This window comes from Canis lupus, chromosome 24 (genome assembly GCF_011100685.1).
Source record: "Canis lupus familiaris isolate Mischka breed German Shepherd chromosome 24, alternate assembly UU_Cfam_GSD_1.0, whole genome shotgun sequence".
Taxonomy (NCBI): Eukaryota; Metazoa; Chordata; class Mammalia; order Carnivora; family Canidae; genus Canis; species Canis lupus.
In genome coordinates, this window is record NC_049245.1 from 22,750,672 (window position 1) to 22,820,291 (window position 69,620).

Here is a 69,620-nt window from a genome sequence, read left to right on the forward strand (position 1 = left end):
GCCCTGGCCTGCTGTGCCTGGGTCCTCCTGAGTGAGAAGTGGTAGCACTTTGTGTCTCCAAAGGCCCTGCCTACCTCTCATCAACCAGAGGAGGCCAAAGGGCAGGGAGAGGCATGCCCATCTGCAGGTGTGGGGACTGAGGCCCCCAGAGGGACACGGCTGGACCCCCGGCCTCTCACTCTCCTGACCTTGTCCATTTGCAGTGAGTGCCCTGTTCTGCAGGGAATGCTACTGGCTTGACCCTTCCCCTAGACTTGGTGAAGACCCTCAAGGATGCGCCTTTGAGACCTGGGGGCGGCCAGGAGGTGCCAACCCTGCCCATGAGACATCAGTGCCCTGTTATAAGTAAATGCCCTTGTTTGCTCCCTGATTCCCAGAATCTGGGTGGTGCAGGATGTCAGCACCCACCCCGTGTACGGTTCACTCCTCCAGGCTTTGCTTCTGGAGCACCTACTGTGTCAAGGCTTTGTGCTGAGCTCAGGGACACAGAGGGGAGAGGACCAGCAGGAACCCCCACCCCCCACCCCCGCCGCCATGCAGCAAACAAGGGAGAACAGTAAAAATGATCAAATAATGTAGAAGCCAATAAAGCAAGGGGTGGGAAAGACAGTGTGAGGTGGAGGTGATGTAGAGTTCATTTGGACGCGTGATCAGGGAAGGCCTCTCAGAGCAGCTGAGCAGCAGCCTCCAGGCCCGAGGATCCAGCTGGGTGGGCTTTCAGGGAAGAGTTTCAGGCAGGGGCACAGCTCGTGCAGAGTGAGTGGGAGGGGGAGGGGCAGGCCGGGAGAGGAGGTCAGCTGAGCAGGCAAGGCCCCAAAGATCAGGAAAAGGAGGTCACTCCAAGTAGGAGGGGTTTGGAGCTGGATTTGGTCTGTTTAAAGCAGAGCCAGGGAGGAGGCTTCTAGGAGAAGGGAAGGTGCGGAGGGGAGGGGAGTGGGGGGTATTCAGAAGCTGGAGGTGGGTTGTACCTGTTTTTGGGAGTGAAGGGTGGGGAAGGGAGGCATCTCACTCACATCCCTGGTGTTTGTCCTGAGGCCTGGTGCACTGCAAACCCCACTGAACTCTGAGAGGTAGGTGGTTGTTCCCCCATTTTAGAGAAGAGAATAGAGGCTCAGAGAGGGAAAGTGACTTGCCAAGGACACCCAGCACAGACGCCAGAGCAAGATTTGCACCCAGGCCAGACCAACCTGTACACCTGACTCCCTACTCCTATAGCCCTGCTGGGTGCCTTCCTGGTTCCGCTGGTTAGGGCACCATGGGCCAGTGGCTAAATCTCTTTAGCCACTGGAGAGTGAGGCAGCCACTCTTGGTGATTCAAATAAGAAACATCAACATCCCAGTGGTTGGCACTTGACAGTCCAGGGCTGAGGGCCCTTCAGGAAGGAGGAGGAAGGAGCCACATCTAAAACCAGGTTTGAGAATCCACAGAGTTCTGGACTCCTGAGTATACCCACCTCACCTGGGCTTGCACACCTCCCGGGACAGGGGGCTCAGTCCTTCAGAGTTGGACTGTTCAAAAATCCTTCCGTGGGGCACCCACTTCCACCTCCTGCTCTGGCCCAGTTCTGTCCAGGAGGGTGATGCGAGGTGGGGACATTCCCTCAGTTTCTCACAGAGGCGGCAGGAGAAACCTAGTCATGCCAGCTTTTAGGGGCCCTAGCCCCGCCTGCCTCACCCTCCCTGTGGACCCACAGTCACAGGCCACCTACCCCTTCCAACTCTCCTTTCCCAGACATGCCACCAGCAGTGACTCTGAAGTTAGTCAGCTAGCCTTGAACTCCAGCTCTGCAGCTCACAAGTGACCACATGGCAAGCCACTCCGACTGTACCTCCCTCATGTGGTTGGGAGAGGTGGATGTGGGGATATAGAGCAAGAGCCCAGCTCCAGGCCCAGCAGAGCCAGCCCTCCATGAAGGGTGCTTAGTATTTGTCATTTGTATCACTCACCCACCCTTGCAAAGCACAGGGGCTTGGAGCCTCCTGGGGTGACACCTGGCATGTCTGTGCTAATTGGAAAGGACCACTTGGGAACTCCTGTCCTGTCCCGGCGGCCTTCTGGAGGTCATGCCATCACTTGGGTACATGGCTGGCTGGTAGCAATGATGGTGGATAAGCTGGCAAGGAAAGAGAGGAGAGGTCCCTGGGGAGCTTTGCTCTTCTGAGCCCTGGGATGGACCAGGCCTCCCCCTCCTCCCCTTTCCCACCTCAGACCCACTGGAAAGCTGAGGGCTGAGCAGACTCAGGGCTGTGTGTTGGGGACGGGAGCTCACTGACCCCGGGGGGTTGGCCTAGCTCCTCCTTCCCCTGGTCAGACCCCTCCCGGAGCCCAGCCCCTGAGAACGGAACAGAGCCCCTGGGAACTGCCCCTGAGAACAGAATAGAGCAGGAGGTGATTTGCCACCATTGAGGAAGCAGCTTCTGTGTGTCCGTAGACCAGGAGGGTGTACAGATTCTGGGGGTCCCAGAGTCCAGGTGAGCCTGCCAGGCTACTCCAAGCTTCCCATAGGCCCTTGGGCCCCATGGGTGAGAAGAAGGGTACATGGGGGTGCTTCCTTCTAGGCTCCCGGCCTGTGACCACAGTGCATGGTGACTAGCAGCACTGGCTCTTCCTCTTTACCGCTAAATCATCCCAGAGCCCTGGGAGAGTGAGAGTGACCTGAAAGATGACCATGGTGGGCCTGCCTTACCTGGGGGCTTGGAGCTGGATTTGACTTGAGGAAATAATGGGTTACTTCCCTCCCTCTGGATGTGAGGGGTTCATACTCATCACCGCAGTCAACAAGGTCTTTCACACCAGCATTTTGGGGACCTCTGTCCACCACTGGGAGGGAGGAGGTAGACTAGCATCTCATGGGTACATATGGGGAAACTGAGGGTGACTTCCTCTAAGCCACACACTGAGGGAGCACAAGGCAAGGGTGGGGTCCAGGGCTTTGTCTTATCACTGGTCCAGGGGTCTCTGGGTCTCAGAGAAGCCGAGGCCCCTCCCATCTGCCCTACCTAGCCTGCTGTCCAAAGATTAGTAGGATTAGCTTAAATCCTAGGGCTTGAGCTAGGCTTATCGGAGGCGCCACTCTGGGGGCCTTAGGGGGTGGTTTGGCACTCTGTACCTCCGGTCTGCCTTGGTCGCCACAGAGAGCTGACTCCCACCTTGGCTGGCACCCACTCCTCTGCTCCAGCCCCTGGGTGGGCCGAGGGGCGGGCGGGCAGCCAGCCTTGTGCATTGTGGACCTGGACGGAAGGGGAGGTGCAGGAGGCCTAGAGGTAGCTTTTGTTCCCCTGCAGGGTGATGCCACAGCAGGGAGCCCCCCAGGGAAGGAACAGCCCCTGGCCCCCTGCTGGGCTGAATAGGTGTCCATTGTGGGGCTTGGATGAGACTGGGACGCGGGTCCCTCTTATCTGTGCAGAGGACCGTTCGAGTTCACTGTGGACTGTAGCACCCAGCCTGCGGCCTGTTGACCTTGGAGGATGGGCTGTGGAGCCAGTGAAGGGGAGACCCCTGGTGAATGAAGGAGCCCGGTCATCTGGGCAGGAGGCTAAGCTGAAGTAGCGGGTTCATGAAAAAGAAGACTCTCCAGGGATTGAGCACCTTAGGTGCGCTCTCTGTGCCGTCTGTGTCACTGTCTCCGGGGGCCTGGGCAGGCTGCTCACAGGGCCCAGGTGGGACAAAACCCAGGACTCTGGCTCTCTACTCGGGGTTCCAGAGTCAGTCCACCCAAACCTGCTGGAATTAAAAATGCCTGTGGGAGGGGCTGAGGGGAGAGCAAGCCCCCTGGAGCCTGTGGGTGGGGTTGATGTTGCAGCTCCACTATGACTCACTGTGTGACCTCAGGAAGTTTCTCTGCGTTTCTCTGCGTCTCCTGTGTCTGTTTCCTCATCTGGGGGGATGCTGTGGGGAGGAGAGGAGGAGGCGGTATGAGCACATCTGTGCATTCATTACGGAACGCTTGTGGGTGATGGGACAGTCTGTCTAGAACAGTGGGGAGAATTTACGTGAGTCCTCCAGAGGGTAGGGACCCGGAGGGTCAAGTGCCACATGAGTGTCAAGCAGCAGGAGTTTCTTCCATAGCTACTCGAACCATAGAAAATGTCCCTGAGGGGAAAGATCCCATTTGTAATCGCCCTACCACTGGTAAGATAGCCAGGATTTAATCTGACAAGAAAGCGCAGAATTCGTGCGAAGAAAGCAATGATGCTTTACCAATAGCTGTCGAAGGAAAACTTGAAGACACAGAGAGAAGACTCGATGTTCCAGGAAGAGAAGAACTGACCTGGCCAAGAGATTTATTCTTTATACATGAATCCATAAAACCCCCACAAGTCCAGCTGTGAAAAAATGCAACTTGATTGACATAAGCTGATTGGAAAGTTTGCCTGGCAGAGAAAGTGTACGAGAAACACAAATGAAGAGCGTGCTCACCACAGCCCACACCAACACGTATTCCAAAGCTAACGTGACTCAAAGGATAGCGTGTTGGTACAGGACGAGGCAGGGGGCTCAGTGAAGTGAGAAAGAGACCAGAAGCTGTGTGTTGACTCTGTCCAAGCTACAGAGGAAAGATGGCCTATGCAGTAGTGGTTCTGTACTGTGGCCTTTGAGTAGTAACTTAACAAAAATTAAACTAGATCCCTGCCCCACATCATGCACAAAAATAAGTTTTAGATGCATTAAAGAGCTTTTATCTATCTGAATCTTGTGTGTGTGCACTAAAGAGCATATCCATCATCTATCACATTTCTATCCACTCTTATATATGTTTTATATATATATATATATAATCAGTAGAAATGTAGGAGCATATTGCTATAATCTTGGAACTGGGCAGGTCCTTCCTGAAATGCATACAACTTAGAATCTATAAAGTAAAAGATGATTTAACTACATAAAATTTTGCAAAATACCTGCTGAACAAAGTTTTATGTAGTTAAACAAAGTTAAAAGACAAATTACAAGAACATGTAGAACAGCTGAGTGAGGCTGGGGTGGGCATTTGTGGGGAGGAAATGTGGTGGCTCTGCTTTTCATCAAATCTCTGTATGGTGTGACTTTTTAACAACAAGAATGGTTCTTATAAAATCTACAGAAATAATGCCGAGTTGGCTACATGTGGCTCCCAGGCCCATGGATTGCTGGTGGCAGACAGGGAGTGGCAAGAGTATTAGGTGACCCCTGAAGCCCATCCCACTATGGAGACCATGGGAGGGCAGTTCCTGGGGCCAGGTGCTGGTGAGGAGCCTGGCAGATGGCCAGAGGGACAGATTCTGCAACAGAACAGGTGCAGTCCAGGGTGCCCTCCCACAAAACAAACATATTTCTGACTTATCCATCCTAATGCCCAGCTGGGCCCTTGCCAGCCTCTAGACCTGCCTGCCCTTTCCTGTAGGAGTTCCTTCCCTCATAAGCTCCATTCCCTGGGTCCTTTACAGTTTGGCCAGCCTGTACCCCTTCAGGGCACTGCTTAGGGGTGGTGTCACCCCCCACCCCCCACGCACTCAGAGGCCTAGGCCTTCTATTACCTGCCTGGGGATGGAGGTTGACAATCACCTTGGTGTTCACCTACCAGCGCCTACTGTGTGCCATGCTCTGCGCTGAGAGCTCTGTGGATGGTGTCATGGTAGACCCTGGCACTACATACATTTCTAGCACTCCTGTAAGCTCTTGAGTAAAATACTAAACAGGTGGGACTCTGCTAAGGCAAAGATTGTGCATACAAAATATGAGTGACTGCTTTACGGGATAGAGACTTCAAAAACTTTACATCTGCATTTCTAATAGTATACAGTCATGATGGACCGTGCTATCAGAATTTAGAGGATTTTCTTACATTGCTAAAGTATCTCAAATTTTCTCCTTTAAAGGATTTAAGGTATTTTGTAGCTTTTTTTTCCTTCAGATTTTTATTGTGGTAAAATACATATAACATAAAATTTACCGTCTGAACTATTTTAAAGTTTACAGTTCCGTGGTATTAACTATATTCATTTTCATGTGCAACCATCGCCACCTGCCATCTCCATAGCCCATTTCATTTTGTAAAATTGAAACTGTCTACAGTGAAACAATTAGCTCCCCATTCTCCCCTGCCCCAGCCCCTGGCAACCAGGCTACTTCCTGTCTCTATTAATTTGGCTACTCTAAGCATGTCATATAAGGGGAATCAGACCGTGTTTGTCCTTTTGTGACTGCCTTATTTCGTTTAGCGTAATGTCCTCAAGTTTCATCTGTGTCGTAGCATATTGCAGAACCTCCTTCCTTTTACAAGCTGAATGGGATTCCTTTGTATGCATCTGTCCTATTCTGTTTCTCTGTTCACCTGTTGTTGGATACTTGGGTTGCCTCCGTGCTTTAGCTATTGTGAACAATGCTGCTGTGAGCATGGGCATTCAAATGCCTCTTTGAGACCCTGCTTCAGTTCTTTTGGGCACGTACCCAGAAGTGGGATTGCTGGATCATATGGCAATTCTATTTTTAATATTTTGAGGAACCACTGTGCTGTTTTCCACAGTGACTGTATCATCTCACATTCCCACCAACAATGCACAGCGTTCTGATTTCTTCATATCCTCATCAAACTATTATTATTATTTTATTTTATTATTTTTTATTTTTTTAAATATTTTTTATTATTATTTTATAGTAGCCATCCTAATGGATGTGAGGTGGTATCTCATTGGAGTTTTGATTTGCATTTCTCTAATGATTAGTGGTCTTGAGTGTGCTTATTGGCCATTTGTATATTTCTTTTTTTAAAAAACACAACATTTATTTATTCATGGGAAATACACACACACACACACACACACACAGAGGCAGAGACATAGGCAGAGGGAGAAGCAGGCTCCATGGAGGGAGCCCGACGTGGGACTCGATCCCGGGTCTCCAGGATCACGCCCTGGGCCGAAGACAGGCGCTAAACCACTGAGCCACCTGGGCTGGCCCATTTGTATATTTCTTAGGAGAAAGTCTTTTGCCCATTTTTGAATTGTTTTATTTTTGTTGTTGTGATGGTTGTGATTGAGTTTTAGGAGTCTCTATATATTCCGCACATTAATCTTTTATTAGATATATTATTTGCAAATATTTTTTCCCATTCTGTGGGTTAGCTTCTTACTTTGTTTGCTTATCATCTTTGGAGACACAACATGGAATCAATATGTGATACCTGGAAAAAATGAGGTCCAGAGAGGGTGTGTGTCCTGTCTAATGTCACACAGTAAATGGTCTGTGCGATGTTGAAACACTCTGTAATGGGCAGAGATGGGACTTCTCATCCCCCACCTCATCTAATACAACAGCCACAATCTTGTTCTGTTGTATAGAAGGGAATACTGAGGCCGCAGGAAGGCTGGCTCTTGCCCAAAGTCACACCTGGGTCAGGGGCAGAGCGTGATGTCAAGCTAGGGAGATGGCTTATGTGCAGGTGTGAGACTGCCTAGGTTTGAATCTTGGTGCTGCACTTGTGAGCTGTGACCTCTGGCAAGTTTTTGCTCAGAGCCTTCACAGTCCCCATCTGTGAAGTGGGGCCTCATGGAGCTATTGAGAGGGGGCCTGGATACTCGGACACGATTGAGAATTGCTAACCCCAGACACCACCTGCTAGCTCACTCTCACTCTTTGGAGCAAAAAACCACTCAGACTTGGGATGGGCTGTGAAGAATAAACTTTAATCTCTTTTGGGGTAGGGGCTCTAGATAGGCTGCTCTCTAGGGCTGTCTCGGTGGGGTCACAGAGCCGTGCACACGCACTCGGTACAGGCAGGTAAAGCGTGGGTTCCCCCAGTTGCTCGATATCTTCACCTTGACAGCACCAAAAGCTCGGGCAGGCTGGTTCTGGAAGAGAGTTACCTTCCCATTTCACAGGTGGATAAACTGAGGCTCGGAGGGGGAATGGACTGTCCCGAGGCCACACGGGAAGTTGATATTCAGGGACTGGGATGGAAAGCACTGAGGCCAGGACAGATATACTGTGATTGGGAAAGTGACCCAGGCTTGGGGCCCTGGCACATGTGGCTGTGGGACCCCAGGGCAGATCATTGCCCCTCTTGGGGCCTCAGTGACCCCTCTCTGTATGATGGGAGGGGTAATAATATCTGCTTCCCAGGTTTGCTGTGAGCATGAAACAAGAGCCTGGAGCGAGCTGGCCCACGGGCACCTGGCACATGGGAGATGCACAGTGAGCGCTGGGTCCTCTGCTTTTTGCTGCTAGAGCCCCGTGCAAAAGTGGGGCCTTGGCCTGTGTGATCTCACTAGATGCTTTTAACCTTCCCGGGAAATACCAAGGGCTTGGGTCATCATCAGCCTGATTCCCAAGCTTAGACATTCCCCTGAGTCTCAGGGCCGTTCTAGCGGCCACCCCTTAAGGTCCTGCTTCTGTCTCCAACTTCTGTCCAGTCAGGCCTCAGATCAGGTGCTGCTAACAGGGCCTCCCAGGTTGGAGACGGGAAGTTGGAAGCCAGCAAGCCTGGCCGAGCAGGCCCCTGCTGTTCAGTGTTCACTGTCCCTGGGGGGAGCTGCAGCGGGAGGGCTCCTGGGCAGGCCAGGGAGATGATGTAATCCTAGAAGCTGGATGGATCTCCTCGAGGTCCCACTTTTGGCCCTGGGCGGTGGCTCCAGACTCCCGAGCCTCAGTTTCCTCATTTGTCAAGTGAGCCAGTGATGATTATGCACCCCGGGGCTATTGGGGGATGAAACGGGGTTCCCTGGGGGAAAGCCCTGCACGTGGAGTACATTCACTATGTGCTCAACATGAGCAGCTTTTTTCAGGTACCTGGAGCTGGAACATCTGAATGATGTTCTCTGGCTGAAACTGAAATGCCCCCAGGAACACCTCCTCCCTGGGAGAGCCTTCCATGCCCTGTAGAGTCAGAACCAAGGAGGAAGTATCAGGTATGGATAGGGTCTTCAGAGGGTGCTGCCCCTCCCCAGCTGAGACTTGCATACCTCCCAAGATGGGACACTCCTTCCCATTTGGGCATCATTCCATTGCAACACAGAATAATGGATTAGAGAGAGCACTCAACTGGGAATCAAAAGCCTGAGGGTCTTCTTCTGTCACTGACTTGTAGGATTTGGGTGTTTCCCTGACTCCTTTCTGGACCTCAGTTTCCTTATCACTGTCTCTGAAGACCAAACTGGCTCTGAAAAACTTGGGTTGAAATAAAGTAGCTGTTTCTCTCCCATCTTCAAAGGCTATGATCAACTCTGAACCTGGTCATCCTCAGCCTTAACAAAGCCTCATCCAGCCCCTCTAGCCTGTTGGGCTGTGTAGACAGAGGGCCCAGAATCCCACCATGTGAGCTGTCCCATTCGTTAAGCATTGCTCCCTGCTGGGGCGTGCTCACATAAATGACGAAGTCTTTGGGAGCAGTGTCCAGGCTGCCCGACAGTGAGATGGTCTTGGGGATGTGCTGCAGTGTCAGGTTGGACAGGTAGACCTTCTGGGCCATTCGGATGGTCACCTGGCCTCGGTCACCCGAGAAGGCCCAGCAGTTGCCAGGCGTCATGTTGGGCTGGAAGGGGAGGTGCAACGGGGACCATGCTGGGTGGGTGGATGAAGATAAATTCCTTCTCCCACTCTGGCTCCCCTAGACCTCCTGTGCCTCCTGGATGAGCCAGATCCTTCCATCTACAAAGCTTGGTTCAACCAACTCCAGGAAGCTCCCCTGACTGCCAGTGGCAAGAATGAACCTTCCCCTCAGCCCAGTACAGGGAGGGCAGTGAAACAGGGAGGGCCCCCTGCTTGGGTCCATGAGGGTTTGTTGACCTTCAAGGCTTGAGGGGCATGGGTGGGGGGTCCCTTCCAGTGCCAAAGCAGGCTGTCCCTTCCCTGTGCCTGCCCCAGCTCCTGCCCAGCCTCTGCTGTCTATTCCTGTCTCCTGCCCCTGCCCTGTCTATCTCCTGTTCCTACCTCCAACCCCACCCTGGGCCCCCACCTACTCTGTGCATACCCCCAGTGTCTGCTTCCAGGTCCTGCTCCCAGATCCCTGGCCACATCCCTGCCACTCTCTCCTTGTCCCCCCACTCCTCCTACCTCGAGGATCACGTCTGGGGGCTGCGCATAGTTCCAAAGCCGGATCCAGTTCCAGTAGGAGCGAGCCTTGTCGTGGTTGTATGTGGCTGATGTTTGCTCAAAGTCGATGGAGGCCCCTGTATGGGAGGAGGGTGTCTGGCTGGGCACTGACTATGTGCCAGGTGAGCACTTTGGGTGAGAAACTGGCCCTCTCTGGACTTCAGTGTTCTCTGGGAAATGGGAGTGAGAATACCAGCAACAATAGTAATGCTAACACCCACCTCACAGGATTGCTGTGAGGTGGAAATGAATTAATACACCACCTGCTTCCCGTCCTTCCCGCAGCACTTCATTTACTTCAGCCTCATAAGTATTCCCCTGGCTATCTGTTACACCTATTTCACAGGGGAGGGCACTCCTGCCCTGACAGCTTAAGCCCTCTGACCCCACATGCCCAGCTGGGGTACGTTCACAGGGGCTCCCTTGGGTCCAGAATACTATTCCCTTCTGGCCAGGTCTCAACTCCAATGTCCTCCCGCACACCCCTCTGCCTGGATTCCCCTCTCTCCCAGCCACCTCCTTTGGTTTTCCGCAGCACTGATTCCCACCTGCAGTTGGGCCTTGTTGGTTTTTATGTGGTCAGTCTCCCTGATGTGGGGCAGGTGCAGCTCTGCTGGCCTCTGGGTCTGGAGGGTGGTGAGTGGGTGAAGGGGCAGTAGGGGGCCTCCTCTCCCTGCCTCAGCCCCCTTTTTTGAGACAACAGAAAATTGTAGCAAGAAAACCACCTGGGGGGCAGAGGTTAGCTCTGACCGTGAACTTCCCAGTAGCAGAGAGTACATCAGGCCAGAACTGAAATCCATCCTCTGAAGAGTTTCTGGGGAAACTTGATGTGGGCAGATTATTGGGGTGTGGGAGGAGCCACTTACCAATAGACTTTAGGGCAAAGTCTGGCTTTTCAATGTAATCTCCTTGTATCATCTTCATTATTTTCTGGGCCATTTTTTGCTGAGAAGGTGGAAAACACAAGCTGTGTGCTGATGTGTTCTTACAGACCATGTTCACGTGTGTGTTCACAGCAGCTAACAGGTGGCTGCAGATATCCTCTTGTCCTTGACTGTTTACCCCTGCCTGTGGAGACCGTGGCTGGTCCTGGCACAAGACCACCCAGTCGCCATACTGTGAGGAGGCCCAGGTGACACAGAGCCACCCGTACCCCACCCACTGGCTTTACTCAGTGCTTCCGCATGGACTGTGACAGAGTATCCCACATGGGACAGGAGCCTTTGTGAAGTTAAGAGGCAGGGGTCTGGAGTCAGACAGACTTTTACTGCTGTGGGGCTTTGGGCTGGTTACCGCCCCTTTGAATCTTTGCCTTCTTGTCTGTAACATGGGGATGATAATCATGTCCCCTTCCTGCTGCTGTGAGGATAGAGCCAAGACTTGTAAAGCTGCTGCTGTGTGCCAGGATTGTCCTCAGTGTCACATACGTTCACTCTTATTTCCTCACAGCAGCTCTAGGAAGTATGTGCTAGGATCACCTCCATTTTAAAGATTTGGGGCACCTAGATGGTTCAGTCAGTTAAGCATCTTCCTCTGGCTCAAATCATGATCTCAGAGTCCTGGGATCGAGCCCCATGGCGGGCTCCCTGCTCAGTGGGGAACCTGCTTCTCCCTCTTCCTCTGCCCCTCCCCTCCACTTGTGCTTTTTCTCTCTCTAGTCTGTCCTCTCTCTCAAATAAATAAATAAAATCTTAAAAAAAAATAAAGATAAGAATAGTAAGGCAGAAAAGGGAGTGTGTGCAAGGTCACACAGTTGGTAAGAGGCAGAACCAGGCAATTTGGTGGCAGTGTTTGGGCTTTTAGCTACTACACTCTCCTGCCAGATAAAAACTGCAAAGCACTTAGCATGGTTGGTACTCAGTAAATGCTGGCTATTATTTTTATTAGACTCTTCAAAACTGTGGCAGATTGTACTTCCCCAAAATGGCTACAACAAAGTATCCTGTTCCACACTCTTCTTTCAATATGACTGACACTCATTCTGTTGAGAAGTGGAGCTAAAGTCCCCTTCCATCAGTCTGCGTGGGCCTTTGGCTATAGCAGAGGTGATGCTGCTTGACTTCTGGGCTAAGCCCAAAAGAGGATACAGCTCTATTTGGTTCCCTGGGGATGCTCACTCTTGAAAGCCAGCTGCCATGCTGTGAGAAAGCCCACATAACACTGAGAGCCCATGTATGGGTGCTTTAGTCAATAGCCCTGAGTTCCCAGCTGATAACCAATATCAACTTCTAGCCATGTGAGTGAAGACACTTCCAGATGCTTCCAGACACAGTTCCCAAGTCACTCCCAGCCTTCAAGTCTTCCCAGGTGAGGCCTCAGACATTGTGGAACAATGAGAAACCATCCCATTGTATGATGTTTGTATCCCTGACCCACAGAATCTCTGAGCATAATAAAATGATTGTTTTGCACCACCAAGTTTTGAAGTGGTTTACTGTGTGGCAGTAGTAGCTAGACTAGCCACAGTGTTACAGGGTAGTATTTATGATTTGTTTTGTTGATGTGGAAACTCAGAAAGTTTGATGATCTGCCTAAGCTCCAAAAGGTAAGAAAATATATTGCATCAAAAAAACAAGAATAGAAATCAATGAAAAGGAACAGCCAGAAAGCAAAAAAGAAAATTCTTAGGAATTCAAAATCTATTAGCAGAAATGAAAAACCCAGTAGAAATTTTGATAGCTAAAGCTAAGATTATGTTCTCAATTTCAAAACAAACAGAGGAGAAAACAGAGAGAAATGAAAAAAATAAAGGATTAGTTCAGGAATTTAACGCCCAAATAATAGGAGTTTCGAAAATGAGAATAAAGCAAATATGGCTGGGGGGAAAACATCCATTTAATCACACAAGTAAAGAGCACGTGTTAGGACTAAAAGACATGAGTTTCCAGACTGTAAAACCCCCCAGGGTAGCCAGCCCATAGGCAAATTATCGTGACATTTAAGATGTAAGGTAAACTGAGCTATAAGAGCAATGAGGATTGGATAGATTAAAATTCCAGAGAGGAGAGAACCATTCTGAAATTCACTGACAATTTTTTGATCCATGGGAGCATTTGATGATTCCGGGCATGGGCTGAAGGCATGGGCTTGGGCTGAACAGGGGCTGCTACTGGTGAAAGAGAAAGCAAAGATTTTAATAATAACACAGGACTAAATGGACAAAATTGGAGACTTGATGAGCCTCAAACCTGAACAGTTTTCCCTGTAAGATGTTAACTGAAACCCAGAACTATGAAAGAGGCTAAAGAGCTACCTTGAAAACTTCTGAGAGACAGAGTAAAACTTTCCAGCCTCATAATGCTTGGGAAACCAAATCTCTTTCAGTGAGAATTCCCCAAAACAAAATAAGCAAGAGATTAAAGCCCTACAAACATCTTAGTATATGTCAATCATTTGGAGGGCTTGTCAAAAAACAGATGGTTGGTTCCCATCTTCAGTAGGTCTGAGGGCAGTGGGCCACTAATTTGAATTTCTAACATTTTCTCAGGTAATGCTGATGCTGCTGGTGTGAGGGCCAGATTCTGAGAACCACTGCCCTAGAAGGAGTGGTGAATTAATACTGAGAAGCTATAGCTGCACCTGCAGGCACTAAACAAATTATGGGCACAATTAGAGTCTGAGAACCCAAGCTTGTCCCTGGCAGAGAAGGTTACCCCTGGGGATGGAGATCTTGCATTGATGCAGGGCTGAAAGACAAAACTGCAAACTTGGGAAGCCTCAGACATATGGTCAGTATTTCCCATCAAGTCATCTACCAAAAGTTTGAAGCTGTCTGAGCAGGAGGCTAAGGGTTAAGCTGAAAATCTCTGACTAAATCTTATACAAATTGAAATCCAGTCCTGAACCAGTTCAATGAAGGTCTACATAGAAGTGATCAGTATACTCAACTTCCTTACAAAGAAAAAGGAGAACTCTCTCTGGTTGAAGTTATAATTATCTGGAGCATACAGTTTTTTTGTATACAATGTCCAGAAAAACACTAAAAAATTACTGGACACGAAGAGACAAGACCCTGTGATTGATACTCCAAAGGAAAACAGACAATTGAAAAAGACCATAGATGATCCAAATTTTGGATTTAACAGAAAAGGTCTCAAAAATAACTATGACAAAAAAAGAAAAAATAACTATGACAATATGTTAAATAAAAGAAAAAAAAGGACATCATAGATGGAATGTTGGAGAACTTCACCACAGAATTAAAATTTAGTAAAAAGAATCAAATATATATTCTAGAACTAAACAAGGCAACATATGAACTTAAAAACTTAATGGACAAATTTAATTATAGATTGGACAGAACAGAATACAGGATCATTGATGAACCTGAAGAAATGTGAATAGAAAATATCAAAAACTTAAGCACATAGAGAAAAAGAATGAAAAATCAAACACACCAGCATAGGAATCATGCAGAACACACCCTGAAAGTCTAGCATAGATGTAATTGGAGTCCCAGGAGAGGAGATAGAAAATGGGGAAGAAACAATATTTTAAGAAATAATAGCTAAGAAATTTTAAAAACTATGGAAAAACATCAACCTATAGACTCAATAAGGTCAGCACCCCCCCCCCCCAAGCAGGTTAAATATAGAACATTGGAAATAAAAACAACCCTCCAAACTCCCAGAGATAAAAAACAAAAACAAAAACAAAAACAGACCATACACAAAGGGCCAATAAAGCACAATTAGACTTCTCAACAGCAACAGTGTAACTTAGAACTACAGTAGTGTAATTCTTTCAAAATTTTCAGGGGAAACTTTCCTATCTAATTCTATACCCAGCCAAACTATCAATCAAATGCAGGGTAAAATAAAGATATTTTCAAATGTGCGAGTTCTAAACAAATCAATATGCCTCCTATTTTACTCTCTTCCAGGAAGTTATTAGGGGAATGTGCTCCACCCAAAACTTGAAAAATAGGAAACAGGGCATTAAACAAAGGGAGAAGTCAGATGTTTGGGAGCAGAATGGCCAGTATCTTACCTCGTCTGACATGGCTTCCATCAACTGGAGCTTGGCAATGAGCAGGGTCATGTTACCTCGGAGGTCCTGGATTTCCCCAGTGTGATGCCGCACCTTTTCCTGGTACATTCTTACAAAGAAGGAGCAAACACATGTACTGACTGATTTGTGATACTGCTATTGTCAACCTCAGCTTCTACCTTTGTCAGTCAGCCCACAAATAACTAGCCTCACAATTTTTCACTGTCTTGGGCTCATTTCTGGCCCTATCCAGCAGGTTCTTATCTCTAAAATATTACTCATGTTCTTCCTCCTACTTGGAATATTTTTAAATTCAACTTACTTCTTCCAAATATTCCTGACTATTTTGTTTGCAATTAAGGATGCTGCCACCAGGTGGTATCTTGTTGGTTAAAATTTCTACTCAGCTACCATTTGCTGAGGGCTAACCATAGGCCAGGAATTATTCAGGACAGTTTACATTTTCTTTAATATTCATAATTATCCAGAGCAAGGTGGGTGTTATGTCTCATCTCATAAATGAGAAATCAAAGGCCCAGAGAGGTGAAGTAACTTGCAAAAGTTTAACCAGGAAGTATGGGACCTGGGATTTAAACCTAGGTTGGTCTGACTGCAGAGCCCACATTCTTAGCCAATACATCACAGGCCCTAGATATATTTCTAGGTGATAATAAGACTATTTAGCAAATTCTTCTTACCTCAAGCTCTGCAGTGGACTATTTATGCTGTCATCCTGGTAGGGTGTTGAGGAAAGCAAGGGATCTTTTTCAGATGGCCTAATCTGGGCCCAATAGAACTTCATCCATCCATTTTCCCACAGTCTATAAATTCATCCATTCATCCACCTTCCCATTTACTCTTCCATCTATTTGCCCAAAAATACAATATGCCCTCCATTTCAAATCCATCCATCCATATCCACATCTATCCACCCTTCCACCCATCCACCATCCCATCCAACCACCCTTTCCACCCATCTACTCCTCCATTTATCCAACCTTCCTCACCCATCCATCCTCCTATCCATCCTTATATATGGACCATTTCACCAATCCATTCCCCATCCACTTCCCCATCTATCCAATCTCTCATCAACCAACCATCCATCCATCCATCCATCCATCCATCCATCCATCCATTTATCTACCCATATATCCCATCTGCTCTCCCATCTGTCCATTTTCTAATCTACCTGGTCTTCCATTCATCTGTCCATCTGTCCCCCTAACCATTTCCCCACATCCCTGCATCCATCACTGCTGTTGGACTGCCCATTATCCTTCCATTCTACATTTCCATCTGATCATCCAGTCAACCAACACTGAGAGAGACAACCCTGTGCCCAACCCTCAGGTATACATTGCTGGAGTGAATCAGACCTGTTTCTGTCTTCAAGAGCTTCCAGTACAGTTGAGAAAATAGTCATGATTACAGAAGATTGCATTTATGATTACAGAAAATTGTGGGAGGAGAGGGGAATGCCATCAGCCCCATCTGGTTTTTCTGAGGGAAGTGACACTTTAGGTGGATCTTGAAGTATACAAAGGAGTTTATAAGGGGAGAAGAAGAGAGGTAAGGATAATCTCATCAGATCCTCTTTCTCTTTAAGCCTTCTGAGACTCTTTACTGTCCTCTGACAGGGACCTCTGGCCACTGATTTCTTCCTCCTTCCTCCCTAGGAACTACAAAGCAAATGGTCTCATTTCACTTGAGCAGAAGAACAAACTGCCTTGAGTAGAGAGAGAATTACGTTCCATCCTCATCTTCCCACTTTAGGAAGGAGACTTGGTAGAGGAAAGATGAGTCACCTCTGGGTGTGAGTGACAGGAGAGTCCTTCTGTAAGAGGATTATTACATCTATTTTTTTAAAGTCATATTCTGGTGGGGGACAAGGGTTCCAGGTGAGTGGCATGGCAAAGGCAGATATTTGGGGCTGCGATGAGTCAGGAACTGATCAGGGTCCAGATGTGGTGAGTGAGAGAAGCAGATAGAGGAAACATTGCCTAGGTGAGGTGAGGTTAGTCAGTGTTGGGGCCTGAGCAGAACACATACTCACCTGCCAGACTTCCATTTTGGATGGTAAGTGCATAGAAAACACCCAGAATCCTGTGGGGCCAGGAGAACGAGAGTGAGTCATTTAAGATGAAAGGTTAAAAGCTTAAGCTCTGGCATTAAAGCATCTGGGTTCAATTTATAGCTTTGACACTTACTAACATTGTGCAACTTTGGAAGAATTTACATAATCTCTCCATACTTCAATTTCCTCCTCTGTAAAATGGGAATAACAGTAATATCCACTTCATGATCAAATGATATCACATATGCAAAGTGTCTCACATAAACCAAATAATCCATGTCCCCTCTCCCTCCCCTGTTCTAATTCTACTAGGGATACTGATGAAGAGAAGAAAATGAGATGATCTCTGCATTTCATGATCTCTCTGCTGCCTGAAATCCTACCATTCAAGCCTTATTAAGAGTCTTTAAAATGCATTCATGTTCATGATAAAACAATCAACAAACAAGGAATATAACGAAACTCCCTCAATCTGATAAAGTCCATTTATGAAAAACTCACAGCTAATAACATACTTAATGGTAAAAGACTAGATGCTTTCTTCCTAAACTAAGGAACAAGACAAGTATGTCTATTCTTGCTATTTCTATTTAACATTGTCCTGGAGGTTCTAGCCAGGTCAATTAGTCAAGAAAAAGAAATAAAAGGCAGATGACATAACTTTGCATACAGAATCCTAAAGTATCTAAGACTGGATGTCTTGTCCAGTGTCAGAAATAATGAGTTCTGTAAGGTTGCAGGATACAAGATCAGTATACGAAAATCAATTATATTTCTAAATACAAGCAATGAACAATCTGAAAATAAAATTAATAAAACAATTCCATTTATAATAACACCTCAAAGAATAAAATACTTGGAATAAATTTAACAGAAGTGCAAACCTTGCACTTCGAAAAGCATAAAACATCACTGGAAGAAATTAAAGATATAATATAATGGAAAGACAGCCCATGTTCATGGATTGAAAAACTTAATATTTTTAAGATGACACTACTCCTTAATTCATCTATGAATCAATGCAATCTCTCTCAAGATCCCAGGAGCCAGTTTTTAAGAAATGGAAAAGTTGATCCTAAAATTCATATGGAAATGTAAGGGACCTAAATAGCCAAAACAATTTAAAAAGAACAAAGTCTGAGAACTCACACTTCTGGATTTCAAAACTTCCTACAAAATTATAGCAATCAATCCATGGTAGTACTGGTGAGTAGACATATAGATCAATGGAATAAAATTAACACTCCAGAAATAAACCCTCACATTTATGGTCAATTGATTTTCAATAAGGGTGCCAGATAATTCAATAAGGGAAAGAAGAGTCTTTTCAATAAATGGAACTAGATATCTACATTCAAAAGAATGGAGTTGAACCCTTACCTTACATCATATGCAAAAATTAACTCAAAAATGGATCATGGACTTAAATGTAAGGGCTAAAACTATACAAATCTTAGAAGAAAAAGAGGGAACAACTCTTAGGTTAGGCAATAGTTTCTTGCATCTGACATTAAAGCACATATGATAAAAGAAAATATAGATAAATTGGACTTCATCAAAATTTCTAAAATTTGTGTCACAAAGGACACCATATCAAGAAAGTGAAAAGACATCCCACAGAATGGGGGAAAATACTTGTAAATTGTGTCTCTGATAAGGGACTTATATCCAGAGTATAAGGAAATTTACAACTCAATAATTAAAAGACAATGAATTTAAAAATGGGTCTAGATCTAAATAGACATTTCTCCAAAGAAGATCTACAAATGACCAATAAGCACATGGAAAGATGCTCAATATCATTAGTCATTATGGAAATGAAATAAAAACCACAATGAGATACCACTTCACCCACCCCCCCTCTAAGATGGCTAAAATAAAAGACAGATAATAACCAGTGTTGGTGAGGATGTGGAGAAATTGGAATCTTCATACATGCTGGTGGGAATGTAAAATGGTGCAGCCACTTTGGAAAAAAGTTTGGCAATTCCCCGGATAGTTAAGCATAGAGTTGCTGCATGACACAGCAATTCCACTTCTAAATATATGCCCAAGAGAATTTAAAACACATGTCCACACAAACATTTTACAGGAACATTATTAATGGTAGTCAAAAAGTGGAAACAACTATAATATCTACCAGCCAATAAATGGACAAACAAAACGTGGCATATCCATACAATGAAATACTTTCATTGCCATAAAAAAGGGTAAAGTGCTGCTGTATGCTACACCAAGGATGAACTTTGAGAACACAATGACAAGTGAAAGAAGCCACAAAGACCACATATTATAGCAGTTGGTTGCCTAGGTCTGGGCTGAGGGGGAATGGGGAAGGCTGTTAGGGACTAGGGAATTTCTTTTTGGGGTAGTGAAAATACTGGAATTTGACAGCAATGATGGGTGCACAACTTGGTGAATATACAAAAAACCACTGAATTATACACTTGAAAATAGTGATCATTATGGTATGCAAACTATATTTCAATAAAGCCGTTATTAAAAAAATATTTATTGGGTTAAGTTTCCTAGGAATTTCTAATTTCCTAGGAAATTCTCTCACCCTTCCCCCTCCTGCCCCCAGCCTCCCTAGGCCAGTATGCTTGAGTGGAGGGAGGAGATCCCTTTACTTGAGAAAGTAAAGCTGTGATGTGGGAGGTGGTGGCAGTGGTTGGAAGGAAGCCACAGAAAACTCAAAAACAAGCAAAAATGATCACACTGTGGTTAAAGGAGAACCCTACAGTTTTCAAGGCTTTTCTTAGCTTTCAAAATTTTTCTTTGGTCATCAGTTAATTTCCTCACAGCAACACTCATTAGACAGATGGGGAAACTGAGGCTCATAGAGAATCAATGTCTTGCCCAGTGTCACACAGTCAGCATCAGAGCCTTCACTCTTTCCCTCCCCAGATTGGGCAACAGCTCAGGAATATCTCCACCTGGGATGGGGCAGTGCCCTGGAGACATACCAAAAGCACAGAGGACCAGAACACCTGTCTTTTCCATGAGCTTCTGGAAGAGCAGCTTGCATCTGGAAGACAGAGAAACAGCAGTCAAAATGAAGCAGGGCTTTGCACAGACTAGCAAGTCCTGGCCTGGCCCTCGCCCTTTCCCCACCTTGAGGGGCAGCATCCTCCCGGGCGGTGAGACACCTCTCCAAGATGCCGACAGAGTCCTGTGGCTGCACAGTGTCACAGAGAAAAGAAAGCTCTTACCCCAGTAACCAGGGCCATCAGAGATCTACTCACAGTGATCACCCACATCCTCTGCATGCCCTTTCTCTATCTACGAACTGTCTGGTCCCTCCCTTCTGTCCTGAGGAGCACATCCTTCAGAATTCAGCTCAAAAAACATCCCTACCTCCTACTACCTCTGGAATCAACACCACCCTCCTCCCCTTACCACTGGTTTTGGTGTCTGCCTACTTTCGCCCCACTGGGAGCTCAGGAGTGATGAGGGTCAAAGCTGGGCCCAGAGAAGGCATAAAGATATTTAGAATGTAAACTCTAAGTGAATGAAGGAGGTGGAAAGTTCTGCAGGAATTCTGAGGAGTTTGCATGGACCAAAAGGGTGAAGGGAAAGGATGGCACAGACATTCCAGGCAGGAAAAACAGCATGTGCCAAGGTACTAGGGCAGAAATAGGAATAGTCTATTCAGGGCATGAGAACCCTAGCCCTGCTGGCCTAATGGGTCCACAGCAGGACACAGAGTGAGGCAGCTTGGAAAGGAAGCAGGAGACAGGACTCCAGATGGCTGCGGGTGAAAGTGCTGGAGCACTGGGGAAACACAGTGGGTTCTGAGGCAAGGGATTTGTTAAAAGCCAGCTTTGGGCTGGCTTATCTGGTCCAGTGATCAAGGGGAGGTTCAAACCAGTGAGGGGGCTGCCATGGGAACAAACTGCATGTTCTCAGCCCTCATCACCCTCCCCTTGCTCACCGCTGCTCACCTGCAGGTGTTGAACAGAACCTGGTGAGCCTGAGTCCTCAGGAAGCAGGCCAGGCAGGTGATCCAGGCTGCAGAGGAGGCAGGAAAGCGATCAGTAGCTGCACTCAGGTTCTTATCCTATAAAGTCTTGCAGGGGGCGAGGCCCTATTGCTGGGAGACCCTCTCAATTTTCTAATTGAGCCCAGGGTAATCCTGCTCTGCTTACGGATAAGCACCAGCTCAGAGGGAGGACATGTCCTAGAGGGGAACACTGCTTGCAATGGAAGTTAATAGCTGCCTAACAGTGACTGGGGAGCACAAATAGTCTGGTATTTCAGATCGTACCCATTCCCAGAACTGGGAGCTTCTCAAGGGCAGGCTCCTTGTCTGGTTTATCTCTGGGGGCCCAATGTTGCCCAGTATGGAGCAAGATAAAAAGTTGGGGTTCAGGAAAGATAAGTAGGTGGAAGGATATGTGAACGGACAGAAGAATGGCAAGAGAATGGCTTGGAAGGTGGATGAATAAGAAAATGGATGGGCGGATGGAAGAATGGATAGAAGATGGATGGGTGGATGGCTGGGTGAGTGTGAATATTAACAGATAAAGGTAGGGGTGACTTGATGGTTGACCCAGTGAATGGCTGGCCGAATAATGGGGGGCATGGATATTACAACAGATGGATATGTGGACAGATGGTCTGAGAAAGGACTGAGTGATGAATAAGTGGAAGGGCAGGGGGATGAACACAGAAGTAGAAGACCGATCTTTAGGATGTGGTCAGACCGTGTCCCCGAAGTGCGTGCACTGCATCAACCTGTTGTCATGACTTCACCACTGGCCTCCTGGCCCAGGAGCTGGGCTGGTGGTAGAGTAGGGGAGGGCTGACGGTTAACTCCTCTTCCGAACCTCCCTCCTACTCCCTCTCTCCAACCACCAAAGAGATCCTGGCTGCAATGACACCCCTGACAGCCTTTAATGGGAAGAGTTCCCTCCCTCCCCTGCAGCCCAACATAGGCCTTACCCCCCCAGGTCAGCCTGGCCTGAGGCTGGGCCCTCTGCCCAGGCCCACGTTGACGGCCAGGGCGGGTCTTCCGTATATACCTACATATACATGCCAGGATGCACTGGGTCAGGCCCGGGGCCGGGGGATGGATGCGGATAGGCAACACGAAGGCATCATCTGCAGAGAGCATGGGGCTATCAGGTCAGTGCCAGCCTCAGGGCCATGGTGCCCTGCAGACACAAGGCCAGGGCAGCACCCTCAGCTTGGTGTGGCCAACCCTGCTCCCTACCCACCCCTTGCTGGGTGACCCTGGGTTGCCCATCTGACGTCTCTGAGCCTCGGCCCCTGGCTGTTCACGAAGACCCCAGGGCTCCCCTTCCCTTCCCTGCTTACTCGAGTTTGACAAAGCATCCTCCGTTATCCTGCAGGTGTTCCGGCTTCTTGGGATGACCCTGGGGATAACAAGATTCACAATTGCATTTTATAATTTTCAAGAAACGTGATGTCCTCATGTTCCAGATTGAGAGACTGAGTTGCAGCAAAGTTTGCCCAAGACCACCGGTCTGTGAATCAGGGACACCGATGTCTGATTGCCCCCAAACCCAAGTCTCTTTTGAGGAAAGGACTCCGTTTGCTGTGACAGTCACTGGTGGTGATGGCCCAAAAGCTGATCCCTCCCCTTGCTGGCAGGAGGCTGATTTTGCTCCCTCGTCTCCTCCTACCCCATGTGATTTTGGATAATCCTGATTGCTCTAAGCCTGCTCCAGTACTCCCAGTGCCTTTGCTGTGGTGGGCTGGGTGGGGGCGGGGAGGAGGGGGTTCACAAGGGTGTGGGGTGCGGGCTGGGGGTGGACTGGGTATAGGGGTCTGGCCCTTGCGGAAAAGGCTTTCTCTTCACTAACATGAGACCTGCAAAGCAATGGCCACTCTTCCTGCACCTATACAGCCATGCCGCTCCGTGCCCCTGGAGCTGTGGTAGCCTCTGTGACAGCGAGGAGGCCAACAGGAGGAGCAAAGAGGCGGCTGGGACCTGGATCTTAGGGAACGTGGAATTGATGTGCTCGGCGCCACCCACCTCTTGGGACCTCTGAGGGGCACATGAGATAACCAATTTTCTTTCTTCCTTAAGATAACGGTCTCCAAACATTTATTATTATACCCCCCAATGTATTTATGTTTGCTTATTAAGAAATTATATATATAATATCACATATATGGTATGGGATATATATCGCCAAATGTGCTAGTATATTGTTTACTCTTTCAAATGTGCGAACTTATTTATACATCCTGAGTAATAGAAATTAAAAGAGGATGAGCTAAAAATATATTCACTAAAGTTCCAATAATTTCTCCCCTCACCCCAGGGGATTGTTCTGTGTACCCTCTTGGGATGTACACCCTGTTTTGGGGGGCCCAGAGGTAGGCAGGTGGATGGCAGAGGGCCGTGTTTCCTCACTTCCCGTCTGTCTCCCTCACTAGGCTGTGACCTTCACAGGGGCAGGGTGGCCTGGTGTGGCCTGTGTCCCTGCAGCCCCGCCAGTGCCTGCACACAGTAGGTGCTCAATAAACACGTGCTGAAAGGATGACTGCCCCCCATGTCCGAGGCTGGGGGATTTTAGGAAAGCCACGGTCAAACCCCCTGACGTCAGGGGCTGCCTCTGTGAAGTGCAGTCGTCACGCCTGCTGGCCTCCAGGGAGAGGGCTGAGGGCCGGCGTTTGGTAAAGTGCAAAGAAGCACGTAGAGGGAGGGGCCTCCGTCCTCACCTCCTGGGCCTGGCATCCTCAGGCAGGTCACACTGGTCCACGGGGCTCCTTGAGGACCGTGGCATCGATTTTTTTTTTCTCTAGGAAATCTAGGGGGAATGGTGCTGGGGCTCTCTGAGAGTTGGCAAGGGGGAAGCAGCTGCCACCCCTGCCACCTTCTAGCATTCCCTGGAAGGTGGCATGCAGGCTCTAGCCGGGTCCAGTGGAGCTGTGGGCACTGTGACCTCACAGAGCGGGGAGAGGGCGGGGGTCTCTGTCCAGTCTCCAGCCTGGCCCTGCAACTGCCCCCTTGGATGAACCCATTCTGACCCACTTCCCACTTTTAAGATAAGGAAATTGAGGCCCCAAGACAGGGAGGGCCGTGCCAGGCTCTCAGGGCCCAGGCAGGGGGTAGAGCTGAGGCTCCAATATCCAGGCCATGCTTTCTCTTGCCCCCAGACCCTTTGCTGCTCCAGGCTTTCTAGACTCGCCACCTGCTTAGGCCGTACGTGAGGACATTTTATAACCCAGGTCCTCTTACTGGTGGATGTTTCGTATAACACAAAATAATGTATGTGTTGTTGTTTTAATAAAGTTCTGCATAAATAAAAGCATAACAGAGCGGAAATGTCTGACTACGTTTTTTTCTCTGACAGCCCTGCCTGTGTAGAATTTATGTGGACTGTGAAGCGAAAAGAACTCGTTCTGCCCCTTGGAGGCAAATTGTTGATCAAATTGTAGGCTGAGTTGGGTGGTAAGCAGAAAGCGCCGCTCAATTAGGCCTGCACGCCGAAACCTGAACGTGTGACCGTGTTAGGTTACAGAACAAAGGTGACTTGAAGCCTGCAGTTGGGATGAAGGTTGCTGATCAGCTGACCTTGAGATAGAAGAGTATCGCAGTCTATCCAGGCGGGCCTTGTGTCAACAGGGTCCTGTAGATGGAGGAGGGACGTGGAAGGGACACACAGGTGGCAGCAGGAAGAGCCTTCGGCCCGACTTGCTGGTTGGAAGGTGAAGAGGCCCTAAGGCATGCAGTGAAAGCAGCCTCTGGAAACCAGAAAAAACAGGGAAACGAATCCTCCCCTAGAGTTTCTAGAAAGGATCAAAGCCCTGCCAACACCTTGATTTCAGCCAAGCAACATCCATTTTGGACTACTGACTTCCAGAAATACATTTGTGTTTTTAAGTCACTACATTTGTAGTAATTTGTTATAGCAGCAATAGAAAACTAATACAGTCCCCTTGAGAATATTCAGCGAAGGAGAAGCCCTGAAATGCTGTCACTGGAATTGTTACAAGGGTCTTTCACTTGTCCATTCATTAATTAATTCATTCAACAAATGTTTATTGAGCACCTGGTATGTTCCAGGCACTGGCTACAGAGGTAAGCAGACCCCTGGGGTTGAGGGCAGAGGGCCTTGCATGCAGCAGGTGCTCACCCAACCCTGCCTGCCGTTGAGGCAGGGAGACGGGGCCTCTGAGAATCTCCCACCATTGTGTCCACTGGTTGTCACTCGATCTCCCCCGCACTGGATATGTCGAGGAAGAGGAAGTGTTCATGCCAAGAGCAAACACTGAGAGTGGCTTTGGTCAATATTTGTGACCCTTTCTACTGAGTCTGCTGTTTGCCCTGGCTACGGTGAGCGCCAGGAGGCCGTAAGTAGGATGTTAGGGACCTTGCAACTGGCATTTGAATAGGGCAGGGGAACTCTGCACTCTCAGGGGAGGGCTTGCTGGTGTCTGTGGTCCCTATCAGTTCTGTGGGCACTAGTGGCGATCCAGTACAGGGTGGGCTTGGGCTCTGGGCCTGATATTTGGACTGGTGTGGAGTTGGTGGGAGCCATGAAGGGTGTTGGAGTGGGGGAAGGCCCCAGGTCCCTTTGTGCCTATATTCTAGCTGAGCCATGCAGAGGGACAGACAGGCTTTCCCTGCAGTTATGCTATCAATTTCCATGCACATTATATGCACGAACACATACACACCTCCCCCAGGCCAGGAAGCAGTCAACTATTCACCTATACACATACACACACGCACCTAACACCATACACGCAGACACACTCAGGGTACCAAGCCCACACATACATACCGTACCCAAAACTCCCACACCTGCACTCATGCAGGTTCATGTACACAGGCAGGTCACATCATAAACGGTGCTGCCAACATGCCCATCATGCCCATTCCATGGACACACTCACACACACACTTTCCTCTGATGCTAGTAATTATTACCTAGTGGACACGTGTATGCATGACTACACACTCACAACCACATACCCCTCATACACACATATATACAAACTTCTCTTGTGCACACACAGCTCCTTGGGCCCCAGGTAGCTGGGGGAACCTGCAGCTGCTAATGCAGAAAGAGACTATGGGCTGCATCTGTTGTGAGTGCAATATGCATTTGGAGGGAGCCGGTGGTGTTAAGTAGCAGGGACTGGGTCATCCACACACCCTCTCCTCTCTTGTCCTTTGAGTCGGGGTTCAATGTGTGTCCAGGAGCAGAGCTGAGTCAGTGACTGGGGCTAGGGCTCAGGGAGCCTCCGGCTCCTCCTAAAAGGGTCATGTTGTTGAGAGAGCTTGGAGGCACTAGGCCCAAGAGGTTAGTGAGTCCTCTCCCTGACTTGGGGCATCCACATCCTCCTGGGCCTGGCCAGGCCTGGCTGGGACGACGAGGGGGCCCTCCTAAGAGCAGTCCTCTTTCCAGAGATCTCCTGGCCTAAAAGGCCCCAGAGCAGCCCATCCCCAGGGTCTTGTAGCAGTTGGCAGCAGCCTGGTTACGTGGCAGCCCCACCACACACATAGGATGAAACATTTTGGCAAAGGCCATGTTTGCAGGGAAAACACATCACTGCAAGCAAACCTGCCCCTCCCTGGGTCCCTTCGCAGTGGGTCCTGCACACCTGGGAGCCTCATAAAACAGCTTCTGCACCTGTCAAGGGACTCAGGAGGCCTTGGTCAGGGCTGAGAATCCAGTTGTCCCAGGAAACCACCCCAGGTAGGAATGGGGATAGGGCTGGCATTCCTCCAGGGAGGAGCCTCGACTTCCCTATCTGTTCAACAGGAGTACTATTTCCAATGGCCTTCTATGGAAGGGTCCATCCCCAGTCTTGTTTTGGGAATTTGGGCAAGTGCCACTTTGCTGGGCCTCCATTAGCCCATCTCAGCAGTGGCCTCTCAGTCCTGAGTTAGACACAGATCCGTCCACTTGGCTGGGCTGGGTCGGGAGGGGTTAGGGGGCCATGCAAAGACCTGCTTTAAATGTACCTGGTACAGGATGAGATGAGGATAGGAGCCACCCTGGGTCCTTCCCTGGATGTGTTCATAGAGCTAGGACACTAGGATGGGCTGTCACACTGGGCTAGACTCCTGGCACCAGAAAACACAGCCCTGGGCCTTGGAGTGGTGGGCCTGGGCTCTGCCCTTGGGGCAGGAAGCTGCTCTGTCTCCCTACCCATGAACCTCATCCCCTTCCTCTGGCATGGCTTGGGTCCTACGGTTAACCCCAGTTTGCTGTGTGGCCTTAGGCAAGGCTATGTCTTCTCTGGGTTTGGGGGCCCACCTCCAGGCCAAATCTCCCTGTGGTTCCTGAGGAAGCAGGCTGGGCAGGCGATTCTTCCCAATGCAGACAGGTAGAACTGATGTATGGGGGTCTCGGGTAGGGCTGGGATTACCATGCAGGGCTTGCAACCTCTAGGCTGGGTGGGGTTCAAACAGGCCAGAAGGGGCATGCTCTGGACAAGCTCTCTGATGCCTGTCCCCACCCCAGCCCACAGATCTTGGGGGGCAGTGGCCAGGATGGCCATGGCTCAGGCATACAGGCTGGATCTGCTGCTAGCGCTGCTGCTGCCTGTGGTCGGCGCCTTGATGCCGGGCACCGTGGTCAGACTCAACGAGGCCGTGCTGAGCTATGGTAAGAGATGTGCTGCTGGCCTATCCTGTGCGTGTCTGCACACGTGCATGTGCACGGTCCCATGTGTGTGCGTATGTGTGTGTCTGTGTGTGTCTGTGTGTGGCTGTGAACTCAAAAGCCTCATGAGGACCTGGATTTTTATCTCACGTGCCACCGTGTCCCCAGTTCCCAGACAATGTCTGACAAAGTGCTGCTCAGCAAACACTTATGGAGTGAATGCACGAGTAGGAATGTGGTCAAATCTAACATGCACACAGGCATGCATGATTGTGCTTTCAGTGCCCCCAGGGTGAGGGCACGGTTGGTTTGAGTGACTACTTTTGCTTGTGTGTGTCTGTGTGTAAGTCTGAAAATTCATGGAGAGGTGACTGTGTGTGTACTTGAGTGTCGGGGAGGATCTCTAACCACGGCCATGCATACAGGTGTCATGGTATGTGCCTGGGTGTGTGTATGCAGGGATGGCTGCACACCCTGGGTGTACATGCATGTGCACAGGGTGGGGGGGTGTGCACACGCATGCTGGGGGAAGGCATGTCTGGCACAGTATTGGAGGGAGCGTCCCGGAGCTATATCTCTGTGGGGTACACAGTGAGAAGACCAGCCCTGCTCTGGGCCCCTCGGGCAAGGTGTCTATCCTATGACATTGTCCCACCCTTCTAAGACCTGCCCCATCCCCTGAGAAAGGCATAATGAGAAAACTAGACCAAGGGAGGGACAAAAGCTTCTCCCCAGAGGCCTCCCCAGTCCCATCAAAGCTGGGTCAAGGTCGAGAAATCAGAAGTCATTTCCCTCAAGACCAGAACAAAGTCAGATTATAGTGTCAGGCACTCAAGTCAGACAGTAGAAGCACTGAGGCAGCAGGGTCCCCGTGGTGCACACACAGGCTTCCAGGACCTTGCATCCGGGCAGATAGGCAGGCAGTGAAAGGGGTCAGTGACCCATGTTAGTCTGTGTCTGGCACCTGGAGCCATGCACGGAAGCTACAGGCTGGGACATGAGGTCGGCTACCTTCCGCTGACCATCCTCCCTCTACCTGTCCTGTGTGAGGCTCCTTTGTCCCCAGAGAGCCATCCCAGGTGCACCTGCCTACGTTCTTGGGGGACATTCAGCGGGAGGTCCAGGCTGCACACACCTCTTTCTAGGGTCAGGCTGGGTGGCTTTCTAATAGTGTTTTCCTAATCCCATCTCACAAGCCCCAAAGTTTAAGCCCTGTGTTGGGGGAGCACTGTGGATGGAGTCCAGGGGCCTGGGTGTGAGTCTTGGCTCAGCCACAGACTCAGAGGGCCGGGCTGGAGAGGGGTATCGAGAACACAGGGACCACTGGCTCCCTACTCCAGGTCTGAGGAAACGAAAGCCCAGAGTGAGTGGTGCAGTGACTTCCCAGTCCCCACAGTGAGTCTGTGTGAAGTTTGGGCCTCTCGACTCCAGCAGAGGCCTTGCTCCCTTCCAGCACCGCGACCTCTCATCTTCGTTCCACTCATGTTGAATTGTTTACCTAGCACCTCCCTTGCCTGGCAGCCCAGGTGTGTGAGAAGTCCAGGGGCTTGGGAGCCAGGTGCCTCAGCTGATCCAACTTCCCCTTGCCAGAGGTCTTCGCTTCTCGGTAAACCTGGCACAGTGTAGCACCTGCGTCACTCAGAACAGTGCTTGGCACAAAGGGAGCGCCAGAGAAGTGACAGCCATGATCATTACACAAATAAATGGCAACAGTAAGAGCTAACATTTCCTGTGCCCTGAGGCTTTACTGGGACACTATGTGAAGGTACCATTATAATCATTGCAAGTTTACAGAGGGGGAAACTGAGGCACAGAACAGCCACATCGATAGTGAATAGCATACCTGGGGATTTGTATCCAGAATCTGAGGGACTCAAGAATCCTCAGCCTCCAGTCCCCGGAACAGCACCCCACCTTCTGTCTCGCTCTACTGGGAAATTCTCCTTCGGCTTGGAGACTTGGAAAAGGCTCCAGAAGAGATGGGATCTGATCTGATCAAAGGGCAAAAAGGATGTTCTTGTTTTTGAGGAGTGAGGCAGACAAGATCTGGAAAGGCAGAAGCAAGAGAGGAAAGGCATGCCTTGCAGGGCCTGGTGTGAGGGTGGAACCCAGGGCAGGCTCAGGGGGACCCAGCTGCAAGCCCTGCCCCTGCCCCTGCCCATGGGCAAGTGCGACCCCGCCCGCCTCTGAGTCCTCTCTGCTCAACCCGTGGGGTGGAGGGTGGTGGTGGTATGGTCTTGCTTGGTGGCTCCAAGGGCAGCCTGACGTCACCCTGCTCTGGCCCCGCAGTGTCGGAAATCGGGACAGCCCCTCTCCAGCAGGCCCTGCGGGTCACAGTCCCGTATTTCTTGGACTGGAACGAAGAGGTGCATCAGCCCACCAGGTGCGTGCTCCCACCTACTGAGAAAAATGCTTCAGCCCACTCAATGAGTGGTAGGTGAGCCCCACGTATAGGTGAGTGCTCCCCACCAGCTAGATGAGTGCTGTCCTCACCTCACCTCACTCATAAGTGAGCTGTCCCAAGGTGATTGAGGGGGTGAGACGGAGGTGGAGATATGGGCCAGCTGGTGCCTCCGAATTCCTAGATTTCTGCCCTCCAGGGGCCAAGACTGCTGCTTCTGGGTCCCCAGGGCTGGCAGGACCCTTGGCTACTTTCCCCAAAAATGAGACACTGAATTTAGACACAAGTCTGAGCCTAAGTACCCCCACACCCCTGTGATGAATCGTGACTCAAAGGCAGAGAGACGGAGGCCATCTCAAACTCCGATCCGGGGGCCGGGCCAATTGTCCCCAACCACGCCGGAACACTCACTATTGCCAGATCCCTGGCTCCCCAAGAGAAGTCATATATATATTTAAAATCTATCAAGTTTTGAATGATGGCAATTACTTAAAAAACATTGAAAACTTTGAAACACTGGATGGACAAACCAGGAGCTGGTGTGGAGGCCCCCATTTCAAGGCCCATAGGGAAGGGCTGGTGTAGGGTGGACTGGGAAGGGCACTGACACACCCAACAGTCAGGATTCCTCAGTGTTCTGTGGTCGGCCACACGTGGCTGTTTGCCAACAGCACCGAGTGTCCTTGTTTGCCGAAGTGGGAAGACATCCAGGGTGCTTGTCGAGTGAAAAGGAGAGGTTTCGGGGCGCCTGGGGGGCTCAGTCGGTGAAGCGTCTGCCTTCAGCTCAGGTCATGATCCTAGGGTCCTGGGATCGAGCCCCATGTCTGAGCTCCCTGCTCCGTGGGGAGTCTGCTTCTCCCTCTGCCTCTGCTGCTGCTCCTCCTGCTTGTGTTCTCTCTCTCTCTCTCTCCTGCTCTCTCTCTGTGTGAAATAAATAAAATTTAAAAAAAAGAAAGAAAAGAAAAGAATTAGATTCTAGGTCAGTCTGTGTCCCAGAGAGAGTCACAGAAGTCCACTAAGTGCCAACAGTGAGAGTGCTGGGGAGTGGAGGTTTTTATTTTTAAATTTTATTTATTTATTCATGAGAGACACAGGCAGAGAGAGGCAGAGACACAGGCAGAGGGAGAAGCAGGCTCCATGCAGGAGCCCGATGTGGGACTCGATCCCAGGACCTTGGGATCACGACCTGAGCCAAAGGCAGACACTCAACCACTGAGCCATCCAGGTGCCCTGAGGGTGGAGTTTTGATGTAACTTTTCAAATTCATATCATTTTCCAGTGTCTGAATTCCCACCCCCAACTACAGTGTAGGGGAAAAAATGACTCATTCAGGAAAAAGAAAAAGTTAGAAAAGTGCTTAGCAATCAGAACAGGCAGCTTTGAAGGGAATGAGTTTCCCGTCCCTGAAGGGCTACCAGCCAAAGCGGTTGACTAGAGTGCTGCAGAGGGGATCCCTGACCTTCTGTGGATCCCACCTTCCAAGCTTTCCCAACCTCTGTCAGAAACTAAAAATCCCCCCAAGGCCTGAACAATCATCTCCCTCAATTCCTGTCCCCGGATGGGAATCCTCTCGGCATCCTTTCCCTACCAGCTAGTTGTCCAACAACGGCTTGCATGCCCCCTAGGGTGGAGAACTCTCCACCCCTTCCTCATACCATGGTTCCAGTAGTCAGAAAGTTCTTTATAACCTCAGTAGTGTGGCTATGGCTCATAACACCCACCACAGAGTTGATTCCAGGGTTTAATGGGGGCCCCCCGTCATCTCCATTCCCACTCTGCAGGATCCAGACTTTGAATGTCCACGTGCCCCACTTCCACCTGAAGTTCATTGCCGATTTTGGGGTGCGCATGTTGGTAGCAGCCAATTTTACTTTCAAAGTCTTTCGGTGAGTGGCTCTCCTGGAGGACGGGGGTAGCGGTGGGCAGAAGGATTTTCAGGGACGCTCTGAGGGGCAGAGTGAGGGGAGGGGGGCTAGCAATTGCCAGGTCCTGTGCTCGAGTCTTCCACTCCCTGTCCAGTGCTCTTTCCCACCCTTCCGCGGGGGAGCGAGACAGTGAGAATTTGAGAACCTGGGTCCTGCTCCGCAGCTGTGTAAGCTGGCAGCCGGTTCACCCCTGCAGCCCTCAGTCTCCCGCTCTGTGAAATGGGATGAAACTCTGCAGCACGGCTTTGAGGGATGCAGTGAACAGCTCCACTGCTGGAATTAAAATCACACCTCCCCTTGCACAGTGCAAGGCACAGAGTAGGTGCTCAGTAAATGTAGCTGTTGGAATTATTTCTATGTATCAGCTACTTTGTATGTGTTTGATTTCCAAACTACTGGCTGGGCACTCAGAGGGATCTCTTATTGGAACTCCTCTGTGCTGACACTACCATTGTGTGAGTGCTCACGGGGGGTGGGGGTGAGGGTGGGGGGCAGGCTCCACGCAGGGCATTTTCACACGGCTACCTCACAGACAGCTCAGCACAGCCTCGAGAGATAGGTGCCGTCACTCTTATGTCCATCTGACAGAAGAGGATACTGAGGCCTAGTATGGGGAGTGACCGGCCCAGGGCCTCACAGAGAGAGGGGGCTGGGATCCAGACTTCACACCCATCTGCTGCAATGTCTGTGAGCCCGAGTGGAGTTTAGAGGGCCCTGAGCCTGTCCCAGGGGTGCCCAGTGGGGAGCAGGCTCGGGCTGGGGGTTTGCAGGGTAGGCTGTGCTGGGCGGTGCCGCCGGGGCTCAGGAATGGTGTCGCGCAGAGTCCCGGAGCCCCTGAAGCTGGTGCTGCCCGTGGTACTGCTGGCCGACGCCCAGGTGGCCCAGGGCTCCATCCGGACCCCCGTGGTCAGCATCTCTGCCTGCTTCGCACTCTTCAACAGTGCCGCGGTGCTGGATGGCAGTACCAGGTGAGTGCCTGGCGAGGGCTGGGCTGCAGAGTCCGCCACCGAGGCTCTGGGGCCTCTTCTTGAGCTTCCCACTCAAGCTTTCACCCAGTTGCCACAAGGGGCCCAAGAGACACCCGTTTTATGGCTGAGGACACTGAGATTCAGGGAAGGGGAGAATGTGCAGCCAGGCCATGTCCCTCTACTGCATCCCGCCCCCCTGCAGCACATGATGACATGTGCCAGCCGTTACTACTGTACTCAGGGAGGCCTGATGTGGCTATCCTGGGCCTCGGAGGGCTGTCCCCCGCTGCAGAGACGGGGATCCTGAGGTCCAGGGGGCTGGGAGCCGTCAACCTCACTGTGAGTGGGGGCTGCCTCCAAAGCTGCCGGCGGCTCCCACCTCCAGAGCACCTGCTGTGTGCAGGGCAGCCTCCAAGCCCTTTACTACATCACAGCGGCCCAGCCAGGAAGGTGTAAGTATTCCCTCCATTTTCCAAGGGGCACAGAACAGTTAAGTGACTTGCTTAAGTTGACACAGCTGACAAACGGTCGGGGGGAGGTTCAACCCCTGTAGCCTGACTCACCTCCTGCATTATGTCTACCTTCTCATACTTGAGCTAGGTGGGCATTTGGAACTGGCCTTTTTCCCTCAGAGGGGACCGGGCATAAAGCCATTCACGCTTGTGTCCAGCAGTCGTCACGAGTTACACATGACTCCTCACCGTTCCCATGGGCCGTGGCTGCTCACAGGAAGGAAAGCCCAGGAGTTAATGGCATTAAAACACAGCTGCCATCCACCTACCTCCCCTGAGAGGCAATTCAGTGAGCTTGGGCTGCGACTTGGATCAACATTTATGAATAGATGAAGAAGAGGTGATGCACACACACACACACGAATATTACTCAACCATAAAAAAGAATGAAATCTTACCATTTGCAGGATGGAGCTAGAGAGTACAATGCTAAACGAAATAAGTCACTCAGAAAAAGACAAATATCCTATGATTTCACTCATATGTGGAATTTAAAAAACAAATCAGCAAGTGGAAAAAAAAAGAGAGAGAGAGGCAAACCAAGAAACAGACTCTTAACTATAGAAAACTGAGGGTCACCAGAGGGGAGGGGTGGGGGATGGCTGAACTGGGTGACGGGATTAAAGAGTGCACTTGTCGTGATGAGCACTGGGTGATGCATGGAAGTGCTGAATCACTATATTGTACACCTGAAACTAATATTACACTGTAGGCTAACTAACTGAAATTTAAATAACAACTTAAAGAAACCCCAAGGAACCATGGTTTCCTATGGATCCCTGCTGAGAAACAACTTAGACCCATCTTCCATCGTTCAGAGGGGAAACTGAGGCACAGAATGAGGAAGGAACTTTACTAGGTGTGTCACAGAGAATTGGAGCCCAAGCAGGAAGCACCCCCAGCTTCCTGGGTTCAGAGTGACCATGAAGCCAGCTGGCCAACAATGTGGCTGAGTCTTGGCTTTTGCAGGGTCTTCTCTGTCTCCCCCAAGCCTGGCCTCAGTAGCATGTTTTGGCCACTTCCAAACCTCAAAACCAGTGACCTCTTCTTTGAGGCTCGGTTTCCTCATCTGTGGGGACAATGGTGCTGGCACCGTGTCTGGCACACGGCAAGGGGTGGAATGGGACTCACTGGCCCCCGGCTCAGAGGAGACACTTCTCTCTCAGACAGTGGCTCTGCAGGAGAAACGGGCCCGAATGCACGAGCCGGAGCTCAGGAGCGCTTTCTCTCTCTCTTTCTCAGCGTGGCCCCTGGGCTGCTGGTCCTGGTGCAGAATCATATTAAAGCTGTCCTGCGGAACAAGGTACAGGACCCCCTACCAGGTCTCCCAGGAAGGAGGGCCTTGCTAACCTCAGTAGACATGCTGAATGAAAGGAGTATTGCGGGCGTGGGAGAGATTGGGATTCTTACTGCTTTTTAATTTAAAAAAAAAAAAAGATTTAATTTATTTATTTGAGAAAGAGAGCACAAGCAGGGGGAGGGGCAGAGTGAGAGGGTGAAGCAGACTCTCTGCTGAGCAGGGAGCCTGACTCGGGGCTTGATCCCAGGACTCTGGGATCATGACCTGAGCTAAAGGCAGATGCTTAACTGACTGAGCCACCCAGGTGCCCCTGTTATTGTTTTTTGTTTGTTTGTTTGTTTGTTTGTTTGTTTGTTTGTTTGTTTTAATAGAAGACTGTTCATGGGGCTTCTCCATTCTCCCACGAGGCAGGAGGAGCCTGGGGTGATGGTCCAGGACAGTAATGGAGAAGCCTAATAAGGGTGGGCTCAGGGGGTTGCTCTTGAGCCAGCCCCAGTCCATGCTGGAGCATGGGGAGGAGACAGTGCTTTCAAGGGCCACGTGGCTTATGAAAAAGAGACAAAATGAAAGTGGACAAGAGCATGGGCACTGGCTTCAATCCTGGTCCTCTCCTTCCTAGCTGTGGCACTTGGATGAATCACCTAACCTCCGTCTGCCCCCAACTCCACACCTGTAATACAGAGGGTAAACCTCTCTCGGAGTTGTTTGTGGGGGTTGAGCACATTAACATCCATAAGGAGTTTAGAACAGTTTTGGCGGAGTGGGCACTGTGATTGCTGTTGCTATCTCAGCTCTTGTCATTAGCAGCCTGTGGCCGACCTGGTGAGAGATGGTTTCCTCCGGGCCTAGGGTCCCACAGCCAAGGGGGAGCCACTTCTCCATCTCTGCCCTTTTACACTCCACCCCATCTCCTGATCTGGTCCCTACAACCCCAGATCAACCCACTCGATGCCATCCCACCCAGCAGAGGTGGGCCCCAGCATTTCCATCTTGCAGATGAGGAGACTGAGGCCCGAGGCTGAAGGCAGTACAGCCTGACCTGGCCCTCCACCGGCCCAGCCTCCTCAGCTCCGCCTGGACCAGGCTTTGACTACCCTTAGCCTTGTGGTCTCTCCTCTGCCCCACCTTCGATCCCACTGACCCCAGCTTAATACACTTCTTGGGCTTCCCACTGCACCCAGGGGAACTCCAGGCTTCCTTGCTGACCACCGCCTGTCTTCACCACATGTAGTGCCCATCCCTACCCCACCCCCACCCCTGCTGGCCCTCTCCTGTTCTTTCCTTGATGCCCATGGGCCCTAGCTTCTCCTCCGAATCCTCAGTGCCCCGGAGAGGAGCCAGAAGATGCCCACTGGTAGGTAGAGGAAAGGTGGGACTCCAGGCCGCGGCATGCAGGCTGGAGGAGGCTTCCAGACTGGGACCCTAGAGTCTCACGGTCTCACCGCTTCAGCCCAAGCACCCTCTTCACCAGCCTCCACCTCTGTTTTGCCGCAGCTATGCCTGAGCATCTCCAACCTGGTGCAGGGCCTCAACGTGCACCTGGGCACTTTAATTGGTAAGATCTGGGAGCCCAGGGGGAGGGGACTGGGGCCTCTGAGCTCCACTGGGGCCCCCAAGATCCTTTAAAGATCAACCTCCGGTCAGGGTTGACTCTGGGAGATTAATCATAGGATGACTGAATAGGTACTGATGAACTCAGGGAATCTCCAAATTCTAGAATCAAGTCTTTGAATGTTTAGTGTGTGTGTGTGCAAGTGTGCAAGTGTGTATGCATGTATGCGGAGGGGAGGCAGAGTACATTCAGTTTGCGGTTGTCTCCTCCCCTGCCTGGAGACTCAGAGACCCCATCCTCCTCTGGTTTTGCTCCCACATCTCCCACATTCTTTGGCGGACTCTCCCCGCTGGCACATTGTGGCTGGGGCCATTCTATTCCATTTCCTCTGGACACCTCCTCCTGGAGGTCTCACGGGCTCTGATTCAGCACATCCCCAGCAGAACTCAAGCACTTCTGCTCAAAAGTGCCCTCACCCCTGCTTCCGTTCTCTGGGGCCATTCACCCACCTGGAGGCAAGCCTCCCTCTCCCCTGTCCTTAGAGGCTTGTTCATCTCTGATTTTTCTGGGGCTCCTCATACTCAGGGTACTAGGAGTGTACTATGAGAAAGTCCCGTAGGCTGACCTCCCCACAAGCAGACCCTAAGATGTTAGGGTAAGTGGCTTGAATGGGGTGAGTCCCCAGGGTGCTGGTGGGGAAGGGGGGCAGCAACGCAGGGGAGGAAGGGGTGTTCTTGAGCAGGCACTGCTGTGGGCAGCTGGGGCTCACTGCCACCCAGGGGCTCTTGGAGACTGCGGAGTAGGTGCCTGCGTCCTCCCCGTACACCACTCCCGGTCACCGCCCCACTGCCCGCTGCGCCTTCTCCACCACTGCAGGCGGGTGCCCAGGGCTCGCAGCCACCGTGCACGGTCCACACAGAAGCGTGGCCACGGTGGTGGCCTCTGCGAGGCTCCATCAGGACTTCATCTTACACTACGAAGCTAAAAGCTATGAGAGCCGGCCAGCCTCATCCTGTTTTCAGTAGTATTTATCAACATTAATAACACCCTGCCTATCCCCAGACTGGCCAAAAATGTATCCTTTGTTAATTTGGGGGGTGATATGTTCTCGGGGATCCCTGAGCAAAATCCAGGGTTCCCTCTGTTTTCCCACAGACCTGTTTTGAAGATGCTCCTGTGTGAAGCACCTTCTTCTATCTAGTGGCTTTGCCTGGGATTCTAGGGCCTCCCTCAGGTCCATTGACTTTGTAAAATCCCGAGCTGTTGACTGTGGTCAGCTACACTCTGCAATTGGTTGGCCTTGCTCTGACTTAGGGGTTTACATCTAATGGTCACAGGGTGTGGGGTAGGTGTGTGGGAGTGGGTGTGCCGGGACAGGAGGCAGGGCGGCATGTTGAGTCCATGTTTATCTGTGGTGGGTTCTTTTTTTTTTTAAGATTTTATTTATTTACTTGACAGAGAGCACAAGCAGGGGGAGGGGGAGAAGCAGACTCCCTACAGAGCAGGGAGCCCGATGCAGGATTCCATCCCTGGACCCTGGGATCCTGACCTGAGTTCAAGGCAGACACTTAACCGACTGAGCCACTCAGATGGCTAAACCCCCCTGTGGTGGGTTCTTTAGTGAATATCTTCATATCAAGCTAGCTTTGGCTTTCTTGTGCAAACTTTTAACAACAGTCCTACAAGGTGGCATTAGTATCCCCGGTTTATAGATGAGGAATTGGAGGCTCTGAGTCTCAAATCCATAGTGTGGTCATGAACTGACCACAGTTCAGTTCAGTTCAGAAGGTCATGAACTGACTCATGCTGGCTTTCTCCTCTTTACATGTGACCCACTGCTCTGCCTCTACTTCATGGCCCAGCTCACAGTTCCTCAGGGAACATTCCTGGATTACGCCCACCCCCCTCTTCACCATAACTCCCATATTACCTTAACAGAAGGCACCAAAAAGGCAAGGAAACGCGACCTGGAATAAAACAACATGAAGTTAAATTCTGGTTTTGTTGCTCCAATGCTGTGTGACCTTAGGGAAGTCACGCCATCTCTCTGAGTCTAAATATTTCAATCCCCCCCCAAAACCCCACAAAACAATGGGGCTCAGAATTCCTGCTTCTCCCCTGTGCTGCTAGCAGACCGCATAGGCTAAGTGCCTGGTGGATGACAGGCTCAGTCAACATTCATCCCTCCCTTCTTCCTCAGTGGGGTTCTCTCCATCAAGACGCCTTGGAAAAAAAAAAAAAAGAGACGCCTTGGAATTGGGTTCATAGCAAAGACCGGCTCTTGTCCTTTGCTTTGAGGAATTAAAAAAAAAAATCTAGTAAAGGAAATCTAAGCATTCAGGCCTAGGGGACTGTTTACATGAGTCATGTGTGCCTACAGTGTGGGGTGACAGGAGCCACTAAAACGCACAGCTTACAGGGGCATTTTAATCACCTGGCAACATGCCTGGCAAAATGCTGTATAATAAAAGCTAATAGGGCTGTTTGGGTGGCTCAGTGGTTGAGCATCTGCCTTTGGCTCATGTCATGATCCCAGGTGATCCCAGGATCCTGGGATTGAGTCCCGCATTGGGCTCCCCACAGGGGGCCTACTTCTCCCTCTGCCTATGTCTCTGCCTCTCTCTTTGTGTTTCTCATGAATAAATAAATAAAAATCTTAAAAAAAAAGCTAATATTTACTGTAGCATTCTTAGCTCCATTTTACAGATGAAGAAATGGAGGCAGTCTGCCTTGAGGGCTGTGCCCTTACCTAGGCTATAATGACACTCCGTAAAGACAACAGAGAAGGGCACGAAGCTACTGAGCTTCACCACAGCTTTGCTGAGGGAGGGACAGATGGGGGGCTGTTTGTCTCTACAGAAGAAAATTCCGAAAGAAATGCACTTGAGGTTCTGAGCTATGTATTTTTTTCATCTTTCAAAAATGTCTATATGTCCACAGGGAATATGAATTATTTTACATTTTTCATGTTTTTAGTCATCTTAAAAACATATAGTAATTTATTCTTTTTAGTGTCCTGTCCTCTGAGTTTTGATGAATGTATACAGTTGTGTGACCACCACCAAACTCAAAATACAGAACATCTCTCCAGCTTCTCAAATCCCTCTGAGCTTCTCCCCTCCTGCCACCTCGATCTGAGCTGTAGAATTGGAATCATACTATATCGCTTTTACAATTGCAAGAGATTTCCAAAACATTGGAGGAAATAAAATGATTATTATTACTTTATTTATTTTTTTAGATTTTATTTATTTATTCATGAGAGACACAGAGAGAGAGGCAGAGACATAGGCAGAGGGAGAAGTAGGCTCCATGCAGGGAGCCCAATGCGGGACTCGATCCCGGGTCTCCAGGATCACACCCTGAGCCAAAGGCAGATGCTCAGCCACTGAGGCATCCAGGTGTCCCAAAGAAATAAAATTAAATCCAGAAGAGACATTAGAAAATCAGACAGAAATCTAACATGTGTGCATGTGTACATGCACGTGTACACACACACACCCTTGGTCATCCAGAGCTTTTGAAGACCTATTGCTAAAAGCTGGGCTTTCCTGACAGTGGGGGTGAGCCTTCCCCGGCTGTGCCGGCTAGCCTAGCTGCATCTAGAGATGTGACTCACCCTTTGCAACCTTCTCAATCAGAATATTCTGAGCTCTGGGGAAACTTGCCACATAGGAACTGAACTCTCCTCTGTGCCTCCCTGGAGGCTCCCTGAGGGTCCTGTGCTCCTGCACAGCATGGCTCCAGGGGCGCTTGCCTTTTGAGTTTCTGTAAGAGGCTGTGTGATGAGGTGGAGAGAAAGCGTGACTTTACAGCTGGACAGGCCAGGTATACAATCCTGGGCACAACTGCACTCATCAAACTGTGCTCATGTATGTGTGTGTGTAAAATGGGTTCCTAATCTTATAGGATTGTGGTGATGATTGAACGAGACAGTGTAAATCAAACGTCTGGACCTGGATGAATGTGAGCCCCATTCTTTTTCTGTAGTTCCCTCTTGCTTTTTTCAGGGGCTATTTGTGCCTAGAGTGACCCTTCTCCTTCCTTCTAACTTAGGGTTTCTAGTCTTCCATTAATTCGGAAGGCAGAAACCCAAATTGTCAGAACTGTGTCTAAACTAACAGTCAATAAGCCATGAGTAGCTGAATCTTGGGTGTGTGCGTTTTGCAACTGGGGTTCACTTACTCAGAGACCTTTTGTCTTCCCCTTTCTGTTTCTTGTCCTGGGTCTGGCTAACCGAAGTCGTCAGATGATTGAGTTTTCTGAATAGATGAGGCATGGTGGATAAGGCTAAGTGTGCCGTATTTTCTTTTTTCTTCTGCTTTTGTTAGGCCTCAACCCTGTGGGTCCAGAGTCCCAGATCCGCTACTCCATGACCAATGTGCCCAACATCACTAAGGACTACATTTCCTTGGATATCAGCGTAAGTGCTCCCTTGTCAGCCCTGAGCTGGGGGCTTATTGCCTCTGAGGTCCGTGGGGTCCTGGGACATTCCTAAAAGAGCAGGGATGTTGAAGGGAGAGGAGCCAGAAGGGCATTTAGGGTGTGAGGCTGGACAACATGTGGCATGTGGGGGTGGATGGCATCTGAGAGCCCAGGTTCTATGATGGAACCACCATCCTACTGGGGCACTCCTGCTTTTCTCCTCTCACCACCCACCAACCCCGTAGGCCATTCTTTTCCTACTGGGCAAGCCCATCGTCCTGCCTGTGGATGTCACCCACTTTGTGCTGCCGCCTAACGTGGGTGCTGATGGTGCCATGGCAACCGTGGGCCTCTCCCAGGACCTGTTTGACTCCGCCCTCCTGCTGCTGCAGAAAGCTGGTGCCCTCAACCTGGACATCACAGGGCAGCTGGTGAGGCTCGGACCTGCCGCCAGAGCCTGTGGGACAGGCATGCCCTGCGGCCCAGCCTGGGGAGGCCCCGCAAAGGCCAAATTGTGGGTGGGGCAGCCCAAGTTTTGTGGCTACAGGGTGGCTGTTGCAAAGGTTCAAAGGCGGTTGTGGGGAGGCAACAGGTGGTCTAGCTTGAGGAGTGGCTGCCCTAAAACCTGCCATGACGTGGGGGCTAATTTCAGAAGTCTGAGGACAACCTGCTGAACACCTCTGTGCTGGGCCAGCTCATCCCCGAGGTTGGTGACATTTTTAATCATTTCAGGGACTGAGACCTGGGATCGAGGTGGGAGGTTCTCTGGCTGGGGGACCCCTGCTGGCTCTTATCAGTCCCCTGGGGGCTTCGGCATGTGTCCTGACCTCTGCGCCTCCTCCACGTTAGGGGTGGCCCCTTCTCTGCCAGATGTTATGCTCTCTCCCTCCTGTGCCTTTGTGGAGCTGCTGCCCTCTGCCTGGAGGGCCTTCTCTGCTTCCTTTTCTCTTGTGCATCTTCAAGTCCAAGCTTGGGGGTTGCCTCCTAGGGAAGGACCTCATCCCCCATCTGGTCCAGGAGACTCCTTGAACTCCCACGGCCCCTTAGCGCCCATCCCTCCTGGCACCAATCGCACAGGCTGTGCCCATCTTCATGCCTACCACCCCCTGCAGGCAGGGCATCCCCGAGGGCAGGGGCCTGGGGTGGCTGCACCTCTGTGGCCCAGTCACGGACGAACAGTGGCTTGATCAGGAGCGCCTGAAGCCTGATGAGTGGAGAGCCCACCCAGCCTTTGCCCCTAGGTGCCCTCCTCCTTCTCTCCCTCTCCACTCCCCAGGTGGCCCGCCGGTTCCCCGAGCCCATGCCTGTGACTCTCAAGGTGCGGCTGGGTGCCACGCCCGTGGCCACACTTCGTACCAACAATGCCACGCTTCAGCTGCAGCCCTTTGTGGAAGTCCAGGCTGTGACCTCCAACTCAGCTTTCCAGTCCCTCTTCTCCTTTGATGTGGTGAGTGAGGTGGGCTGGTGGGGCTGCCTGGGAGGGTGGCAACTCCCAAGATCTCACTTCCTGCCCCACTTTCCCCAGTTGCTCTGCTCTATCCATGGTGGTCTCCCTGCTGTTCCTTCACTGTGCCATGACATTCCTGCCGTAGGCCCTTTGCACGTGCTGTCGGGCACTGTGCCTGGGACACTCTTCCCCTTGCCCTCAGCACGGCTAGCTTCTCCTCATCTTTCAGGTCTCAGCTCAGATGTTGTAGCCTTTCTCAGGCAGTCTTCTTAGACCACCCTGAGAAAGATGGTCCCCATCAGCCCTCTCCCTGCTGCCACTCTGCCGTCCTGGCACCTGCTATTAAGGACCCTGGTTACTTTGGCCATTGTTCACCTCCTCCCCCAGCCTCTGAGGGTTCCTAAGGGCAGAGACCTGGTGTTTGTTCCCTGAGCTGTGTGCAGGGTCTGGTGCATATGGGTGCTCCGCGAACACCTGAGTCAGGCGGGGAGTGGGTGGAAGCTGGTGGCCACCGGAACCTCCTCTGTGGTTCTGTGCTCTTTGACCTTGCTCTCTCTTCGTGCCCAGGTTGTGAACCTGGACCTCCAGCTCTCTGTGTCCAAGGTGAAGCTTCAGGGCACCACATCTGTGCTGGGGTAAGCAAGGACAACCTGCTGAAAACCTCCGGATCCAGCCACCTCAGTGTGTTCCTCTGCAATGGGCCTGCAGCCACTTTATCACAATGTCACCCATTACAGCGTCAGTCAGAGGAGGCTGGGTTGTAGCACATGCGGTATGGTGGGAGGAGGGATCTAGGGGGATATAGGCCTAGTCCTGGCCCTCCTTCGTTTCTTTCAGGGATATCCAGCTCACCGTGCGCTCCTCCAATGTGGGCTTCGTTGATGTGAGTGTGGGGCTGGGGTCTCTAGAGACCCCTCACAGGGTGGGGCAGGTCTTGAGTCCGTGTGCTTGCACACAAGTGCACCTGTACGTGCCACTGTGATTGGGCTTCCACCCAGGGTGCCTGGGGACGTGGCCAGGCGGAGGGCCTACCCATCAGACAATCTGTCCTCGGGCCATCCGGCCGTCAGTCAGCCAGTCAGTCAGCCTTGGTTCTTCAGTGGGGTCAGTCCGCCAAGTGTCGCAGCCAGGTGGCTGAGGACCGGTGGGTCTGAGAATCGCTGGCAGGCCAGTGTCAGATGGCGCTGGCTGCTTCTTCGGCCCCGTGAGGCAGCTGGGTCCCTAGCCACCGTGCTCCATTGGCGGGCCTGTCAGCCAACACGGCCCGCCAGCCTACCCACCAGCGGTCGGTCACCCGCGCTCAGCACCGATGGGCAGCTGGTCACCCGGCATGAGGCAGTCTGTCAGCCGCCCGTTGGCCACGCAGTGGCAGCCAGGAGCGCGTCTAGGGTCCTCTCAGGGGGCGGTTTCTGGGGACCAGATGCTCTGATGGCTGACTGGGGTGTCCTGCCCCCCCCGCCTCTGCTCTCTGTGTCTGTCTGTGTCTGCTGTGTTACGTGCGGCCCACCTGTCCGTCTCTCCCGGCCCCTCGCTGGGGCGGGCCCACGGCCCCTGGCTCCCTGACTACATGGCTGCAGACAAATCAGATGCGCCCACTCATGGACACCGTGTTCAAGAGGCCCCTGCTGGATCACCTCAATGGTGAGCCCTGCCCTCCGCGCCAGGTGGCCCCGTGGCCCCCTCCTGACCCACACCTGCTCCAGGCTCCCTTCCGGCCATCCTCCGCGCTGCCCGGGCTCTGAGGTTAAGAGGGTTCCCACTCTCTTAGCTTTTCAGTTCTTATTCCTCCCCAAGACTGTTTTCCCTTCTGTAAAGCGAGTACAGTAATATTGGCTCCCACCCCCGGCCGTCTGTGGGACTCCGTGTCATGATGCGCACGAGGAGCTCAGCATGGCGTGGGCCTCCCATGGTGCTCCACTGAGGCCCCCCCATAATGAACTTGGTTTCTCCTTCCCCTCCTGCAGCTCTCTTGGGCATGGGGATCACCCTCCCCAGCATGGTCAACCTGTACTACATCAACCCTGAGGTCTTTGTCTATGAGGTAAGAGCCTATGGGTGTGACCACATGGGCTTCCTCCATCCTTCCTCCCCCTCGTCGTCCCTCCCTGCTGGTACACACAGTGGGGTCTCAGGGTCAGCCAGGCCTGGGGGTGTCCCCTGTTCCTGCTGAGACCAGGCCATGACTCCTTAGCTGTCATGAGATGGAAAATTTAGGATGTGCAGAGACACTGGTGCAAAGGTCTCACCCACCCTTTAGTCCTCATCAGGTATCATGCCAGGCCATAATCGGGGGGTTCAGTCATCCCATGATCTGGGCCTTGGGGTGCCCTTTGGTGTCTGAGGAAGATGACAGAGGAACTTCCAGTTTTGTGCAAAACCTCTGCAGGCTGGACAAGGGAAGAAGGCTTCCCGACCCTTCTAAAGTCACTTTCCCTGATGAGAAATTGTGGGCCTAGGGTGAGACCCTACAACTTCTCTCTGTTTCACCTGGGATATACAATGATAATATTCTTTCTATTCACTCAACAAGGCATGTAGGACAGAAAGCTTAGCCCAGGTCTCTGCAGCCTAACATCTGTGTGTTATTCATATTCCCTGAGTGGGACCCACTAATGTTTTCCCAGGGATGACGCCTTTGTTGCTGAAGAACTATGGTCCCAAGGCATTTGAGTGATCCACCCTCCACCCTCCAAAAAAGGAACAATAGGCTCATGTTGGAGCATGGGCTCTTAGTGGGAACTTCCCCCCGAGACTCTCCCAAACAGGCACCGTCAGTGGCTGACTCACCCTGGTACTCACAAATCCAGTCAACTGGGTCCAAAGTCAAGGGTCCCTAGACCAGCACTGCCCAGAACAATGTGGGAGAGTTCTGGGAGCCTGCAGTGTCCAACACAGTAGCAACTGTGGGCCACTGGGCACATCTGGTTCTTGGGCACTTGAAATGTGGCTAGCGCAACCAAGGAACTGAATTGCAAATTTTATTTAATTCTAATTGGCTTTAGTTTAATAATGGCTACTGTACTGGGGCATGTATGAGCTACGCATGGGCAGGGCCTGGGTCTGCTTTGTCCCCAGCATGTGGCACAGGGCGTGGATTAGAGCAGAGGCTCCGTGAAGATCTGTTGAATGAATAAGTGAATGAAGGAATGACCAGCAGGCTCTGAGCACATTTCTGCAGTGCAGTGTAGACGGCAGAGGATATATGGGAGGTTCCTGGCTCTGCTGGGGAGCCTTGGACCCGGAGAAGATGCTCTGTGTTTGGACGCCCTGTCCTAATTAATACAGCGCTGGTCCCAACCATGCCCACAAGCACACATCAATCCCCAGCCCCATGCAGGGGCTCTGCCCACGTGCTCTGGCTGCATCCTCATTGTAAGTTTGCAGGGTGGGTGCTGTTAACACTCTCAAGTGACAGCAGGAAACTGAGGCCCAGAGAAGCAAAGAACTGTCCTCAGGACACAGCCAGCAAGAGTGGCAGAGCCTGAGCTCAAAGCCAGGCTGATGGGGCCGCTGGGGTCCTATCAGTCCTCGTGTGGCCTCTGACCTGGCCCATGGTGTTCCTTACCCTTCAGGGCTATGTCGTGATATCCAGTGGACTCTTATACCAGCGCTGAGGTGGGACCACCAGGAGACCTAGGAGTGGGCCAGCTCCCTGCTTCAGGGACTCTCTTGCCTCAAGCCACTTGGGAAACTGAGGCAAAGCCACACTTACCATCAGCAGCAAGCTGGATGATCCAGCCAGGCTGTTTAATCTTCTCTGCGTGATTGAGCTCCCCTCCCTCCTTTCCCCTCCTCTCCCTCTGTCCCTCCCGTCTCCTTCCCCCTCCATGTGAGCAGCATACCCCTCTTCCAGGCTGTACCAACGTGTCCCCTCTCACATTAAACATTTTCTCTTGAGCTGCAACTTCCAGCCAGGCCTGGTGAACTCTGTGCAAACCTGAGGCTAGCTGCTTACATCCCGTTCTTGGATCCTGTTTGTCCCTGGAGCCACCAAAGCCACCTGGAAGAAGATGAGGATGTGACCATGTCTCTGTTGACTGTATCTGTTGACTCCCTCACTTCCTTGACCAGGGAAGTTCAGAGTTTGAAAGGGGACCCTGGCGAGCAGCATGACGGCTAGAAGTTACCACGGTGGCACTTTATACACTGTGTCCTCGGCTGGTGGTGTTTCCCCTCTACAGTCCTAGGACCTCAGAGGAACTTTACAAGGCAGGCAGGCAGGCTGGTGGGGTTCCATTTGACAGATTTGGGGACTGAGGCCTACAAGGAGAGAAATGTGCTGAATCTCAGAGCAGGATGGCAGCAGATGCCAAGGACCGTGCCCTCTTCCTGGGCTCCAGGACTAAGATTTCCAGTTCCTTCTTCCACTCACCCCCACCCCATCTGAGGTGTGCCCTTGGGTCACAAGCCTCAGGTGACAGGGAGTGCTTTGCCTTCTCAGGCAGTGTCTCTGTCTCGGGCTTCCTGGGACCACAGGCAAGTGTCTGTTAGAAGGAGGGGACCTGCCTTCTGGGCCTGTGGCCTCAGGATTGTGTCTTAGTCCTTTGCCTCTGAAAGCTCTTTGAACCCAGCAGGTCACGCACATGACAAGATGGCCTAGGGAAGACAGAGCGCCGTTAGCTCCCATGAGCCAAAGCTGTGTGGTTTTCTTCCCTTGATGAGCCAAGCTCTAAGCTCTTAGCCAGTGTGCCTTCCTGCCTCGATATACATGGTTCGCAGCATTCTGTTTATGTTTCTCTGGGGGTAAAAGGTGCCTGAATTCCCGCCATCCACATGCAAGGCCTTTGATATGGTGTGACACTAGCCTCTCTCCTAAGAGTTACAGATTCACCTCAAAGTCTCAGTGTGACAGGCTGAGGGGCCTGTAGCAAGCCCAGAGTTTGGGCGGTGGGGAGGGGGTACAAATGGCATGAAGGGGAGGGTCTGGCCATAACATTCAACCTGTCGACTGTGCTCAGGACAGCACGGCTCTGATTTCATTTGGTTGCTTAGTCAATTCATTCATTAATCCTACTTTTATTGGAACTTAATATAGGCTGAACCCAAGGCTAGGCGATGTGGAATATGAGAAAGACAAACATTTTAAGATACAGACCCAGCCAGGAGAGAAAGCTAGTGACTTAGGAAGACTGTGGGCTCAGGATACAGGGTCCTTCTATTTAGTGGTCAGTCCAGGGAAACAACCAGTCTTCCTTCCTTTCCCTCTCCCTGCCTTCCATCCATCTATCCATCCATCCAACCATCCATCCATCCATCCATCCATCCATCCGTCCATCCATCCATTCACCCACACATCCACTCATTCATCTGATTAGCTTTTCCAACCAGTTCAGTCCTTGTCTGTCTCCATGATGGGCATATGTTCTTTCAAGGGGAGTGGGCCAGGCACCGGGGACAGGTGGGGGTCGTAGCTAGCAACAGGCTGCTCTCTAGACCACAGGCGGCTGTGTGCAGACCACATGGAGTACTTCCAGAGGGGTCCACACAGTGGGCAAGGGGAGAGGCTGTCAGAGTGGAGGGGCCCGAGGGGTAAGAGGTGAGGAGAGGTCTCTGGTTTGTTTAAGGGCCATGGATAGCCTGTCCCAGGTGGAAGCTGCAGGGTGGCAGAGGGGTCACATGCCCAGGCTGTGGTTGGGACAGGCTTCACTGTTGTTCTCACAGCCGTATGACTAACCTTGACCCTACAGGAAACCCCGCAGGAAGCGCCTCTGGAGCCTGCAACTGAGAAGGGTTAGCATCCCACTCACCCTGAAGGGGAAATGCTGATAAGAATTTCCTCATTTATCATAGGATGAGAGGGGAGGATGCATTCAGAGCAGAGGGGCAGTCACAAGGCCTGCTTCCTCACACGTCTGGCTCCTTCACAGATACCCACCCCTACCTGGCCACACACACCTTGCACACTTCCTCTCTAAGCCTTTGTCCTTGCTCTTTCTGCCCAGGACACCTGAACCTGAACCAGGTTTGCATCTGTCCACCAGCTCAGATGCTGCCTCCCCTGGCCACACCCAAACCCCTCTGCCCTGGTGAATCTGATGTCCTTTAATTTCAGACCCTGGTTGCTGGCTTCTGGGGTTTCCCTCACAGAGCCCAGCACATGGCAAGTGCACATAAATAAATGTGTGGTTAGTGAGTAGCTCACACGTGGCCCCAGGAAGACATGTGGAGACCAATCCCTGTAGACAGGTGTGGGTGTCACCTTTGCTGGGTCCCCAAAGCATCTGTAGGGAAGGGTAAAGATGGCCCTGAGCTTTAGGACCCAAATCTTCAGTGTCAGAGAGGCAGAAGGACGAGGGGGACAGGAGGGTTCCCTGGGGGAGGCAGCCACAGTGGGTCCCAGAGAATGGCCCAATTTGTAGCAGTGGTGGGGTAGATGTTGTAGGGGACCAGGTGGGGCAATGCCAGGGTGTGGGGTAGGGCGGTCAGGTGGGCAGGCGCGAGCCCTCTTGGGTATGCTTTAACAAGTCCTGGCCTGGGATCTGGAGTCCCCGAGATCCAGATTCAGCTCCTGGTGGTACCATCTCTTGCTGTATGATCTTGAGCAAGTGACTCGACCTTCAGCCTCAGTTTCTCTACCTGTAAAATGGAGAAGATTGTCAAAGTGTCCATCTCATATGGCAGTCCTGAGGTTTAAATACTCTAGTGCAGATCAAACACTTAGCTCGATGCCGTACTCGGGGCACGGACACAGTAAATGGGCCCTCTTACTGCTATTATTAGCAGCAGAACCATAGCTGGGTAAGAGGTGCTTTCAGCAGTTCCAGCCACAAGCTTGCAGGACCAGTCTTCCCCTGGGAACCCTGAAGCCATGTGGTGACCCAAGGCTGCAGGAAAGATTCTCTGTTTTCTTAGAGTAAATTTATTTTGGGGGAGCTTGCCTCCTATCTGGCCATTAGAACTTGGTTACGACCAATTTACTTTGAACTTAGGGCAACAGGCAACATGAATGTCCTTTTCCCTCTCAGAAAGCCTGTTGTTATTCTCCCTCATTAGAGAGGGGATAAAACAGCAGCTCAGGGTCATACAGCTTGTGAGGTGGCTGGCACGCCGGCCCAGATCGCTGGACCCAGGCAAGGGGGTTTCTCCAGCCGCCCCCATCGTGTCCTTCCTGCCTCCCTGCTCTCTCCACAGTACCCAGGGTGGCCCCGGGGGAGGCAGGGAGGGCCAGGTGACTTGAGGCACACTGGAGCAGATTTGCACTCGGGAGGAGGAGGTGAGATTTGTCTGTCCCTCTGTCTGTCGGGGGTGGAGCAGCAGGGATAAAACGATGCTATCTGTAGGCTGGCTCCTCCAGCTCAGGGCTCAGATCAGGATGGAGCCTGGCTGGGCCAACCTCTCCCCTTCTCTCCTCCTGTCCCAGCCTGGCTTCACTCCCGCTTACCTGAGGCAGGCTCTTGCCCTGTCTGGCCTCAATGGCCCCAGGTACACATTGGGCACAGTAGCTTCCTCCATCTTCCAGACCTGTGGGCTTCCTGTGGACTGGAGGAGGAAAACCTCAGTCCTCAGCAGCCCCCTGGGATTCTCCATCACTCTCAAGTTGCACCTAGCCAGGCCTCCTAGGGCATCATGAAAAGCACTCCAGAGGCTAGACACCCAAGCCCCTGCTTTATGGCCAGCTTGGGTGTGGCCCTGGGATCACCCTGCCTTCATTGTTTCCTAGGTTCAGACCTTGAGAGAAGCTCACCTGGTATTTACTAGCTCCTGGCATTTCCTCCAGGAGGGTTCCTCTGATGATCCCCGATGGGGCCACTAGCTCCTGGCCCCCTCTGTGTGTCTCAGATGGTCCAGCAATGTCTGCTGGGCTTTTGCACTTGCCGGCACTGGCCTGAAACACCTTTCCAACTGCCTTGCAGAGCTGGCTCTGCTCACCCCTCAGCTCCAACACCCTTTGCCCCAGGAGTCTTCAGCTCTAATGTCAACCACTGTCTTCCCTTCTTAACCCATCCCTCCAGCTCAGCAGTTTCCACCCACCTCACCTCCCCAGGAATGACCTGGCTCTGTGATTGTTGATTTGTGGCATGCCCATCTCCCCCACTGAAGGCTCCCAACAGCGTAGCTCAATGCAATACTCCTAGCATCCTACACAGGCCTGGCACACAGTAGGTTCTCAATAAATGTTTGTGGAAGAAACCGATGAGTGCCAGCTATGTGTCCAGCCTCATGGGAGGTGCTGAGGCTAGGAGAGGGGGCGGTGTGAGCCCTATGCCTGCTAAGGCCACCGCATCATCCCCTCCCCAGCGCCTACCCCCGTGTAGCCACCCAGGCTCCCCAGCTACCCTCCTCCTCTGTGTTATTTACATTGGAACAGACTGAAACATCACGTGAGCATCAGAGCTCCTGTTCTTTGGGCCTCTAGATAATTATCTGGGCCTTATTAAACCCTTAATTACCCAAACAGCTAATCAGATTCTTGAATATAAGGACTTTCTCGTCCCAGGGTTAGAAGGTAGAGGTCAGTCATCTGCAGGATATCCCTGGGCTCAGCAAGGTAAGGACAGGCCCCATCCGTGTAACTCCCCCCAGACTGTCTTCTCCAGCCCCGTCATTTTACAGATGAGAACTGTGAGGCCCAGAGAGCAGAATGGACTTGCCTGAGATCACAAGCAAGTGGGTGGCAAGGTCAGGGCTTGGATCTATGTCCTGACCCCTGCCTGGTGCTCCCCACCTGACAGGAAGCTACTGAACATTGAAATCTTCAGATGCTGCAGGACTTAGGCCAGAAGATCTGAGGGGCCTCCTTGGGTTCCAGCTGAGGCTGAGGGAAGACCATGGAGATCCTGCTTTGCAGGAGCTCAGGGCTGAGCTGGGGTGACAGGGTAGGGAATGAGGATCTAGGCATTTTCCAGGCAGAGACTTCTGATCAAGGAAGATGTGTGAGCAAAGGATGAGCTGGGGACATCAGAAGACACTCATCTTGGGTGGGATGGATTAAGAATACAGTGAAGTTCAAGCTGTGATCTTTGGGACTGGGGGTGGTTGCGGATTGAGGGAAGGCTTCCTGGTGGAGGAGGCAAAGGCTGAAATTAGGACTTGAGGGATCAGCAGGCTGTGGATGGGTAAGAGTGTGGGGAGGGCATTCTAAGAAGGAGGGACAGCCCAGACAAAGGACAAGCAAAGCCAGAAACAAAACCCTGGCATTGACTGTCCCAGAAACACTTACATGACCCTGTAACCCCAGGCTGCTTAGTATACTAAAAGGGAAAAAAAAAATTGTGCAGGAGTAGCCTTAACAGCTGGCAATAGTTCTGGCCTGGGACTGGAGAGACTGAGGTGATGCTGTTTTTGGGGCTGGAAGATAGGGCTGGGGCTGGAAGAGACCTTACCAAGCCCCTTCCATCTCTGTCACCCTGGCACTGAACTTCTTCACAGGACCTCTGGACATTTTCAAAGAGGTCTGGCCTTGGGCATGCACGAACCCCACACATGCCCATGGTGCATGAATGTGTGTGTTCATAGGGTTTGAGAAAACACTAAGACTGATTGTGTTTAACCCCAGACAGATCTTTAAAAATTGAATGGGATGAGAGAGAAAGAGATCCCGCTTTCATTTAGCAAATATGGATTGTAGGCCTCAGTGGTCTCCCTCTTCTCATCCTTCAGGTCTCAGCCTTAAATGTCAGACCACACCACCTGACATGCCCTAGGTGAGCATGCAGGTGCTCACGCACGTGCACACACACACACACACACACACACACACTTTATCCCACTCTATTGCCTCTCTAAGATTTAGGAGGAGCAGGACTATCTCTGCCATGTGTACTTTGCGGCCCGGTCTGCCGGGCACATAGTAGGCACTCAATAAGTGTGAGGTGAATGAATGAATGCAGGTATGGGCTCTGGCCAGGGAGGCGGCCCCAGTAGGTACCCATCTCTGTGGGTCCATAGAGCCCTCAGTGGCCAAGCCTGCTGTTAGCAGGAGCCCAGCTGGAACTCCCCTTCTCTGGGTGACAGTGGCCAGGGCAGGCCCTGTGGTCCCTCCTTAATTCTTTTCAGCCACAGCTCAAACCTGCAATAAACACCTGGCCTCTGCTTGGGAGAATTTCAGGTTTTGGTAAGTAGGAGAGATGGATTTCTGGAGTCCAGGGATGGGGTGAGGTTTTTCTGGATACTTGAAGGGCCCGGGGAGGTCCTTATTCTGCTTTCTACTCACTGCCTATGAGACCTTGGGGGTGTGCTTCAGTTTCCCTTCTGGTGTGGCAATCTCAAGGGACCTTCAGGAGCTGTTAGCTGACATTTCTGGAAGTGAGACTGAGCGAACAAAGGGGTAGATGCCCTTGGCTGTAGTGTCAGCGTGGGGGAAGCAGAGGTCTCCCCCATTCCCATACTGTCATGGGAGTTCCCAGTCCCCTGCGCAGCCCCAGCATTGTCTGGCACGGAGCTGCACTTGAACTTATGAAAAACTGCAGCTGAACGTCCCACCAACCCCATAATGGAGGCTGGTCAGAATGCATCATGTTTACAGATGGGGAAACTGAGGCTTAGACCTGGAAGCGACCTTCCTGGGGTGCCCTGGAGGCCCTGTGGTTAATCTGGACATTCTTTGACCCCTCTGGAAGTCAGTAGTGAGGTTTGCTGAACTGGCTGGGGGTCAGAGGCTCCTGGATCCCCAAGAGAACAGGAGGCCTGTTCTCCTCTGGAGCATGGGAGGTCCCCAGGGCAACCAGGGTCTAGGAGGCACTGCACCCAATTCTGGCCCCACAGTACAGGTGGAGCCATGCTGTGGATCCTGTTTCTGGCACTCTGTGGCCTGCTGACCCACACCCGAGCTGATCCCGGGGCATTGCTGAGGCTGGGCATGGACGTCATGAACCACGGTGAGTTGGTGGGCCTGGGTGTGGGGTTGGGGGCAGGTAGCATGTGGTGCCCACTCCTGTTCGCATGGCCTTGAGCATCCCATGATCCTCAAAGTTAGCAGAAATGATACTATTCCTCCAATTTTACAGAGGAGGAACCCGAGGCCCAAAGAAATTGGGGTGACTTGTCCAAGGTCCCTCTACAAGCTGGAAACAGAGCTGGAAATCCTGCTTCCCTGGAGCCTCTCCTGGCCCTGACAGTGGGCCTGGTGGCCATAAATGGGCTGTGGGGGAGACAGACAGGAGCCAAATCCCAGCTCTAACAATGTGCTGTGTGACCTCAGGCAAGATGTTACTGCTCTGTGTTACTGTTGGCTCTTCTGTAAATGTAAAATGTAAAGAAATGTCAAATAGGGTGATTCGTCCTTGCCTGGGCAGATCAAATGAAATGCGAGATTAAAATCTCCTGGAGGGACTTGAGTAAAAGTTCTTTGCCACCACCTAGCTCGATGACTGCAAGGGACACGAGGTCACAAGCAAGTGCCAAGGGCTGACTCCAGCCTGGTATTTGGCCTTTCTGGGAATCAGCCTATATGGTTGTGCAGGTGTCTCTGGCACGGTGCCACTCGGGGTTGGGGCCTCCAGGCCCCGGCAACCAGCAGAATCTGCATCTTCAATAAGCTCTCAGATGAGTTCCCTAGTTGTGCAGCCCTGAGAGTGGTTTGGCCACAGGATAAAGTCGACACTACAGCTTGGGTTTCAGTCCCCCAGGAAACACCCCCTGCAGACTGCTCCAGTCTCTGTCTTGTCCCTCCTGCCCTCCAGCCATGCTGAATTTCTCACTCTTGACTCACCATGCCACCTTCTTCCCACTTCTCCACTTTTGTATTTTTTGTGCCCTCTGCCTGGAGTAGCCTTCTTTATGTCTTTGCTTCCTGGTGAAAATTCCTATCCCTCCTTCAAGGACCAACTGGAATGGCACCTCCTCCTGGAAGCCTTCCCTAGCTCTTCTCTTCCTGGCCCGAAGCTCTCCTGTGGCTCCTCCAGCTGTCTCTGTATTATGGTTCTTGTCACTTGTTACTGTTATTGCTGGTGACTGTCTCCCTCATGAGGCTGGAGGAAGGCAGGAGCTGGGCATGTCTCCTCTCTGGGTCTCCGGCTCACCCAGCCTGGGGCGGGGGGCGGTGCGCAATGACTATGGGCACAGAGTACTGCCACATGTGAGAGGCCTGTGCCTGGGATGCCAGAAAGATTGGCCCAGGACAGGAAAGCCATGGGGAGCCCAGCTAAGTATCTCTCTGGGCACTGCCCCCCTTCCAGAGGTGCAGAGCGCCATGGATGAGAGCCACATCCTGGAAAAGATGGCAGCTGATGCAGGGATGAAACCCATCAAGGGCATCACCAAGTGAGCAGGAGAGGGGCTTCGGGGGTGGCAGGGCGAATGCTGTACCCAGGACCTAAGATGGCAGGAGGGAGAGCTGGGGCAGGGTTGGGGGCAGGGCCTGGGGTCTCTTCCTTGCTTTGCTATTGGCTTGCTGTGTGACCTCGGGTAGGTCACTGCTCCTGCCTGGACCTCAGTCATCCACTGGAGACAATTCCTGCCTCTTATGAGCAGGGTCATTGGGAAGAGGAAGTGAGGTTGAGAAGTCAAACTCCAACTCCCTGCGTGCAGCAGGGGCTCACTGAATGCATGTGAAACTGAATGAAAAGTTCTCAAATGACAGAGCCAGAAAGGTATCAACCACCACCTAATGCTGAGGCAAATTGGTTCCATTGCAAGTTCCCAGTGGGATTGATTGGTAGAGGCTGCCTGGAATGACATGCAGGGGAGGGTGGGCTCTGAGCACTCTGCATTGAACAGACATAGATATAGACTGTGGCCTATTAATAATGTCTGCTGAGAGCTCAGGAATGGGGATGGGGTGGGATTTAGATGTGTCATATTTTTGTTATTCTGGATCTCAACTGGTGGTTCTCAACCAGGGGTGACTTTGCCTCCAAGGGACACTCAGCAATGTCTGGAAACATTTTCGGTTATCACAGCTTGCTGGAGTGGGTGGGTGGAGGTGAATCTCGTGCCTCTCATGGGTAGAGGCCAGGGATACTGCTAAGCATCCTGCAAGACACAGGATAGCCCCCACGACAAAGAATTATTCTGTCCAAGATGTCAACAGTGGTACTGTTGACAAACCCTGATCTAAGCAAATCTCCCCATTTGGCAATGGGGAAACTGAGGCCCATAGAGGGGAAGGGCGAAGCCCAAGGTCACACAGCCAAGTGTCCCGACTCACACATGTATTTCTGACAAGTAATTCTGTGTACAAGCTGGTTCGTGTCCAGCCTTTGTGTTTCACAGTGGCCCGACAAGGCAGGCTTATCCCTGTGACATGGGATGGGAAATTTGCCCAAGAGTTCCCAACAAGGTGGTGGAGAAATGGGTTAAGGGCCTGGGTCTCAATAATCTGGTTCTCACTGCTGTGGATCTCTATCCCTTCCCAGTGTGAAAGTGAAGGATGTGCAGCTGCCTGTCATCACATTGAACTTCATCCCTGGGGTGGGCATCTTCCAGTGTGTGTCCACGGGCATGACCATCACTGGCAAGAGGTGAGTATGGCAGAGGAGGGGAGGAGGGGAGGAGGATGACCTTGTCTTACACAATGCGCACACTCATTGAGTACCTACTGTGAACCTGCTGCGTGCTGTGTTCTGAGAAGGTCCATATTTGGTTCCTCCATTTGGTGGGAACCAGACCTGAGCACAGATGATCACAGACTGGTGATTCACGTAGGACAGAGGAAGCACTAGCAGTGTGTGGGGAATCAGAAAAGGCTTTGGGAAAAAAAAAAAAAAAGAAAGAAAAGGCTTTGGGGAGATAATGAGAGCTGAATAGGGTTTTAAAGGACGTGTAGGAGTTCACCAAAGCAAGAGGGAACAAGAAAGACTGCTTTGGTGCCCTTGGGCAGCTCCCATCCTCTTCTCTGCCTGTGGGGGTGGTGCCTCACCCTTTCCCCTTCCCAGAGCTGCTGAGACCCAGAGCAAAGAGGAGGTAGGGATAGTGGCCACAGTGGCAAAGGTGTCCATGATGCCTGCTTGCCCTCCCCTCCAGCTTCATGGGTGGGAACATGGAGATCATCGTGGTTCTGAACATCACAGCCACCAACCGGCTTCTGCAGGATGAGGAAACGGGCCTCCCTATGTTTAAGAGCGAGGGCTGTGAGATCATCCTGGTCAGCGTGAAGACCAACCTGCCTAGCAAGTGAGGGGCTCTGGGTTGGGGGTGGGGTGGGAGCCACCCCTGCCCAGCAGCCCACTTCCTGAGCCACTGTACTTCCTTAGTCACGTCCCCATATGTCCTGAGCCTAACTGCCTGCCATCTGTGCCCTGTCCCCATCTTCTGTGTCCAGCATGCTGCCTAAGGTAGTCAACAAGTTCCTGGATAGCACCCTACACAAGGTTCTTCCCAGCATGGTGAGTGCCCAAAGCAAGCCTCTACCCACGTCCATGGGGGTGCTCAGCCCCGGGGCTGGCAAGTGTGTCTTCTTGTGGGTGTGACCCTCACTGACTGGCCATAGCGGAAGAGGATTCTGAGGCTGTGGCTGGCTCAGGAGGAGAAAGTGCCTTGATCATCTAGTGATGTCTGCCATGAGCACCGAAGGAGGACATAGTGGCCTGCACACCACAGCTTGTCCACCTGCCTTGATTACCATTTGCTGGGGAACACGAGTCCCCACTGATTTTACAGGCTGTGGTCAGGAGCTCTGGGCTCTGCCCCTGACTCCCTGTGTGACTCGTGGGCTCGGTTCCTCTCTAGTCCTTGTCCCTCCAGGGCTCTTGGGTCTCCCCATGGAGTATCATTCAGCTGTGAGGAGTGAGGCCCTCCACCAGGGGCCCCCTCAGCCCAGCACCTTCTCTGCTTCCAGATGTGTCCAGCCATTGACGCGGTCCTGGTGTATGTGAACAAGAAGTGGGCCAACCTGAATGGTGAGTAGCGCTAGCCGTGCCTCGCTCCCACATGGAGAACATCAGGATGGCTGAGTTTTGAAGCCCCCGCTCCCCATTCAAGCACCTGCTCCAGGCCCAGCCTTGGGACTGAGGAGGTCTAAGGTCACAGTGTCTGTCTATCCCCTGACTTTCCAGATGGGAAGCCTGGGGTTCTTGTCTTAGTCCTCTACCCAATCTTCTATCCATGATCACCCAGACTCCAAGGGCAGCAGCCATGATGGGCTCACCCACAGACCTTCCACCCTGAATAGTAATCCTATAGTGATGACACCTGACTCTTTTCTTTGCCAAAGGGATCTACCGCCTCTGTTATCTCGAGGTTTAGAGTGTTCCCTAGTGGGGTGACAGGAAAGCGCAATGGCTGGGAAAGAAGAAAACTGGCTCATGAGCTCAGCAGTGTGGCCTGGGACATTTTACTCCTCTGAGCCTCAGTCTGTGCATCTGTCAAACAGAGCCGAGAATCCTGAACACACCAGTCTATTGGGGGGACTGAGCCACAACGCCCCTTAGGAAACTCTCAAGCTCTGTGCCTGCAGAGCAGTTCGGGGGAGTGGGATTCGCAGGCCAGGCACTATTGCCTCCATTCCACAGATGAAATTGTTGAGGCCCAGAGATGCTGAGCAGCTTGCCTTGGGTCACACAGAGGGCCAGGGTTCCTGGAACCCCAGCCAGTTCATGTGTCAGATGGTTGGTGGCAGTGTCTAGGACCTGTCCCCAAGTGGCCACCTCTTTGAGTAGAACCTCCTCTTGAACAGCCCCCATGCCCGTGGGCCAGATGGGCAGTGTCAAATATGTCCTGATGTCCATACCGACCACCATGGCCAGCTACATCCAAGTGGACTTCAGCGTAAGTGCCAGGGGGGCCACTGGGGAACTGGGGTCTCACCAGCCTGCTTCTGCCAAGGAAGTGGCTGGACTGTGGTGTGGAGGGGGGGAGGTCCTTCAGGCCCTGGCAGACCGGGCCCACCATGAGAGTGTTCTCTGACACCAAAGCCTTCTCCCTCTGTCTGCTCTCAACATGAATCCTGAGTTCTGAGCTGACTTCCAGGACCTCTGACCCCACACTCACACCTTCTCTAAGGTGTGCTTCTCCCAATGAGTGGTCACCAGTTGTACAGATGGGAACACTGGGGCTCAGGGGAGGCAGGACTTGGCTAGGGTCTCACTGTGAGTTGGTTGCAGAGTTGGGTCCTCAGCCTTTCTCACCCAGGTCTCCAGAACTCCAGGTCACTAGATGAGATGCCTCTTCCAGGAATGGGCAGAAAATTCCCACAATACCAACTCCCTGTGAAGTCTTCCTCCAGTGTGGTTGGTCTTCCCCCACGTTGTTTGCCATTTACCTCCTTCTGAGAATAATCAGAAAACACCTCTTTGTAATGAGCACTCTAACTCAACAGTCAGATTAACTGGGGTTACTTAAACAATCCCATGAGCAACCACCCATGGCATAGTAACTGATTCTCTTATCCTCATGGCCTTCAGTTACCCCTCTGTACACTGAGAGGATAGCCTGCTCTTGGCTCTACCATCTAGTGACTTGCTGACCTGGGGGCTGGTTTGAGTGCCGCTTAATTTGGAGGACAGAGTCTTGCCCCCAGCCACAGTCCTTCACGGCCAAGGCTGAGCATCTCTTTCCCTGCTCCCTCCCACAGCCTGTGGTGCAGCAGCAAGAGGGTAACACCATCCAGCTTGCTGATGATGGGGAGGTCTTTGAGTTCCCCGAGGACTATGCTGAAGGTTCCTCACAGCTGCTGCTTTCGGCCACCTTCCTCACCGCAGAGCTGGCCCTTCTGCAGAAGTCTTTGGATGTTTATGTCCAGGATACGAAGGTGAGCTGCCCTGTAATTAAAGTCCCTGCCTGGTGGATCTGTTCTGAGAATTATCCTGGGGTTCTGGGCAGCGCCAAGACTCGGAGATCCAGGACTTATTTGGGTTTATATCATCAGGTTGCCCCAACACCCACCATCTCTCTGTCCATGTAACCACCATCTACTCATTCATCCATCCAACTGTCCATGCAAGCAGATATTTATCCATCAGCCTACAACTCTCATGCACTGGCCATCAATCCATCTTCTTTTTATCCAGTCATCAGTCACTCATCCATTCATCTCGCTATCATGTATTCATGCCCTAGACTCTATCCTTCCAGCTAGCATCCATCCACCCTTAATATCATCCACATCTAGAACAGGATCTGATTCTACTGAATAAGTAAGTCTGTACATCTGTCCTTAACTACCTACTCATCTACCCAGCCAACTCTCCATTATCCTTCCTCCTACTCCTCTATCCATTCATCCATCCTTCCATCCATCATCACTGATCCATCCATTCATCCTCCCATTCATGCACCCACCATCCATCCATGTACTTTCTGATCCATCCTTCCACCTATCAATCCATTCTTTATACACTTTCCCATCCATTTATCAGACCATTCCACATCTTCCCATCCCACTCATCTTCCCATCCATCATTCCTTTGATACCTCCACCCATCTGTCCACCTGCCCATCTATTACTTGTTCTCCCACATAAGTGCTCATCCAACCATTCATACATCCACTCAGCACTCATTTGTTGATCCATTTCTCCATTCATCTATCCACTCCCAAATCCATCTGCCCACACTCCTCTCATACATCACATTCATCCATTCTCCCATCTGTATGCCACTTTTTCATCCAACATTTCCTCAGCATCTGACTTTGTCCTAAGAGCCATGGACATTGGGATGTGTAAGCCACAGTCTGATCTACCCAGGAGTTCCTTATCTACTTAATCACAGAGTGATAATATGATGATGGAGGGAACCTCAGAGTGCTTACCTTATAGAGTCAGAGGAGGTGTCTGTTAGAATGGGTGGGGGAAGGCTTCAGAAATCCTAATCTTGCTTTTATTTTACAGATTGGTCAGCTGCCCCCACAAACCACAAAGACACTGGCTGCCTTCATCCCTAAAGTGAGTGCCCTGACTCCCTATGATCACCACACCTCCCCTGCCCCATTCTCCTGTTGAAGGGACAAGGGATTTGAAAGGCAGCTTTTCAAGGCCACGTTTCCCTTGTCTGGTGTGAAATCATCCTGACTTCTCCATAAAGTACTCTTTGGGTCCAGCATAGAAACAGTTCAGCTTTTGTGAGTTGTACTTTCTGTGTCTGATAAGAGCCAGACTGCTTGTTTTGCCTCTTTTATTTCCTGATAGACACATCCCAGCCCTTGCAGGTCATGTTTCCTGTGTCCAAGGTAGCAATCACCTATTTCATGATGGACTGATAAGATGTCTGTCTGTCATGATGTCTGATAAGAGCCAGGCTGCTTGTTTTGCCTCTTTTATTTCCTGATAGACACATCCCAGCCCTTGCAGGTCATGTTTCCTGTGTCCAAGGTAGCAATCACCTATTTCATTATGGACTCCTGGTTTCAACAGACACCCCTCATCTGAGGGTGGGCCTTGAGGAGAGTGTCCTGGTTTCTGTAGGTAGCTAAAGCCTATCCCAAGCCAAAGCCGTTGATGACTCAGATCAGGATAAACAAGCCCCCCAAGGTCACCATGAAGACAGGCAACAGCCATCTGCACCTCCATGGCACCCTGGAGATGTTTGCTGCTAGGCGGCGGGGCAAGGCCTCTGTATCCCTCTTTCTCCTGGAAACTGTGAGTAGAATCTGTTTCCCATTTAGGCCCTACCTTCTGGATATTCAAAGCTGGAATGTAGGATTTTAGTTGATAGCCAAGTAATGGATTAAAAGATCCTTAATTAATCCCAATTATGTGATCCTGATCCTGGGAGGTGTCACCTGATGTCTGATCCTTGGCTCTGCCACCTAACCTTTGAATGGCTAGAAAGATCAACAAACTGAGAGTCAATAGTTGAATCCTTTCTTTCTCTCTCCTCCCTCCCTCCCTTTCTTCTTCTTCCTCCCTTCTCTTTCCCCTTTCCTCCCTCCAACATTCATTAGCATCTACAAAGACTGAGAAGAGTTCACCCAGGGCAATATGGGAACCTAGAAAGATCCCAAATCTAGATGAGGAAATCACAGAGGACTTCCCAGAGCAGGAGTTGCCTGAACTATGTTTTGAAGGTTGAACAGGAGCTGGCCAGGGAAAGGGTTGATGCTGGGGAGGCTGCTAATGGAAGACACTCCAGGTAGAGATCACAGGATGTACAAAGGCTGGAGCAGTAACATGGCGTGCACAAGGACCAGTAATGTGCCAGATATTTTTGAGATTCCTGTCCTGGGGCAGGTACAGAGAAGATGGGGAGCCTGGGCTGGGGGCACGAGGAGACTACTGGACTCCGTTCTTGAAGGTGGGCTGGGCAGAGAGGAGGACCACTGGTTTGCCATGGGGTGGTGCTGTGAAGGTGATAGAGCCCCTGGTTTTACCAGCCCTTATCCCACTGCCTTCTTTCTGCTCTTGCCCCATCCACCTCCTGCCAGCACTTCAACCTGAAAATCCAGTACTCAGTTCATGAGAACCGGCTGCAGATGGTCACCTCTCTGGACAGGTAGGAGTCTGCTGCCCATCCTGGTGCGCCTGTTCCTGCATGGGCATCACCAACAGCACTTGGTTTTCTGCTCTAGGTTCTTCCTGGCACCGGTTCCAGAACCATTCGGGTTCATCCAGCATGGTCCACACTGCCAGGCTGCTCTGGCCATATGCCTTTTCTAGAATCCCCTATAGCTCCCCCTCATCTGCACGATCTTTTCTCAAATCTTAGCTTGGCACTCAAAGCCCTTATCAAACTCTCCCACCTCTGCTCCCCCTCTTCCACTAGGCTCTTGCACAGTGAGTCTGATCATGGGTCCCTATCTCCTCTTCCACTGATAGACTTTTGCCTGTGTCATCCAAATGCCACCTGCCACTAAGCACCCCCCTCAAATGCCACCTCCTCCTGGAAGCCTGTCCTTCTACTAATAACAGCTAGCATTTATAGAGTTGTCTATATGTGAGGCACTGGCTCCATACATTATATTCATTATCCTACTTCAACATCATGCTTTCACATCCAGTTACTCATTACTTTTTATATTTGTCTTAATCTTTGAGCTGACTTGTCTCAGTCTAGGATTCTTTTAGCACAAGGAACAATTCCAACTTAACTTGGAGTTCCCCAAAAGGGAATCTTTGGGCTCACATAACTGAAAACTCTAGGGGTATATCTTAATTTCAGACATGGCTGGATCTTAGGTGCACAAAGTCCTCAGGATATCCCTCCTCCTTTGGTCTTTGCTGTCCAGTTTGTTGGCTAAATTCTCTTGCCAGGTGGTGGCAAAGGGACCCCAGCACCAAGAGAGGCCTCTTGTCCAATAGTTCTCACTGTTATGAAGGCTCTTCTCATTGGTTTAGCAGGGATCACATGATTCCTAAACTAATCACTGACTCCAGAGATGGAATGCTCTGATTGGCCAGGTCTGGGGCTCTGCATGTCTTGGCATGAGAGTGGAAATGGGAAGATCTGCTACTGGTATAGAGAACAGAATTTGAGACGATAAAGTTGCCAGATGACCATCACATTGCCTGTTGTGATGCCATCATGTATTAGTGCTTACTGGAGGCTGCGCAGGGGAGGGGGGTAGTTACATGAAGAGTCCTAATCCTGTGTCCTGCAAGGATATGAGACTGACTCGTTGGGCAGCAAACCTCTGCATACCTGGCCTTGGCCAACAGCACAGATATGGCTGGCGGTCTCAGAGGGGAGAGTCAGGAACAATGAGAAAAGGAAATGTTTTGAGCCGTGAAACAAAATGGGCTGTGATGAAAGGTGATGAGTGTCTGTCATAGGGAGCATCCAAGCAGGGGTTTATGAGCACCTGGTCTGAAGGCCGTACTGGAACTTCTGCACCAGGGAGGGGTTGTAGGTGTTTGAGATCCCCTTTATCCAGGGCCATGAGTGTGGCTTTGACTGTCCTGCCCGCTCTTTGTCTCCCCACAACCCCATGCAGATTACTGAGCCTATCGCGGAAGTCCTCATCGATTGGTGCTTTCAATGTAAGTATCTCAAGTGCTTCTTTTCTGGTCTGGTTTGAGGGCATGACTGTGCCTATTCTTACTTGCCACTGCAGGGGTGAGCCCTGAAAAGGAGGTCAAGTGAATAAAGCAGCTCACTGTAGGACTTGGGGCAGCTGATTTGCTGTGTCACTCTGGGAAAGTCATTTAGCCTCTCTAAGTTCATCTTCTTCTCTGGATAGACTCTGGACATCTCCCTGGATTTATTTTATTTTATTTTATTTTATTTTATTTTATTTTATTTTATTATTTTTCCTGGATTGATTTTAATAACACTGTCATGCATAGTAGCAGCCTGGACTGGCTTGGTTGGCCCAGCTATCATTTTTATTAGTCTCTGTAGCCTCAGGACCCAAGACAGAGCCTGACCAGTAGGCACCGAGAATAATAATAACAACAATAGCACTTCCTGGGCACTTCCGCTGTGCTTACCCAAACTTGCTAAATCCTTCTGCATAGGTACTATTATATTCCACTTTCACAGATGGGAAAACTGAGGTACAGAGAAGTAGTGAATGAATGACTGATTGTAACTGCTGAGTTTTCTGTAGGAGCAAAATGGGGTCCATAGGTCACCCACTGTGTCCCAAATTCCTCCGTGCCTGCACCATGACCCAAGGCCCATATGTCACTCAATAGGGACTAAGTGGAGATGTAGGTCCTCAGCCTACAGTCAGACAGGGTCCAGTGCAGTTTTGATGCTAGGTGGACAATCTGATGTCTCTATATTCATTCCTGTGGTCTCCAGACCCAGCTGAAGTGAGGGCTGCAAAACTCTGTTGAATTGAATTGAACAATGGGATGTGGGTATGCTCGCCTTCCCTCTTACCCCCAGGAGAAGAAACTGACTGACTTCATTACTGACTATCTCCGAGAAGCGTACGTCCCAGTCGTCAACGGTGAGGGCTCAAGTAGGCTTTGATTTTGTTGGTGGCAAGAAGCGCTGCAAACGGGAGGGGATGCCACCTGGGTGGTCTCAAAGCACCTTCATTGATCCCAGATACAGGAGGCGAAGAGGGAGTGGGTGGTCATTGCTGGGTCTTTGATGTCTCAATGTCACCTGCTTGGGGCCAAAGGCCCCTCCCACAGTTTGGGACCCTTGGCTTTTTTTTTCCTTTTATTTATTTATTCATGAGAGACAAACACAGAGAGACACAGGCAGAGGGAGAAGCAGGCTCCTCGAGGGGAGCTCAATGTGGGACTCGATCCCAGGACCCCAGGATCACGACCTGAGCCGAAGGCAGCTGCTCAACCACTGAGCCACCCACGCATCCAGAATCCTGGGCTCTTGACCCCATACCATGAGTCAGATCTTGGTCCAGACCTGGAATGTGAATATGTGGAGATCAGGCTCCTGTTCTCTATGCCTGGGCGGCTGGCAGATGTCATGAATGAGTCCCTGTGCTCTTTCCCCGCTGCTCTGTTCTGGGCGGCCAAGGAGTGGCTTAAAGGAGTAATCAGTCAACTGCAGAGCAGCCACCTAAAATGACTCTGTGCTTCTCAGATGTGCTCCAAGTCGGGTTCCCACTTCCGGACTTTCTGGACATGGATTACAACCTGGCAGAGCTGGACCTAGTGGAGGTGAGGAAAGGAGCCAAGGAAAGGAGTCAGTCAGTATCTTTGGCCAATGAGTGATGAGCCAGAGCCTGCCTCTCACAGCCTAGAGGGAGGAGCCTTGAGAAGGGCAGGGGCCATCAGTTCAATCCTGCCACTCCCTTGAGCAAGACCCTGCCCCTCAGAACCTGGGCCTCCTTTGGCCAGGGGCTCCCTGGGTGGAAACCTGAATTCGGCTACTTTCCTTTTCTGGCACCCCAGGCAAATAACATGACTTTTATCTGTTGCTTAAAATAGGGATGTTAATATCTGTGTATCCACCTCAGAGAGCTATTGAGATAATTTACCTAAAGTCATACAGTAAGTGTGTAATGAATATTAGCTTTTCGTCGCATGCCACGTATTGTGCTGGGGGTGTTAAATGTACATTTTTCTCGTTTGATCTCTCCACTCTGGGAGGTAGGGATGCTGTCCCTACCTGACCGTCGAGAAAACTGACGTTAGAGACATGAAGGGCCACACGCAGGTCTAGTTTATCCTCTGCTCCTACACACCACCCTGGCTTCCATTTCCCGGCCACTGACCTGAGCCATCACTTCCTGTGTGGAGGGTAGCCCCTGCCCATAGTCCCTCACCCCACCTGGCCCTTTGTTTCCTTCCAGAATGCTCTGGTCCTGAAGTTGAAGCTGAACTGACCAGGGCAGGATTTGTCTGCCAGCTGCCCACACACCACCACCCAGCTGCGCCCTCTGGAGGAGCCCCATCTGGAGCCCGTGGGCCCGGCCCCCTACGGCCAGTGGCCTCCTCCTTTGATAAGGAGTGAGCAGGAAAGGCCTGGGCTGGGCCTTGGCAATAAACAGGAGAAAGATCTTCATGAACATCTGATGGTTCGATCTCTTTATTTGTAGTAAATTGACATCTGCCTCAAACTTGCCCTTCAGTAAATTTTGGGGTATCAGACCAGCTTGGGGTCTGAAGGATGCTGGTCACAACCTGGGGGGCAGGCATGGGCATATATGAAGTGCTTGCTGAATGCCATGCTCTGGGCTTTACTTGTACTATCTCATTTCGTCCACCGAATCACTCACGCAACCATGGCCGTTCCCACTTTACAGATGAGGAAGTAGAGGCGCAGGGCTAACTCCCTTCACCAGGTCACACAGCTAGCTAGCGGCGGAGCTCCTCTCAGCCCATCTCAGCTGCTTGCCCCACATCTTGTGTTTAGGATGGCCTGTACACAGGGAGCCCGCAGAAGCCCAGTGTGTTTCCTGGAACTCTCCTGAGTCAGCCAATCCAGTCCTCACAACACTTGAGGAAATGTGAGGACTGTACCCATTTCATGGATGAGGAGACTGAGGCTCAGAGAAGTAGAACATCTGGCCCAAGGCTACCTGGCAAGTTAGGGGACAGGGCTGGCATTGGAATTTGGGTTCTTGGGCCAGTCCGCCTGGGTTCAAATCCTGGCTTTACCTCCTCACTACTATGTGCCCTGGGCAAGTCCCTTCGCTTCTCTGTTTTCTCACCTGTAAAATGAGAATGATGACAGTACCAACTTCTGTGGCATTGTCCTAGGGTTTTAATAAATCAAATGATAAAAAGTGCTCATTAGCGCAGTGCCTGGCACACAGTAAGTGCTCAATAAATGTTAGTCTTGATGAGTTTTTGAGGCTGAGAGAAATGTGAACAAGTGTGTGTGGTCGAAGTTGGGGAGAAGGTGCTAATTGTGCATGACCAAGTGCAAGCTCAGGTGTCTGTGAGCACCTGTCAATGTATAAACATTGTATAAGCAGCCAATGGATCAGGGCAGGCCGGGGCATGTGTGCAGACGGGAGGGTCCAGTCATAGAGGTTCGTGTGTGAAAAGATCTCTGGTGTTCACCCGTGTGTGTGTGTCTGTGTGTTTCTGTATATGGAGCCTGTGCCAGGGGCATTTCCGCGTCTCACAGACATTCTTGTGTGAGGACCAGCTCCCAGTATTTGTCATATCTTCCCTTAGAAGCAATCACTGCTTCTAAGATTGGCACCACTATTTGTTCTCTAAATTGACTCCTTTTAAAAGCAAATGTTGTACACTTTCAATTTCCACAAGGTTATATGTCAAGTATATTTCAATTAAAAATAAAGAAATAAGAAATAAAAGTAAATGTATGCTTATACATAATAAAATGAATAATACATATTAAAATAAGTCTATTCTACATGGACCCTAAAAATCAGTGTCATTTGCTAGAATGTAAAAAAGAAAAACCCCATAACTTTGAAAAAAAAATGTACATAAGGGGTGATCAACTGGCGCTCCAGTCCTGGAAATGACTGGGTTGGTAGCCGTGTGTCTGTTAGAGTCCTAGTCTCCCGGGGAGCGAGTCTTTGTATGTGGGGGGTCTGGGTGGGTCTGTGAAGGTGGGGCTCCATGTCTGTGGGTGGTATGGTGTGGCCAGAGGTCTGGTCGGGAAGCCAGCACTCCCAGAGCCTGTGGGGCCCTGGCAGGTTTGCCCTGGGCCCAGCCTGGCCCAGACCCATGCCACAGAGAAGGGCGGGCCCTCCCTTGCAGTGGCCCAGATACCAGAGCTGTCTCCTTGGCCCCCGCCGCAGGCGTAATCCCATCACCCATCATTTCTCCAGTGCTGGTACAATGGCAGCATTGAGGCAGGCCTGGCAGATAGAGAGGCCTGGGCGATCTGGGGGTGGCTGAATGCCTACCCTGGGCATGCCAGAGACGCCCCTCCACTCCCCCAGTCCCGCCCTCGGATGTTCCTACAGTATGCTTATGGCCATCTGAAGCCTCGCTGCCAACCTCCCCAGGCCAGTGCTCAGATGGAGAAACCAAGGCACAAATCTGTGAGAGTCAGCAGGCCTGGGCTCTCACCTTGGTATGACCAGGGACACAGTGCATGGCCTTGGACAAACGACAGCTCTTCTGTGGACCTCGGTCTTCCCATCTGGGGAATGAAAGGGCTCAGATGCTCTCACCTCTAATCTGATTTCAACATTTTCTGAGCGGTCAGTTACCCGCAATCCCTGGGGGAAATGGGGGCTGGGCTGGCAAGGGAAGCCCTGTGCCCATAAATACTGCTCACCCTCTGTTCTCTCCTAGCCTTTTTTATTTTTTATTTATTTTATTTATTTTTTATTTATTTTTGTTTTTTTTAAAGATTTTATTTATTCATGAGAGACACACACACACAGAGAGAGAGAGAGGCAGAGACACAGGCAGAGAAAGAAGCAGGCTCCATGCCGGGAGCCTGACGTGGGACTTGATCCTGGGACTTCAGGAGCACACCCTGGGCCGAAGGCAGGCGCTTAACCCCTGAGCCACTCAGGGATCCCCCATCTCTCCCAGCCTTGCATGAAGAACTGGAAGCTCAGAGAGGTGAAGTGACTGGCCTAAGGGCACACAGGCATGCAGATGGAATATGAACCCTGTCTGCCTGAGTCTGAGTTTCCTCCTTCCCTGTCCTCCACAGTCAGCAGCAGGATGCATCATCCTCCTATAAAGAAGCCAAGGTCTGAGGGCACCTGGGTGGCTCAATGGTAGAGCATCTGCCTTTGGCTCAGGTTGTGATCCTGGGGTCCTGGGATCGAGTCCCACATCAGTGCCCCCACAAGGAGCCTGCTTTTCCCTCTATGTCTCTGCCTCTCTCTCTGTCTCTCTCATGAATAAATAAAATCTAGAAAGAAAGGAAGAAAGGAAAGAACCAAGATCCAGAGAAGGTGTGTGATTGGCTTGAGGTCACAGAATGAGAAGGAAGAGGGTCTTTGATTCAGGTTTCTGAACCTGGGCCCACAGCTATTGATTCCGAGGCCTGCCATGTAGCCCAGCCCTGGGAAGATGAACACCACACAATGTTCCCCAAATCTGTGTCCACCTCAGTCACCACTCATCCTGCCTTCTCTTGTCCCAACCCACTCTCACCTCTGGGAAGACCTCCCGGGATTTTGCCATCATCTCAGGTACCTCGAGCACCCTTTCTTAATGTCTTAAAGTCCATTTTCAGGATATTTGTCCTCAGAGTCAGATGGCTCAGGTGAGGGTGGGCACCTAATTTGCAGATGGGGAAATTGCAGCTCTGTAAGGGAAGTCACTTGACAGTGAGTAACAGAGTTGGGGTTTGAACCCTGGAATTCTGGCTCCAGCCTGCACTCTAGGAGCAAATGCCTTTGGGGTATTTGTCCTTTGCAAGTCCCTCCCCTGCTCTAATCCCTTCCTTGGCTCCCCATCACCTTCAGCAAAGCTCTTCATATGGCTGCACATCAGATTGCCCCCAGAGGCTTGTTAAACCTGCCAGTTCCCAGGCCCCTCACCCCTGGCCTCCTAGGTCACGGTGGTAAGGTGGGGCCTGGAGATATGTATTTCAGTTCCCATGGGCAGAACCAATCTCTGACTTGACTTGGGAGCCTGGGCCCCAGCTTGCAGGTGTCTGGGGGTGTTGGTGGTGATTGGAGTCTTCTCTGGGGCAGAGTCTAGAAGGAAGGTTGGCAGATAAGGCAAGTCAGACTAGATAGCACTTTTCTCTCATCCAAGGGGCCAGGCTGGTTAAAACGGGGAGTGTTAGTCAGATGGCCTTGCTGGCCTCCTGGTAAGCTCTGGCCATTGGCTTCCCCTTCAGGGCTGTGGCTCCCTGAGTATAGGACAGGGAGGAATGAGAATGTTGATCCCACGGGCCATTGGGGAAGATTTGATGGGTTCACACTTCAGTGTCTTGCACATAGCGAGTGCTGGCTTTGCCTCCTCTTCCTTCAGATAAGTGTCTTACAAACGCTGGAGATGCCCAGGCGAGGACATGGAGCAGCAGTGCCTTCCCAGACTGCCGGCGGGAGCACCCGATGGCAGAGCCACCTTGGAGAGCCCTGGCGGTATCTGGGGAAGCTACTCTTGCGCACACACCACTGCGCTCCAGAAATCCCACTCCTGGCTAGTTACCTGAGAGAAATGAAAAATAAAAACATAGGCCCACACGAAGACTTGACAAGAATGTTCCAAGCAGCTTCATTCATAATCAG

At 51.2% G+C, this 69,620-nt stretch overlaps 3 protein-coding genes across 3 annotated transcripts; 2 read left to right on the top strand and 1 right to left on the bottom strand.

Moving 5' to 3' along the window:
- Positions 1–7,644: 7,644 nt before the first annotated feature.
- On the bottom strand, positions 7,645–24,025 carry SUN5 (Sad1 and UNC84 domain containing 5). The gene is made up of 13 exons (XM_038571997.1): positions 23,829–24,025; positions 22,455–22,513; positions 22,080–22,238; positions 21,080–21,146; positions 20,102–20,163; positions 17,115–17,164; positions 15,757–15,791; positions 15,059–15,167; positions 10,936–11,014; positions 10,031–10,146; positions 9,342–9,509; positions 8,768–8,854; positions 7,645–7,830 (listed from the first exon to the last, which is right to left on the bottom strand). Exons 1-13 carry the CDS (start codon positions 23,891–23,893, stop codon positions 7,705–7,707), a joined length of 1,182 nt encoding a protein of 393 aa, XP_038427925.1. The 5' UTR covers positions 23,894–24,025; the 3' UTR covers positions 7,645–7,704.
- A 2,693-nt stretch (positions 24,026–26,718) lies between these two features.
- BPIFB2 (BPI fold containing family B member 2) lies at positions 26,719–46,149 on the top strand. Its single transcript, XM_038571367.1, has 16 exons — positions 26,719–26,815; positions 27,587–27,730; positions 30,017–30,110; positions 31,910–32,014; positions 32,875–33,021; positions 34,776–34,836; positions 36,328–36,388; positions 40,717–40,808; positions 41,056–41,241; positions 41,463–41,516; positions 42,087–42,257; positions 42,825–42,892; positions 43,095–43,140; positions 43,835–43,898; positions 44,222–44,298; positions 45,830–46,149. Exons 2-16 carry the CDS (start codon positions 27,616–27,618, stop codon positions 45,869–45,871), a joined length of 1,383 nt encoding a protein of 460 aa, XP_038427295.1. The 5' UTR covers positions 26,719–26,815; positions 27,587–27,615; the 3' UTR covers positions 45,872–46,149.
- Positions 46,150–52,974: 6,825 nt separating this feature from the next.
- BPIFB6 (BPI fold containing family B member 6) lies at positions 52,975–65,498 on the top strand. Its single transcript, XM_038571368.1, has 15 exons — positions 52,975–53,074; positions 54,374–54,458; positions 55,553–55,657; positions 56,160–56,309; positions 56,458–56,521; positions 56,974–57,034; positions 57,811–57,902; positions 58,708–58,884; positions 59,965–60,018; positions 60,538–60,711; positions 61,497–61,564; positions 63,003–63,048; positions 63,902–63,965; positions 64,571–64,647; positions 65,283–65,498. Exons 1-15 carry the CDS (start codon positions 52,975–52,977, stop codon positions 65,313–65,315), a joined length of 1,350 nt encoding a protein of 449 aa, XP_038427296.1. The 3' UTR covers positions 65,316–65,498.
- Positions 65,499–69,620: the final 4,122 nt, after the last annotated feature.

Coding starts and splice junctions, on each gene's coding strand:
- BPIFB6 (XM_038571368.1), top strand. CDS start 52,975: ATGCTGTGGATCCTGTTTCTGGCACTCTGTGGCCTGCTGACCCACACC. Junction 54,459..55,552: donor CCCATCAAGGGCATCACCAA/GTGAGCAGGAGA, acceptor ATCCCTTCCCAG/TGTGAAAGTGAAGGATGTGC. Junction 61,565..63,002: donor ATGGTCACCTCTCTGGACAG/GTAGGAGTCTGC, acceptor AACCCCATGCAG/ATTACTGAGCCTATCGCGGA.
- SUN5 (XM_038571997.1), bottom strand. CDS start 23,893: ATGCCACGGTCCTCAAGGAGCCCCGTGGACCAGTGTGACCTGCCTGAG. Junction 9,510..10,030: donor CCCCAGACGTGATCCTCGAG/GTAGGAGGAGTG, acceptor CTCCCCTTCCAG/CCCAACATGACGCCTGGCAA. Junction 7,831..8,767: donor TTCAGATGTTCCAGCTCCAG/GTACCTGAAAAA, acceptor ACTCTCTTCCAG/AACCAGCCTGCCCGAGCTTT.
- BPIFB2 (XM_038571367.1), top strand. CDS start 27,616: ATGGCCATGGCTCAGGCATACAGGCTGGATCTGCTGCTAGCGCTGCTG. Junction 30,111..31,909: donor GAGGTGCATCAGCCCACCAG/GTGCGTGCTCCC, acceptor CCCACTCTGCAG/GATCCAGACTTTGAATGTCC. Junction 41,517..42,086: donor TGGGCCAGCTCATCCCCGAG/GTTGGTGACATT, acceptor TCCACTCCCCAG/GTGGCCCGCCGGTTCCCCGA.